Here is a 71,738-nt window from a genome sequence, read left to right as displayed (position 1 = left end):
GCCTGAGTTGGTCGCGCGCAGTGGAGGAGGCAGAAGAGGGAGTCACGGAGAGGGAGAAAACTGGCGGGTCTGTGGGGTCGGTGACGATGAGAGGGACTCGTCGCCGGCCTTTGGTCGTCGGGAAGATGGCTGGAGCTGGCTACGCCGGTGAGAAAAGAGAGGGGGAGAGTGGTTCGGGAAAAAAGAGAGAAGGCGAGAGAGTGAGGGTGGGGTGCAGACGCGGGGGAGAAAAATGAGGGAGGAGAGAGTGTTACAGAAAATTCTAAAGAGAGAAATCCCCCTTCGTATTTAAATCCCACTTTTATAAATTTACAATATGGCCCTTCACTTCACATGCCCATATCTCTCAAACCGTAACTCGGATCGACACGTGCTACGTGTCTATGAAATCGTGGACTCGAAACCTATCCAACGGACCTAAAGTCAAAATCAAAACCCCATTTATTTTAAAAGTCAACTTTAGGTCAAGCCCACATTAAAACAAAAACAAAAATAAATAAAGATAAATCAAAATTAAATCAAAACCCTTTTTATTTTCTCTAAATAAATCACAAAATCTTTAAAATACAATTTAACATCCTTTAAAACCTCTTAAAACCATAGTTAAATAAAAATTTAAATTTCTAGTAGAAATTTGTGTCGGGTCGTTACAATTATGGATGCCTCATCTTGATTTTTTGTGTTTTATGATGGTTATTATTTAACATGTTTATGGAATGAAAAATACCTAAATTATGATTTTTTTTGGTAGTTTGTGTACCAATTGGCACTGAAATGAAGAAAAAAAAAATTTAAGAAGGAAAAAAAAATGGCATTAAAAAAAAAAAAAATTGTGGCGCGCTACAAGTTGTAGCATTGGGTTTTTTAAAAAGTGGGCCACTATAGTAGTTCACTGTAGTGGATGGGCCGGATAAATAGTAGATTTTTAAAAATGGACTTTAAAAAAAAAACCCTAAATTTTGGGCCCTCTAAAAGCCAGTCCCTAGGCGGTGACCCCTGCCGTCCATGCTCAGGGCCGAGTATAGTGAAAATATGTCTACAATCACAGTTTTAGTTTGCAATTTTAATTTTCTTAGTTTCTTTGGTATATAAAACTTATATTTGTCCAAAGTGTAGTGAAAATATATCTGCAATCGCAGTTTTAGTTTTTTTGATGCAGTTTCAATTCGCAGTTTCAATTTTCAATTTTAGTTTTTAATTTTAGTTTGACGCTTGCTAAAGCTGTTTTGGATAGGTTGGGCTTTTGTTAGTTTCAGTTTTTAATTTTAAGTAGGTTAAACTTGTGTTAGTTTCAATTTTTATTTTTGGTAGATTGAGCTTATATTAGTTTCAGTTTTTTATTGAGCCTTCTAGAAGTTTACTTGTAAGTTAAAGTTGCCTTTTAAGTTTTTAGCTTACCCAAAACACCAGCCCGACCCCCAGGCACTCCCACCCCTGTTGCCAATCTTGCCTCAAACTGTTAGGCATCCCTAGCTTCCTCTCTTTCTCTCCCTTTCTCTCCCTCTCTATGTAACGACATGACCCAAATTTCACTAAAAATTAAAATTTTATTCAACGTGGACTTAAAAAGTACAAAGGAAAGTTGAATTGTTAGACCCAACAAAATTTTAATTTCTAAATTAATTTGGAGATTCCTAAAAAGTTATTTGAGGTTATAAGGATTTTTGGTGAATTAATTGAAGTCGTTAAGGATTAATTTATAAGAAAAAATTGATATGAATCACTTGAATATATAAGACATGAAAATATAAGACTGGTAATTGGAAGGATCGAGGAAGAAAAAAACTTGATATTAAGCTACACCATCATGTCACACCATATTGACAGTATACTTCAGATTACTGTTGGAAAATTTAATATTTAAGTTATTAATTTTTCTATTTGGATAAATAAAAAATACAAAGTAAATTTAGGAGTTGTTTGCCATATATCAATTTTATATTTTTTTGAATAGGTACAATGACATCTATTTGGAAAAGGTGCCTAATGTGCTATAGTAATTGTGAATGAGTGTGTCTTAGAACAAAAGGTATTACAGTAATTGTGAATGGGTGTATCTTAAAACAAAAGGGTATTACTGTTACCTTTCTTAAACAGGCACAACCCTTCCAAAAAGGCACTTAATCTTCTATAAATACTCAGCCCATTTGTCATTTCAAAAATAGAGTTTTTAAGTAGAGACAATAGTGATTTGTGTTTTTATTTAAAGTTACTTATTGTGAGAGATCAATATAATCTGTGTTCGCCGTTTCTTGTGGATTGGAGTGCTACTTCCGCAAGAAGAAAGATCGTTGTATCTTGGGAGACGATTGCTAATTCAAACATTGAGGCACCAGTGAGGGGCAATCTCGTCTTAAAGACATAATATAAAATACTAGCCTCGTTCTAATATTAAGGTTTTCTATACTCTTTTATGTTTAATTTATTTTATGAGTATGCATTAAATTAACATTTAATTGTTTATACTTTTATCTATAAATATTGCAATTAGACCCTATTTTTCCAACAATTACTTCAATGAAAATTTAGACTGAGATAGGGTCTAGCCAGAGAACAGGATACTAATCATTGAATGTTTTATTTTGTTCAGGGTCAAGAACCTCTAGTTGAGCTGAAGCTGGATCACCACACACGTCAGAACCTGTCTTGTCAATTTTATCTAGCAACATGACTGGATTGCAAACAGCTACTGTCTGAAATACAAATCAAGTAAGAAAAATATTAGCCTGCTACATCAATTTCATTTCTCAATTAGGTGTGGTGTGGGTATGGACGGGCTGTTTTTGTTGTTGTGTGTCTCCCCTAACCCAAATAAAAGCATCCAAAAGTCCTCATAAGACCCATTATAGGGATTAAAAAAGGAAGAGAGGGAAGGGAGAGGAAGAAGAGGGAGAGAGAGAGAGAGAGAATAAAAGAAAAATGAGGCTTCTTCTATCTAGAAATTTGTTTGTCTAAGGCAGTGATCGATCCAATTTTCAAACATTATCGCTTATCATTTACAAAGTACTCTATTTTGTCTTCTCCTTTTGTTTTTTTGGTTGGTTTGGTTCCCTTAGAACATAGTGTTAGACTATATTCACGGACATGAAGAAATACATCTGTAGCCTAGAATAGATTAATCACACATATATATAAAACACCTACCTGATGCCATCGAGAAAACCTTCTCCTCTTAGCAGAATTCCTTATAGCAGCTCAATAAGGGACTGAGTTCTTTATGCAAAAACGATACTGTGAGAGCAGGGACTTACTCCTATTTATATGTGATGATCTGATTGGTGTTCTCCCATAAAGGAACTACTCAATTCTAAAACAACACAACTGTAGTATAGGAAATCCTTATTCATGTCCATATACGATTCTAACACCCTACCTTCCAGGCCCTTAGTCCTTGTTATGATTGAATTATAAATCATTAAGGACAACCGGATTAATCTAATATAGCCCTTTATCTTGAACTGCAAGCTTAGTCTCCTAGTTGTATCCAGATTTATCAATCATTAGTCCACTAGGATTTCTTACATTCTCCTACTTGGACTAATTATCAATGAACAACTAGAACACCAGTATAACAGAACAAGCACAGCCTTAGTGATCACATATAAGCTATACCAGATTAGAACCTGTGACATGACTTGAGCAATTGCCGAATTACATGGGACCATAGAAAAATCTTGCAGCGCAGAAAAGGCAAGCATCCCATGACCACCAATGCAAATCAAACAACTATATCAGTCATCTGAATGAACATTTAAACAATGTACAGACTTTAAAAATGATTCAAAACCATAAGCACATCAGTCCACTTTACTGATTCAAAATAGAATCTTCTTCAAATAAAACTGATTCCTTATTTGTAATTCAATAAACTTGAATATCAACCAAATAATATGAACTTCATATAACGAACAATAATACTGACAAAGTGATATCTCAACTGAAAAGCATTAAACACCATATCTGCAAAAGTCAGTAACTAAAACAGTTCATAGCTAAACTTGAAATCAAAATAAATTTTTTGAAACCAAACTATAAACTCCCACTAGTCTACAACATCAAAAGACTCCAAAACACCCATTATGGTAGCATGTTTTTTGAAAAATCCTATAGGCATAGTCTTGGTGAAAAAGCCAGTTAGCATGTTGTGTGTCAATGTTGACTACATGGATTTCACCATCCCTAACTTTGTCTCTAAGCCAAAAATTAGATAAGTAAGGTATCAATCACATAATGAATAAAAGGATTCATTATTATTACTCCACACTGTTTGTGCTCATGCTTTGTTTCAATTTGCTATTCTTCCTCATGCACTATTTTACAGATGAGAGTATAGCTCTTTACAATTTAATAAATAATTTTGTTCTTACCAATCCAAGTGTCCTATACCAATCAAGTAAGTCATTATTTCTCAAATCAAAGCATGGATAAACCCAAGTCACAAGAGACAGCAAATTAGAGCACAACCTCAATCTGGAAGGTGACATTATCTAAAACAATAACAACATGAATTTAAATAAATTTCTTTCCTTACCCGAGCTCTAAGTAAGTACACTGTAGTGAGTAAGGTTATGCTTCTCTTTCTATTTTGCTTCGCTCTCCCTTTAACCAAAAAGGTTCAATATTTAACAATCAATAGCATGCTCAATATAATACATATGGTAGCCATGTACTTAATGTACACCTATAAATACAAAAAATTGCAATATGTCTCCACAAAAGGACTTCATGTCTAAATAACAGCAAAACTAAACTTATAGAACATGACCTATATGTATTTCCAAAAAACAATTATTTCTTTTAAGGAAATCAGTAACTTGTGCATAAATTATTGTAAACTTTTTGTGGGTAAAGATTACAATACTTTAATAATTTGTCAAGGAATTAACTTTACAAAGAGACTAATACATTCAAAAGAATTTCATGATAAATCTATTCATGTTTGGCATAAAAGAATTTAATTTATTATCTCATTCCAATTAATCTAATATCTAATAACCTCCCTGTGGGGAAAAGTTACCAATCAGATGACTAATTGCAAATTTTAATCTCCTTATAATCCAAGATGATGTGGCCACTCTAGAGTAAAACATAGATATATCATAAATACCCAGTATAATACCTTATTCGCACATAAATATTTGGTATGTAAAATCCAAACTTTAGGCTATATGCTCAGAAAACTTTATGAGCTATAATATCCATAAATAAAAACAAACTAATATTGCACAAGATAATGAGTTATAAGAAATCTTTATTCATAGCAGAATCTAGTAACCTACATTTACTAGGTCTCCTTGAAATTAATCAATTTACTTATTCTGCAGGGCTTCATATATTATTATGTTTAGTCTTTAGTAATTGGTGATAAGTCCATATATGTTCTTACATTTCTCCCACTTGGACTATCATCAATTATACGATCGATAATAATATCAGCCCAAAACCAGAAAAAAAAAAAAAAAAAAAAAAAACAATCTTAAGCGCGCATTGATTAAATCCATAAAAAATGACTTAATGCAAAACATGAGTTATTTGACTTACTTACTTTATTTAAGATGAAAACCTTACATGATAAACGAAAAAAATAACTCCCACTATTCTGCTAGACCTAAAGAACTTTAATTTTGGATAAGTTCTTTATGAAAAGCAAATTAACATTGTCAAAAGATTCATAATTAAACAGCCAAAATTAACCTAAAGAACATGTATTAGGCTAATCATTTAAGTTTCAATTAAGCCATGAAACATACTAGATTTCCCAAAATTCAAAACACATATTAACACCAAGTAGTGGTCATATATTATATATGCAAAAATAAGATTCACTTCATGCATCATTTTCAGGACCCTTGAAGAATGGTGTTTGATGATTAAACAAACAATATGCAATAATATAAGCCTTAACATTCTTGATCTAATAAAAGTATCTTTATAACACCAATGTATCTAGGTAATTTCTTTAATGTATACTGTACATGTATTCCAAAATTCCTTATAGGTACAAGAATAAACAAAAGTACCAAACAACCAAATAAGGATCCTAACTCAATGGAAGCATAATTCATAGCAAAGAGTTCATGACTCAAAATAAAATATAAGCACACCAATCAATATGCGAGAATAGCTTCAATTGTGCTTATCAGTCCCAACAATTCCTTATGCATAACCACTGGACACATAATGATATATGACAGCCAAAAAATATATAACAAATCACATACATATTATACACCACAATGATCTATCAAATTATATATATAGACAAACTAATCTGCTAGATGGCATTAGATAAATATAAATAAATCTGCTGAAACCAAAATAGCCATAATATCTTGATTTCCAATTCACTAATATAGATTTGATTTGCACTAAAGAATCTGATCCATTAAATTAATCTGATGCATTATGTGGTCAGAATACGTAGAACAAAAATATAATTTATATAAATCAAACAGTATAATATAAGACGATAGTGCAAAACTAATAAAGAAAAAAAAAAAACAAGAACAAATTTGACTGAAAATTTTTCTTGAAACTAAAACTTCATTCATGCGTTGTTACATCACACCTTTGGACAAGAAATATAACTAGCTCAAACAAAATTTGCACAAAAGTGCACATGATATCACAGGACAACTGTCACACCTTGCCGTAATTTACTAATCTTAAGCCAATCAAGACAAGTTAAAGCCCCAAATCTTTTGCTAGAAATCCTCTCTTAAGGCTAAAACCATCCCAGCTAGGCCTAGATAGATTTCTAGGTCTTATTTCCACCTTTTAAAATTGTTTCCATTAATTGGTTCTATGTTGACAAAGTTAAGGGAAGATGCTGTAGAAAAGAATGTAGTTTTGTCTTAGTGTTTTGAAATCTTTAGTTTAAAACAAGAATAGTTTTGAAAAATCAAAACAAAATTCAAGTAAAATTCACCCCATATTCTCTTTAAGTCTGTCATTGAGTCTCACCTTTGGGCAGAGAACACAAAGTGATAAAACCATATAACCAGTTTCAACAAAACATATCTAGCATCATAAAACTTTCAACACCTTTAGGCAGTAGCAAAGATTTATAAAGAAAATACATGTTTTGTCTAGACTGTAATATGCTAACTCTATTCAAAATCAAGTAAAAGTTTAAACCTCCTTTGGGAGAACCATTTACTTAATCAAGTATGAATCACAATTTGATCTTGTTCTTTAGTCTAGAAAGTTTTAATAAAGTCATTGCTTTGGCAATACAAATTATTAAGCTTCCTAGACTCTTGTTCTGTGATCAAGATAACTCCTTAAGTTTATATTATCTGTGAAGTACAGTCTTAAGATGTTTTCTAATGGAAAACTAATTTTCAGAGTCTGATAAAAAACTCAAGAATGGAATTAAAAGGCAGTATATATGATCCGGCACCCATATAAGCAAACAAGAATCAATCATTGCAGCAATAATATATCATATACAACCAGAATTCATGAGTATTGAAACATAGAAACATTAAATCAGCTTAAAAGAATTCCCAGAATCGAAAAATTTATGCTCATAGTTTGTAACCAGTATGTATATATATATATATATACACACACACACACATATACAATCAATTAATCCATATCAGCAAAATACACAAAGGGTAGCATGCTTTTGCGGAATTAAAACCTATTGCCACCCCTTGTATGCCTCTAGAAATTGAAAACAGAACTGGAATTATAGTTTTCGATTCTTACTTACCTGATGTATGGCACCTGATAGCATAAACCAATTTCGCACGGCAGAAAAGAAAATATATTCTCACATATATGGACATATCGTCAACCAAGAGAAGAAACCAATTATAGTCGAAGAAGAAGACCCAAGTTGATTTCAAAAGGTTTTTTTAAATTTGAAAAAACCAAAAGCCCGAATTATAGAAACGAGTACCCCCAGAGTCGAATTTTTATTCTCACAGTTTGCAAGCATAGATATATATATAGTTATGGCAACAGTATATAAAATTTTATATCTATCTTGAAGATGAAAGAGATATAAAGACTTTTCTAAAACAAATGATTCTAAATACATACTGGCATACAGATCAATCAAGACAATACTTAATCAAAGGTTTCAATTGATTTATAACTCATACACAGTACATGCAAATATATTACAGAGTAAGTATTTCATCGCAGCAGCAAGTAATTCCTCGTGTATTTGCATATTTGATTAATCACAAATCAACAAGGTCATTTGCATATTTGATTAATCACAAATCAACAAGATGATTTCTAGACGTGTGTGAAAAGCTCTGATACCACATGTTAGACTATATTCACAGACATGAAGAAATACATCTGTAGCCTAGAATAGATTAATCACACATATATATAAAACACCTACCTGATGCCATCGAGTAAACCTTCTCCTCTCAACAGAATTCCTTATAGCAGCTCAATATGGGACTGAGTTCTTTATGCAAAAACGATACTGTGAAAGCAGGGACTTACTCCTATTTATATGTGATGATCTGATTGGTGTCCTCCCATAAAGGAACTACTCAATTCTAAAACAACACAACTGTAGTATAGGAAATCCTTATTCATGTCCATATAGGATTCTAACACCCTACCTTCCAGGCCCTTAGTCCTTGTTATGATTGAATCATAAATCATTAAGGACAACCGGATTAATCTAATATAGCCTTTTATCTTGAACTGCAAGCTTAGTCTCCTAGTTGTATCCAGATTTATCAATCATTAGTCCACTAGGATTTCTTACACATAGCATTTCATTATGACTGAGACCATTGAACCCATTACCACCTCATAGCAAGCATATGGACATCATAACAGAAGTCCATAAAAATATTTTATAAAAAAAAAAAATGTATATATATATATGGGAGCTTCTATAATGACTGCAGGCATACAATGCCTCCACATCCAAAAAAAAAAATAGATAACCTGCTGAACTGGTAAACAAGTTTTACCATTTTGTTGATGCATCCCTCAAGATAATAGCAACTCTTGATCAAGATGTGGTAACTTACCATATTCTTGATCGAAGTTACCATTTTATTGAACCAAACATCAAGAAAATGGTAACCAAAACCTTGCCTCAAACCAAGTTACCACTTTTTTGATCGTTCGATCAAGAAAATGGTAACTTGGTTCAAGAATGTGGTAACCAAGCCCAATCATGACCAAAATTACCATTTTTTTGAATTTTTTCCCCAAGAAATGGTTACTTGTTCTCAAGAAATGGTAAGTTACCATTTTCTTGATCAAAGTTACCATATTCTTGAACCAAACATCAAGAAAATGGTAACAAATCAGTGAGGCAAAAAACGTTACCACTTTCTTGATCGTTCGATCAAGAAAATGGTAACTTGATTCAAGAATATGGTAACCAAGCCCAATCTTGACCAAAGTTACCATTTTCTTGATTTTTTTTTCTCAAGAAATGGTAACTTTTTCTCAAGAAATGGTAAGTTACCATTTTCTTGATCCAAGTTACCATTTTCTTGAACTAATCCTCAAGAAAATGGTAACCAAATCAGTGGGGCAAAAAACGTTACCACTTTCTTGATCATTCGATCAAGAAAATGGTAACTTGGTTCAAGAATGTGGTAACGAAGCCCAATCTTCACCAAAGTTACCACTTTCTTGATTTTTTTCCTCAAAAAATGGTAAGTTACCATTTTCTTGATTCAAGTTACCATTTTCCTGAACCAATTCTCAAGAAAATGGTAACCAAATCAGCCAATCAAAAAACGTTACTACTTTCTTGATCGTTCGATCAAGAAAATGGTAACTTGGTTCAAGAATGTGGTAACAAATCTCAACCTTGATCAAAGTTACCATTTTCTTGATTTTTTTCCTCAAGAAATGGTAATTTTTTCTCAAGAAATGGTAAGTTACCTTTTTCTTGAACCAATCCTCAAGAAAATGGTAACCAAATTAGCCAAGCAAAAAACGTTACCACTTTCTTGATTGTTTGATCAAGAAAATGGTAACTTTGATTAAGAAAGTGGTAACCAAGCCCAAACTTGACCAAAGTTACCATTTTCTTGATTTTTTTCTCAAGAAATGGTAACTTTTTCTCAAGAAATGGTAAGTTACCATTTTCTTGATCAAAGTTACCATTTTCTTGAACCAAACATCAAGAAAATGGTAACCAAATCAGTGGGGCAAAAAATGTTACCACTTTCTTGATTGTTTGATCAAGAAAATGGTAACTTGGTTCAAAAATGTGGTAACCAAGCCCAATCTTGACCAAAGTTACCATTTGCTTGATTTATTTCCTCAAGAAATGGTAACTTTAGCTCAATAAATGGTAAGTTACCATTTTATTGATCGAAGTTACAATTTTGTTGAACCAAACCTCAAGAAAATGGTAACCAAATCAGTGGGGCAAAAAAATGTTACAACTTTCTTGATTGTTCGATCAAGAAATTGGTAACCTCAGTCAAGAGTGGTAACGAAGCCAAATCTTGACCAAAGTTATCATTTTCTTGATTATTTTTCTCAAGAAATGGTAACTTTTTTTCAAGAAATGGTAAGTTACCATTCTCTTGACCCAAGTTACCATTTTCTTGAACCAATCCTCAAGAAACTGGTAAGCAAATCAGTGGGGTAAAAAACGTTACCACTTTCTTGATCGTTCGATCAAGAAAATGGTAACTTCGATCAAGAAAGTGGTAACCAAGCCCAACCTTGACCAAAGTTACCATTTTCTTGATTTTTTTTCTCAAGAAATGGTAACTTTTTGTTAAAAATTGGTAAGTTACCATTTTGTTGATTCAAGTTACCATTTTCTTGAACCAAACATCAAGAGAATGGTAACTTCATCTCTGGGCCAAAAATCCAATTTTTAGTCATGAATTTGACCAGTGTAGCTGATACCATATCTCCATCACAATTCATCATAGAATGTTTTTGCAGCATTCTTGTAACAATCTCATAAGAATAAATTCAGTATCACATATAATCATTTACTTCAAAAAAAAAAATGTAGAATCTTGTAAAGAAACATGAGATGACAAACATAAAGGGAGCATTAAGACAGGAGCTCCGCATTTCATGAAACCTAGAGGTGTGGAGGTCAATTGTTGAACTCTCAGAGATTAAAATAAATGAATTACCATGAATCTGTTCCTTATGCTCAGTTGCAGTTTGAAACAATCCTGCATTGAATATCTGAACATATTTTGATGAGTTAATAGATGATGCTATACATAATGCTTCAAAATATGAATTAAAATTGAACCACATATGCAATTCAAACAGGTCGATAACATGTCATGCTATCACAGAATAAAAGAAGAGGTCCAGTGGCATGTTTTTGTATCAATCACAAAGGTACAAAAACCATTTAAGCAATTATATGTAAGGTCCTATAGCATGTAGTTTTCACTACTTGCAGTGATCTACAATACCCGAGTACAGGACCCAAAAGGATGTATCTAAGCATTGTAAAATACTACAATGCTTAGATGGGAAAGAAATCTTTAATACAAATTTATTATTTAAGAAATAACCAATTAGAAATGGAGCCAATAAAGTAAGCCAGAAATTGTAATGCCCTACTAAGAATTGGTTGATTACAGGCACTGATCCAATCTACCATTTTCTTCTATTAAAACCTTGAACTAAAATATAAAATTGGTCTTTCAATAACAATAGAAAAAAGCATCAACATCAGCAGATTAGAGAAGAGCAAGCACATGGCCATAGGAAATATGCTATCTACACAAATAATAGGAAAAATAAGATGCGGGATTAGCCTTGAACTCCAGAACAAACATACACAAAACTAAAACTTCAGACAATTTTTATCTCCCTGATAACACTAGATTCAAAGAACGTAACAGTACAGGTAATGCAGGTACACATAGTTGCACATATCATATATTCCTGCATCAAGGCAGCATTCAAAACTGTACCCATACATACCAACATGTATCCAGTTTAAGGATAGAAAAAAACATACCAACAGATCTTCCTCCTGGACTCTGTGCTGCTATATGTGAAAACCCAAATCGGCGAAAAAACCAATTACATTTTCTGGCATAGCAAGAAAAACCAATTCCTCTGAAATCCATACAAGTAAGAGAATTTAAATACACAAATTTCAGAAAGCCATTGCAAGGTAATTGACAAGATTCAAAATCTCTCTATGAGGACGCAATTATACCTCTGTAATGATCCGGTAGTGACCATGACCTGATACCTGATCCCCGAGAGAGACCTCGAAGCCGCCAGAAAACTCAGATCGCCGGCGAAGGGGTTGGATCTGTTCTCCTTTGATTCTCCTTCATGATTGAATTTTAGGTCTAAAGAAGGACACCCAGACGATCAGTGTGTCGAGAGGACGATGTCTTGGGTGGTCGGTGTCGCAACTCCGCCGGAGAAGGCGGATGGCCAACACGAAGTTCAATCGGTTCATCGATTTCAACATGGTAAGTGGTAGACGAATATTTGGGGCCGATTTTGTCAACGTTGCCGCCGGCCGGCTGGGTTTTGATCGGAGAAAGGGTGTGGGAGAGAGAGGGTAAAGAAGCGGATGAGATTTGCGTTTTTTGTTTGCTCTGACTCAGAAGGATTTCTTTTGTTTTGTTCAGTTACCTCTTTCTCTCTCATTATGGGCTACCGATTCAGCCCTTGTTTTTTTTCTCAACCGTTAGATCAAATATATCTCATCCAACGGTCAAGACTCTGAAGGCATTGTATGCCTGCAGTCATTATAGAATTTCCGTATATATATACGATATACCTTTAATCCATCAATGAGTCTCCCTGGCATGCTTGCACTGTATGTCCTCCTATGCCCTCGAATATCAGCGTCATCCTTCACACCACCAAGGGATATGAGTATAAATTTTCTGCCCAAAGCAGCAGCAATAGATGATGCCAAAGATGTTTTTTCAACACCTGGTGGGCCAACAAAGCACAACACAGGGAATCTGGCATCTGGTTTGAGCAGCAATGCAAAGTAACCAACATATGAGCATTAAATTCTAAATGCCAAACATTAAAATAATCAGAGCAATAAAGACTACATAAATGGTCACCTTGCGAACAGCTAGATATTCAATAATTCGCTACTTGACCTCGACAAAACCGTAGTGATCACTGTCTAGACGTTCTTTTGCAGCCCTTAAATCAAATTCATATTCTTCACTGGCCTTCTGCCAGGGAATATCAGCAAGAAGCTCCAGGTAAACACTTGAATATTATATCCAGGTTGTTGGGGTTGCATCTTTTTTAGCCTCCTGAAGCATGAGGAGAAAATAAACTATATAAATGATATGAGAGTTCCCACTATATTCTGAAACTTGAAGTACAATTATTGTGTACCTAAACAAAGCAACAAAGGCAAGTAGGATAAGATTTAAACATTTACTAAAGTCAGCAACTTAACAAAAATATATGGGTTTTTTTCATATTTAGTACCTGAACTTTGACCATTATCTTAATGTGGTACCTAAACTTTTATTTGTCCCAATTGAGTACCTAAACTTTTATTTTGTGTCTAATAGGTACCAAAATGAATTTCTGTTAAAATTATCAACAAAAGTTAGGGGCAATATAGTCACTTCAAAAAATTATTTTTTAATTTTAATTTTTTTTTTTTGTTTGTTGTGTTTTTTTTTTTTTTTATAATTTTAAACATATAAAGAAAATAATTAAAATATACTTTGACTATATTGCCCCTAATTTTTATTGACAATTTTAACAAAAATTCATTTTGGTACCTATTAGACACAAAATAAAAGTTTAGGTACTCAATTGGGACAAATAAAAGTTTAGGTACCACATTAAGACAAGGGTCAAAGTTTAGGTACTAAATATGAAATAAACCCAAAATATATAGCTGTTTTCTCATCATAAAGGCACAAGGATTAATGAATTTTCTTTAATATTCAGTCTACTATGATCCTTTTCCAGTGAAAGCTTAATTAACAATACCAAATTTCACAACGAATTAAACACTCCAACACTATCATATAGCAGCACCGATCTATAAGTAACCAACTTAAGTAAATAGCATTTCATCCCTTGGATTAGTATGGACAGCTGAAAAGCACAATAAGGTGGGTGCACCTCAACCGTTCATATTTCATAGGAGTTTCTAATCAAATATAACATACGAGTGTCTACTTTCCACTAGAGCTGTAAGACCCCGTATTTTTCAAGGAGTTATTTTAAATATTTTGCGAATTTATTTTAAGGATTTTGGGAATTTATTTTAAGGATTTTAGGAATTTATTTGGAAATTTAAAAGGTTTTGGTTTAATTTTTTAATTTTTGTTTTAAATTGGGCTTGACCCAAAAGTTGACTTTTAAAACTAATGGACTTTCGTCTTTGACTTTGGGCACGTTGGAAAGGTCTTGAGTCCACGAGTTCGTAGACACGCGGTACGCGTCAAACGGAGTTACGGTTTGAAAGATACGGACATGTGAAGTGAGTGGCACACTTGAAATTTTTACGAAAGTGGTTTTTAAACCCAAAAAGTCAGACTTATTTCTCTCTCTCTCTCTCTCTCTCTCTCTCTCTCTCTCTCTCTCTCTCTCTCTCTCTCTCTCTCTCCCGCGTCTCTTTCGCCCCTGTCGCCGGCGCGTGGCGGCGCGTCCGGCGGCGGCTGGGCTGGGTGTTCGGTCCACCGTGCTCGCCGTCCTCCCCTCTTCCTTCCCCTGGCCGCCGATCACCCACCTGAGCCACCATCGCTACAAATCGATGCGAAGACAGAGAAGATGCTCTCGTCGGTGATCTGCGTTTTTCGACGGAGTTGCGGCGCCGGACCACCTGGGTTCTCTTCCCCAGGCCACGACGAGTCTTCCCATACCCTTCCCTCACGCCGGTGACGCTCCACGACGACGATTCGTCGCCACAAGGGTTGCGGCTGCCCCACCGCGATTTCAATGTTCCGGCAGAAATTGGATGGTCAGACCTACTGGGCTTTGTTCCCCTCGTCATGGTGAGTCTAGCCATGGTCTCCATTCGTCCATACGAGCAATGAGCTCGAGAAGCCAAGCCAGCCGCCGGCTTCCGTCGCCGATTTTGACCATTTTCGGCAAGTTTTAGCCTTCGACTCAGGTATAAAAGTTGATCCTCTCGACGTTTCCTTCGTGCCGGTGTAATTCGTTTTCGTTAATTTTGAGTTTTGAAATTCGTGCAGGTTGACCACCACGAACCACCGCGGGTCCCGCCACGTGTGGTCGTGCGGATGGTTGGGATTGTTGATTTTTGGCCTCTGGCCAGTCTTCCGAAGCCCGTGGGTGAGTTTCTGTGTGTTTTGGGTACTGTTCTAAGTCGGGCAGCCATCGTGTGTGGTGGCAGCCACCCGTTTTGGTCGTTTAAACGACCATTGTGAATTCTGTGTGTATTTGATTTGGTTTTGGCTAGGACTTGGTAAAGTCTAGGCTTGAATCTTGAGGATGGACAATGATAAATTGATCATGCATTGAGGTTATGAGTTAGGATGTGAATGATTAGAGATTGAGATTAATAGTTGACGATTAGGCATTTGATTTTCCGAATTGATTATTATTTATTGATGAGATTTGATTAGAATACGAGGATTTATGATTTATCTTGAGATTTGGATGATTGGTGATGAAATCATTATGTGATTGAGTATTTATGGATTTTATTGTGGATTATTATTGATTATGGAAATTGAAGGATTAATTGAGGATTATTGTTTAAGTCATTTCACTCATACGAGCTCTAGTGAGCTTACCGGGTTGTTTGTTTGAATGACCCGGTGTACCATGGATATAGTGCAGTGTGGTTGTTGGTGTTTTGCAGGTTAAGCAAGCTGAGGAGGCAGTGAAGAGAAGTCGAGGCAATGGGACTCAGTGAGATTTATTTAATTGTTTTTACACAATGTTTTCGTTTAAATGTTTTTGGTAAAATTTTTTTTAGTTATATTTATGTGCATGGCTCAAAGAAAAGAGAAAACAGATTTAAAAGGTTGATATTTCAGTGTTTTATGGGCCCGAGGTTCGGGGCGTTACAGATTGGTATCAGATATGGTGTAGTGTGGTTGTTGGTGTTTTGCAGGTTAAGCAGGCTGAGGAGGCAGTGAACAGAAGTCGAGGCAGTGAGACTCAGCGAGATTTATTTAATTTTTTTAACACAATGTTTTCGTTTAAATGGTTTTGATAAAATTGTTTTTAGTTATATTTATGTGCATGGCTCAAAGAAAAGAGAAAACAGATTTAAAAAGTTGATATTTCAGTGTTTTATGAGCTCGAGGTTCAGGGCGTTACAATAGCCCCAAATCAAGTCAACAAGTTTACACAAGTTACATGACAAAAACAACCCTATACTCAGGTTTATATATTTAATTATAATATACGTTTCTTTTCTTTGGCTTATGTTATAATTTACATATCATGTGTAAATTTGTAAGCAATCAAATGCCAATTGGAAATCAAATGCCAGTTCAGATTGCTTACCGTGTGGAAGTGTCTTGAATTAGTGTAACCACCTCGATGTTATGGCCTCGATCTACAGTGATCAACCCAGCTGCTATGGAACGCAAATCACAGCTTCCGTGCACACTCTTTGTCTCCAAGGTAAGGGAATTGCTATGAAAGTCAAATCCCAAGATTTCCACGATTCCCAAAGCTCCCAGACTCTTTTGGTGAATTGTCTAAGGTCGAGTGTCTCAAGAGTAAATGCACGAGAGTTTATATAAAAGTCTACCATCAGACTTTCTCTTTTCTTGTGGTTTCCTAGAGAGAGCTATCAGAAGTGTGGTGAGATTGGGTCTCTGCTTGAATTCAAATTCAAAGACCACAATACTCATCTGCCATCCTTATCTCTTAACTGGGATATGGGTTTTATCCAATCAGCTGAGATAAGATAGTATCCACCCGAAGTGGGCGGATAATTATTGATATTACATGAAGTTAATTTCAAATAATTGTAACATCTCCCACTCGCCCACATAGGGCATGAAAACCACATAAGCATTCTCAATCTCTTCAGTACTTAATCCCTTCATACAGGACATGGGACGTGCGACCTAACGAGAAAGAACGTACAGCTACGGGAGCAAGATTATTAAGTCATCACCTAACTAACAAAAATGCTACACCCAGAAGCATCTCGTATATATACCCTAGACAATTTGAACTACACCAAATGAAACACTCTTAATCCCTCATAGAAGCAATGTTCCATCCCTTAGTATGTAATGTACTCATGACATATGTTGATAACTAATACAACGTATTCGCTGGCCAGCAATGAGTCACAAGACATGGTGTATTATCACAATCATCTTCCTTACGCACTCATGTCAATTCAATTAGACTTGACCACTTTCCTAGACATGCCTCTTAAGACCATATTAGTGAAGTCCTAGTAAAACATGCTAAAGTAGCGTTATCAAGTATCCTCTGCATGACATATGCTTAAGTAACAGAGGGTAAACATAAGATCAAAAATAATGATCCAAGTGGCTCACACAGTGATGAAGCAGGGATTCATTCATCACTCCCACTATCGGTCAGCAATTGCATATACAGTATTAATTAAATATATACTATGACCTATTCTCATAAAAAGAGCATGTCACGTGTCTAGATAATAGACGTACGCCATACAAACCTTAGTATAGTAACTATACAAGCGTCTAACCTGAGTTTTCCAGCCCAGTCGCTCTTCTAAGCACCTGCCTGAATTCCACGTTCGGCTCCAATAAGGCAACATAGGGTCATGGACAAGATCTCTATGATCGACCTTTGGTTAAGGTCTCATCTTAGCTCTGTCTAAGGCGACATATGATAAACATAGGTATATTATTATTGCTTGCCAACTTGGCGCCAAAGATATATACACGTCCTAATGCGCCACCTCCGCGCCTAAGGACTTAGATGTCTCATCCTGCTCGCTACCCCAGCGCCAAGGCGAATCACCCGTGTGAGCAAGCTGATCCAAGCCTTGTGACATTTATCTAAAGTGCGTAAAATGATTATTCAAAGTACATCACACAGTAATGAATAACTTCTTATTAACAAACAAATAAAGTCAATTACAAAGAGGCAATTTAAAACACATCAAATCCTACGTAGTCCCATACTCCTAATATGAGAAAGGAATACATCCCTGGCAATGGGCTTAGTCAAAGGATTAGCAACCATACTACCAGTGAAGATATGTCTCAAAACTACCTCACCCTTCACAACCTTGTCTTTAATAAAGTGATAACAGATGTCTATGTGTTTGGTTTTTCCATGATACTTAGGGTCTTTTGCGTAGGCTAGAGCAGAAGTGCTATCGGAATAAACAAGCACAGGCTCCATAGCATGAGCAATAATTCCTAACCGTCCAAGGAATTTCCTTAACCAAACAGCTTCTTGTACGGTAGCCGAGCAGGCGACGTACTCAGCCTCCATTGTAGATAGGGCCACACAAGTTTGTTTCTTGCTACTCCAAGAAACCGCTCCACCTCCAAGGATAAAAGCATAACATGAGGTGGACTTGCACTCATCTCTATCATTGCCCCAATCTGCATCAGCATAACCTGTAAGTCTTAGGTCCCCACCATGGTAACAAAGAATGAGGTCAGAGGTTCCACGTAAGAATCGTAAAATCCGTTTCACCGCTTTCCAATGAGCGGGACCAGGGTCACTCTGATAACGACTAACCATACCAACTGCGTAACAAATGTCTGGACGCGTACACAACATAGTGTACATCAGACTCCCTATCGCAGATGCATAAGGCACTGTGGACATATACTCTCTTTCCTTATCATTCTTAGGACATAAATCAAGGGATAAGACACATCCTTTCTCCATAAGAGTGTCAATAGGTTTGGATTGACTTATGCGAAGAAATTTGTCCGTCGCCCAAAGCACGTTCCAGCGAGAAAATTAGTTATTCCTCTCCCAAATCATGTTTAGGCGACGGATAATTTCGTCGCCCAAACATGCTTTGGGCGATGAATTTTATGTTTTAGGAGACAAAAAAAATTCATCGCTCCAGGTTTCTTTGGGCGACGAAATTTATGGGTTCGTCGCCCAAACTCTTGGGCGTCACATTTTAGGCGTCCAGATGCTCGACAAACTAGTTTCGTCGCCCAAACTTTTGGGCGACAAAACTCTACTTTGGGCGACAAATTCCGTTTCTCTCCCAAACCCTTTTTTCTTGTAGTGATCTGACTAGTATAAAAATTGCATTTTTTTCAACCCTGATATCTAACTAGTATACGTTTTGGTATGGATTGGTTTTCTGGTTGTTGTTATCGTTATTTTGGTTATGCTTTTTTATTTTTATTCTTTTTGGGTCAATAAGGGTGACTACAACTTGGTGGACCGAATCAGTGAATTGCCAGATCATATTCTTGTTAGTATAGTGTCTTTCTTGTCACTCAAGGAAGAAGGAGCTACTAGTATCCTTTCTCGGAGATGGCGTCTACTACGATCCTCAACTTTGATGATGAAGTACTTATTCATGATTACTTGTTAAACCCCCAACTAGATATACAAGTGATGGAAAAATGGAGTGTCAGGTCAGTAGGTACGTCAATTGGGTGAATACGTACTGTGGTGGAACAACATAGAGGCGTACATTAGGGTTTATTTTGACCTAATAGATCCTAGGAATATAAGCTCTATGAATAAGTGAGTACAATTTTCAGTGGAAAAGAGAGTCCAAATGCTGAGTTGATCTTGTTAGTAGATTGCATGTACCACGCACAGATCAATAAGTAAATCCAGCTATACTTATCCAAAGAATCCCCACGTACAAACTTTTAGGAATATCGAAAATGGGTCTGATTTGAAGCACTTGTGTTCTATTCTGAATAGTTCTGATATTCCAAGTCTACACCCTTGTGTGTATAGTGGCTTTAAGTCCCTCAAAGTTATTGTTTATCAATCTGTTGAAGTAACTGGAGAATTTCTCGAGTTCTTATTGCCTGCCTGTCCAGTTCTTGAACGATTATCGCTGCTGACTTGTCAATATTTGGGTAATTTAAGAGTTGTTGGCCATCGATTGCATTAAAGTACTTGGAGATAGAATTGTGCTCCATAAAAAGCGTTGAGATTTGTGATGCAAACCTTGTTTCTTTTATTTATGTTGGACGGGAGGTAAATTTGCTTCTTAGGAATGTACCGCGCGCTGCTTGTTGAGGTATCCATTGATTGCGTCACCAACGATTTTGCAATGCTGGCGTACGTTCAGCCAACTTTCATGCTATCTTTCTCAGCTACAGGTTCTCAAACTGAACAAATCCATGGTTAATTAGTGTATGTAATAATCATGTGTTGGTTTTCATTTCTTTTTGTTGGATTATGTTAGTGCCTTACGTAGTACGTACCCCCTTGTTTGGTTTTCAGCTCTACAAGCAGAATCATGTATTTCCTATATTATTAAATCTCAAGCATTTGGAATTAAGATTTGAAGAAGATGATGATCGATTGCTGTCTTCTTCAATTAACTTCTTTCATTAAGGCATTTCCTTACCTGCACAAACTTGTGTTGCAGGTATCTCTTCTTGGTGGATTACATAGTAATTCTATGTGCACTTTGGGGGATTTTTCTTTTTTTTTTTTTTTGTTATAATGATAATCACTGATGAATTTGATATAGGCATGTTGTCATGTGATGCATCTTTGTACGTAATTGTCTTGTCCTTACTCCTTATTATGTCATGCTATTTATTTTCTTTTTTGCTTAATTGCAAATTAATGCATGCTTAACAACTGTAACTAAACAAGATAAAAGGAAAATACCTATGATCCTAGCTAGCTAGTCTAATTCAAATGATTAATTGAGATTGGTAGTCTAATTCAAATGTTTAATAGAAAGTGAAATTAAAAGTTTAATCATTGGGATTTGTCAAAAGAATGAGAGAATGATCATTGGAACAACTTTTTTTCACTGAAGAACAATTTTTAAATCAATAGTCAATGTAAGATGTAAAATGTACGTCTGAAAACACATTTTGAAATCTATATACATGCTTTGGTGTTAAGTGGAGATATATGTCATTGGAAGTCGTGGATCATGCTATGGTTCCATTTTTGTTTATACAATATGAATAAAGGAACACACATTTTTTTATTTAATGAAGATTCATTCGAATGGAATACTCGTATGTAAACCAGTGTCATACATAATAATAAAATACGGTGTTCAATTAATTTAAAACCAAATGCTAGTCTATTAACTTAATGATTTTAGTGGATTGATTCATATATCTCAGGCATAATGCACTTGGTGTAACTGGCCATTAATATGATGTAGGAGTGTCATTTTTTTATTCCATTATTATACTGTTTCATATGCTAGGAGATTTGTTAATTAATGCTCTAAGTCTTGTGAGCTTAATGGTAATTCTATTACTTAGTTATTGTTGAACAAAAATTGTAAATAAATAATAATATTACCCAACATAATTTCACCCAAATTCATTTAAGGAATAAGGGTTTTATTATTTTGGGTACGATCCATTCAAGATGGTAAATCTCTTAATTACAATCCCTTAGCTCAAGGCAATACCCTTTTATTTCAATTGCAATGAAATCAACGAATCACTTTGTAAGTGTTTGGATTTCCAATAGGTAAAAGACTCATTGAAAGGTTGGAATTCATTTAGTTAAATGTTTGAGATTTATGGAATATATTTGCAATTGCGGTTGCACCCATATTTTAGGTTTTCTATGTACCAATTGTAGGATCAAACCATATGTAATTCCAAGCTTTTGGGAATTAAATGGATGAGTGACCCATTTAAATGATTTGAGTAATTTGGGTAGGGCTATTAGCCCTTGAATTTGATTTGAGAAATTCATTCAGGGATTTTTGTGTATAAAACTAATTTTTGGAGAATTTGAACGGATTTGATTTGGTGCGAAATTAATTCAAAGAAACTTGTATGAATTAATTCCTAAGGGAATTTGGAGAATTTTGCGAATGAGATTGAGTGAATTTCGCTCACATTGCCTACGTACCCATGATGGGATCAAACCGAACGTTGTTTGGTAAGGAGGGATTTGGATTTGGTTGGCTTTGTGCCATTTTAGCGTTGAATTTGAGTTTGGCCGGTTTTGGTTTTGTACCAATTGAAAAACTTGGTTTTGTACCACTTGAGAGAGGTGCTTGAGATTTGTGATGAAATTAAGAAAATGTGCCCACTAATTTATTTTGTGTCAATTATTTATTAATTGACACATTTTATTTTTTAATGGACGAACATTTGAGAGAGAGATCCATTGGACTTTGTTTGATTTTTTTACTAAGTATTTGCTAATTGGTATTATCTATTAATGGGCATATTATTTTGAGCACCAGTCCATCAAATTAAATTTGCACCGTCTGTCACATATCATATCCTAGCCTCTTCATTGCTTTGTATTGCAAGCAAACTTGTATTCCAAACTGAAGCTAACTTTCTTTTCTTCCGACGGGCCCAATTGATAGGATTTTGGAGGTAGAGTTCGCAGCCTAATATTGGCCTTGATAAAAAAACAGGGTGGAGAGCAATCACTGCCCTTTCTATTAATTTCTTGCAACAAGCGACCCATGCATTTGTGTTTGGGAATAGACTGCAAGTTGGAGAATCAATTTGTGAGACTCTGATTTATCAGCCTTCCATTCCTCATTGATCTTTTCGTGTGAATCCAGCTAAGGGAGAAAAGATTGAAACTAGGCATGTAGGCTTGCGTACGTGAGCCTAGATTGCTCCATTACTTCTTGTATCAAGCTAGAGAAACAGCAAGAGGCAATTTTTGTCTTTTACCTCTTTCCTTCATTTTTCATTTCTCTTATCTTTTCCCTTCCACTTGGCTTTGATGTTGGCAACAAAGAATAGAAGTCTTGGAGATGCTTCTGCCACGGTCTATGACTTATGAACCAAGTTGGCTTATTTGAAAGGTTTGAAACACTAAAGAAGCATCAAGAAAAAGCCAGCCAATTAGCCAGCACCTTTATCTCAATTTTGCTCCGTAAGTGTTATTTGAGAAATACTTATCAGCTTTGCACCAAGTCCAACAGAGTCCCACCTTCCTTTTGTATGCCTTTGCTGCATTTTAATTGAATAAAAACTATAAAACCACATCTTAACAACTTGAAGTCTTTCTTTGCAAGCCCACTGCACTATTCTTTCTTAAGAGCAAGTGAGTTGCATGAAGCCCGCATTGTACTTTGTTTTCATTATTAAATTTTTTTTTTTTTTTTTTTTTTAACTTCTCACGTGGAGCATCAGAGAGCAATAGCATCTCTTCCTTCTTTTCTTTTGTTTCTATGGTGTCGAAACATAGAAACGTGCGTGGGGCACTTCTTCATTTCAAATTGCACCCAGCTAATTGATTTGAAGTTGGACATTTTGAACCAAAGAAACCACGTCATCTAATCTTCTTTTATACAGCTTGGCCAAAAAACAAAAAATTTCTTTTATACAGAGCACGTGGGGCTATTTCTTTTAGAACAATAGTTAGGTCACCCCTTGGGGGTACCTTAAGGTCACCACATCCCTCCAAATTCTAATTTCAGCAATATCGGTGCATAATCGAAATCGTTCACTTTTTAGATAATATATTAAGGATCATCTCTGTAAAAAATCAAATCAATCAGAACTCGTTTGATTATATAACTGTTGTCAATTAAATATAAAAAAAAAATGATTTTCAATTAAAGAGTGATTTTTTTACCAAACCGTTGATTTTTTTTTATTTAATTGACAACAGTTATATAACCAAACGATTTCCGATTGAGTTAATGTTTTGTAGAGAAGATCTATAATAGATGATCTAAAAAGTGAACGGTTTCGATTATGCGCTGATATTGCCGAAATCAGAATTTGGGAGAGTGGGGTGACCTTGGAGTACCCCCAAGGGGTGACCCAAGTATTGTTTTTTTTTTAAGCCCTATTTGAATGCTCCCAATATGGGCTCTATCCACATCTTTCTCTTTCTTTTCTTTTGTTTTTCTTTTCTTTCTTTTTTTTTTTTGTTAAATTTTATGGTTCAACAGTTATAGACTTAATATTTTTAGTTTTTGTTGCATGCACACTAGTTATTCCCTTGGTGCAGTTGGCAAACTTTATATCCAATGGAAGAGAAATTAAAAAAATCAAGCATGCTCCCATCAATACATCAGGGTAGTGGAAGTGGTAGGGTATCATGGTCGCACAAGTGATTTTGAACTTGTCATGTACTTGATGGAGAATGCTGTTGAACTAGAAAAAATTGTTATCCATCCTGTTCAATATTGGTATCAACCTTACAAACGATGGAATGTTGAAGAAGCAAAACGGCAAGAAATCATGCTAGGCAGCAGCTTAAAGAAAGAGTGCCTTCAACTATAGAATTTGTATTCCAGCTGTAGCACATGTAGTGCTTAAATTATCAAGAGATTGTGTTGTTAATTCACTAATTTTTATTGCTTTCTATATTTATATTATACGTAGTTAACTTGTCGGATGATTTAGTTAGAGCTTCAGTTGTTTATTTAAACTTCTTGTATATAATTTGTGCATGAAATGAGAAACATAGCACATTTTAATTTCTCTAATTTTAGTATTATTACTAATTTTAATGGATCCATCTTTAGTTCTCATCTTGGTGATCATAAAACAAGTTGCTCGAATCACATTTTCTCAAACATACATTACATTGGCAGAAATACATTGCTGACATGGTAAAAACTTTGGACAATCCATAAATACAGGCCTCATACAACATTTCGAAAGACTAGACCGTAGGATACTTTGAATACCATCATCCTAAATTCAAACTGGCAGAATTACCATCTGTTTAGCTCCACTAATGAAAATGGTAACAAACAAAGATCAAAAATCAATTATGATCACAGTTCTTAACAATCAGATGGAAATCCCAGTACTTCTACGAGAATATCAAATGATGGTAAGCAGCAAGACAGTGGCTTAAGTATGAAAACCTATTGGAGCGTTGTTTCTGATTGCTGGTTTGCTTGAAACACAAAACCAAATTGGGATAACAAGGAACCTTCGTGAGTATCTGATAAAAAAACAGCAGTTTCTGAGACATCTCTCTTCATTTCTAGAATCTTAGACTGCACATATTCTTTGTACTTTGAGACAGAGTCAATTACTGCAATGAGTTCACAAGCGCACTTCTGAATTTCTTCTTCACTTTGTTTGATTGCATCCTGCAATTTCAATTTGGAGGTCTACAAGAAAAATGAAACTGATTAAGGCATGCTTAAAACTTAACAAATTTCTCCTTAGTCAAAGGATATGCATATAGCATAAAAATTAAATAAACACCATCTTCTAAGGAATATTTCTGCCTTTCAGAAACAGACTACTTTCCTCAATTGTCATCTCCTTTGACTTACCCAGCAAAGACAAACACCTTAAGGTTAATTATTCAAGAAACAAGTGGGGCCTTACCTTCAGAATCTCGTCTGCTTCTCTTTCAACAATATCCAAGTTATGGGCCTCCATTTGAACATCCTCCTTCATTTTGTTAGCTTCTGCTGCACATCTATAAATATAGTCCTGTGTCTCTTTCTTCAACAAATTCAGTTGAGCTTCCACCTAATGGATAAATTATTTATGAGACAAATATGAAATTAAAATACAATCCTTGCAAAATAATATTTCTTTGCAGTCCCTCCAAACCACAGTGAAAAAGCAGATAATCAATTAGATAAACTGAGTTCCTGTAACATCACAAGTTTCAAGAGTCAACCCTGAACAAACCACAAGATACTTCAACAGTAATGGTAGTTTTCAACAGTCTCCATAGGACCAATATTCGGAAATGGAGCTCTTTCCATTAGGAGGTAAATACCAACTTCCAGAAACCATTCAATAACAACCACATAAAGGGAGTGCTTTGCACAGAAGTTTCTGATAGATGTCAACATATGTATAAAATCCAGTGGCATCAGAGTGCCAATAACTACAAGAAATGTGCCTTATTTTCTTATATAATTTTGTTTTAATGCTGATTTGTGTCTCAATTGCAAATGACCATGACCTCAACTATTGATTTTCTACTTCATAAATCATACAACAGTGATCAGAGTACATTATGTTCAACTTGGTAGAAACAATTCAAGCTCAGAGCATCACAATGAACAGGGAGTATCAAGTGGGAAAAAAAAGCATCTAACGACAACCCCAAAAATATACTCGCCAAAAAATGTCAAATATAAGAATATATAATGTAGTAACACTATAACAGACAAGATAAGATAGAGAGACATCTTGTTCAACAAAACAACCCTACCCTTAATAAAAGAGAACCAGACATATTAACAGAAAACCAGGGGAAAAGCATTACAAAAATAGTGCCAATGGCCAGTGGTGAATTCCATCCACTCAACTATTTGATCAGCTTCAAATTTCATAACACTGCCTAATATTCTAAACTTTAATCAAACATACCTGAGACTTTTTTAATGGAGTTCTTATATATTTCCAGAAGATACAAAAATAATTTCCTAAGAATAATCCTTTGATGCATAAAAGCTTATGGAGATAAGGACGAAATCAATCACAAAATAAAACCAGAAAAAGCATCCAAGACCAGCATACAAAACCACTAAAACTTAAATATGCTGTGACTACAGCACCGGAGCGGCGGAGCCACCTCCTCCAAGACTAATACGGCTCCCTCAGGCCACTTTTATATTACCTAACATGGTCATATTTACATCATATTGGGTTTTATCTGAACTGAATCAAACTCTGTTGAAACTGCCAAAACCGGATTGGTTTCATCAGGTGGTCGTATTTGTAAGGTCTTTCGCCTTACGTGCAGTATGATGGATTTCCCCCATCCAACAACTCCTTTTCTATAGTTGGTGTTATGTAACTTATGTGCAGTTGCCTAACCAAAGATGATTGTCAAGAAGTGTTCTTGTCAAAAATACGAATTCTACAGCCAGTGGAGGCATATGTAAACTTCATAAGTCATGCATTTAACTTTTCCAGACCTTTTTATCACAGAGCCATACACAACAATAAAGCCTTAAGGCTACATGAATATTCTGTCACTTGCATCAACTAGAGCCATGTTCTCCACAAATCCTTTGTCGGTTTCGTCCATACTACCTCTACTTATGTAATTCTTAGCCTTCCTGATGCAGGAGCATCTGCTAGGGTTTCCAAGGTTTATTGTTTCCTAGTTGGATTTAGAGCCTAGTTTCCTGATTTCATTAGGTCTTTTAAGCTAAGTTTACTTTATGTCTTCCTAGTTAACTAAAGTTTATTGTTTTCCTAGTCAGTTGAGGCATATGTTTTCCTAAATAAGTTTAAACCTCAAGTTGTAAAAAACAGTTTTGATGCATTATATTTTTCTGAGAATTCAGATTCTAGAGTATTGTTACTTACTAACTTTCTAATTTTTGTTTCCTAGTTGGATTTAGAGCCTAGTTTCCTGATTTCATTAGGTCTTTTAAGCTAAGTTTACTTTATGTCTTCCTAGTTAACTAAGGTTTATTGTTTTCCTAGTCAGTTGAGGCATATGTTTTCCTAAATAAGTTTAAACCTCAAGTTGTAATAAACAGTTTTGATGCATTATATTTTTCTGAGAATTCAGATTCTAGAGTTTCTCTTAGGTTCCTAAACCCTGGAACTCATCTATCCACGTTCCTTATTTGATCTAATAGCCTTTTTCTCTCTTTTTCTCTACTGTTTGTTGCTATAAGTTCTCTCTACTTTACATTTTTGCCCAATTACTGCAGCAAGACTGCTCAGCCTTTGCTCCTGTGCTGCATCACTTCCCTTTCCTCATTTTCCTTCTTCAAGTTAATCAAACCATTGCAATGGTGTGTACTTCTACCAGGAAAGAGATTATGATCTACTTTGTGGTCTTAAAATATCTAAAAAGGTAGCCTTAACAATTGCACATGACGCCATGATTATGTGCACCATGATTCTTAGATAGCAAATTACTACTATACTATTCTAGAAGGCAAAGCCTAAGACTAAAGACATAGACCTTATGAGGACAATGCCAACAAAGACACCCTAAAAAAATTATAGGATTAAAAGTGTCTCTGGTAGCCATTGGATATGTTAGGTTCTAGGATTCATTATATTGGTGCATTAATAACAGTGTACCATTCACAGTGCTATCAATGGTTCACAACCTGAAATTTATCCGTTCTTACTTCTTGCTATATTTCATCTCAGACCCATAATACTTCCTTGCACCCTTGAAACCATAAAGCTCCAACATTCTTCCTAACCTAGCAAACATTTATCCATCAAATGGTTCTTATTGTGTGCTGCCAAAATTTCCTGCAACCTGTTATAGTTGCTGCAACTCATAATCTTTAAACCCAAAATGCAGATGAACACACATTCACATTATGGAAGATGTCAAAGCATAGCAAGCATGAGATCAATATACCATAAATCCCTACACATGATCAATATGAAATCACTCATGAAAATTCTAAGAGTCGCTTTCTGAAAGAATGGAAAGCATCTCAATGCAGGAAGGCAAAGAGTTATACAGATAAAATTTAGCATTTAAAACCTGCATATTAGTTGTTGCATTGTCCTAAGGTCTTACTAATTTCTTTCACAGGAGAACCTTGGAAATTTCTTTAAATATAGATCTCCAGTGGAAAAATCCTAGAATTATTCCAGGATTAATTTTGGCAATGTAGAATGTCATGTAGCAAATAAAAAGGTTCATTGAGAGTAATACAAACAGGGTTTAGCCTTTGAAGGCTGCATACAATTTGTTGCACTGTATTTGTCCTAAGGTTTTATTTATTTTTTATTTTGTCACAATAGAAGCAGGGAAATGTTTTTGGGAATTCCAGTTGCTTATCCTAAACTCCTGGACAGACACACACACACACACACATGGGAAACTAACATCCGGGAATTATTTCTGAATTAATTTTATCGAGCAGTTGAGAAGTTTTTCTTGGAAACAAATAAAAGGGTCCATCATCAAACAGTAGTGTTGTTACTACAATGGTTTTGTGATAACAATAGCAAGGCAAGGAAAGGTTACTTCTACATATTTTTGTTGTAGCATGCACCCATGTAGCATAATGACTATGTAGTTTTGTATCAAACCATGTGCACTTTTCAAATAACCTAACAAGAAAATGGTAATGCCATACACTAATAAGAAAACTCGTTCCTTTCCTATGCATGAACAAATAGTCTATCCAAAAGTTTAGTGCTGATCCACTTACTTCGTCAATATGAGATTGAAGTGTTGCTATATGATTTCTCCTTCCCTCAATCATAGCAGAAAGCTCACTTGACTGTTGCTGAAGGGAAATCAACTCATCCAGTTTTGCCACAGAATTTCTCTTTATATCATCCAAGTAGGAGTCAAGTGCAGGCTTTAATGTTGATTTGTAGTCAATCCCCATCACCTCAGCTGGTGTAGATCCCTTAGCATTCAATGCATACTGAAAGCCATTACCAAGTTTCAACCTAGTACCACCAAGGAGAGACCAATTGCATCAGAAAGATTAATAAATTCATTAAAATTGGTGGAACTGTCAACTGTCATTAGCCAGCAAGCAAATTAGACAAATATGAATCATTTAATAAACTAGTCAAACAAACTTAGAATACGCCATTTTAAGTTCATTTATACAATGAATATAGTTAAAATTAAAGAAATAAGAGCTAACAGAAATTTAAAAAAAAAAAAAAAAAAAAGACAAAAAAAATGGAAATTACTTATGAATCATTTAAAAAACTAGTCAAACAAAATTAGAATACGCCATTTTAAGTTCATTTATACTATGAATATAGTTAAAATTTAAGAAACAAGAGCTAACAGAAATAAAACTAGACAAAAAAAAATGGAAATTACTTATCTCAATTCTCAACTTAAAGCACTTGTGAAGAAATAGCTACAAAATGGGGAAATCCATCAAAATGCAACCATGGTAACCTTCGATTTTAACACTATGTAAACAAATATTTGTAAGGTATGGAAGGAACCAAAGATCTCTTTAGATCGAAAAGAGTAAGCAAACAACTTCAAAGTACTGCCCAAGGTAAAGAGTTTGATGGGTTCATGAACAATTGGATCGACTTGTCATTGTCATGCTTTATGAAAGTTAATGATATGCAACTCAAAAAATCACAAAACAAAACATTATGTCAAACAAAAAATACATGATGAGGAGAACAAACCTCCTCATAGCCTGGTTGGATTCCATAGCCAAAGCCTCAAGCTCCTTAAACTTATGGCTGAGCCTGGCATCAAGATCCCAAGCATTACCCTCCCACTTATTCCTTTCCACCTCCGCTTCACCAATATCCCTCTCCACAGCTTGCAATTCCCTCTTCATTCTCTCCATATCCCTCGCATTAAAAGTCTGCAATTCCACCCTCTTCCTCAACTCCTCATTCTCCTCGCAAATCCTCTTATTGTCCACCACTTTGGCCTCTAATTCCTTCTCTTTCCCCTCCAAAACCATCTCCGATTTTGTTACATTCTTCAGAAGATTCCCTATCATCTCATTGAACTTGTTCACATCCTCTTCCAACAGACACTTCTCCTTCTCTAAAGCCTCCCTCTTCGACGGCTCTGACCTCATCGCCTCCACCTTTGCCTCGAGCTCCGCCGCGTTTTGTTTCAAAACCCTCACGCTCTCGTCCGCGTTCTCCTTCTCACTCTCCAACTTGTCCAAGAATTCACGGTCCAAGGCCTCCACGGAGTCGTCGTCGCCGCGTATGTAATGCAAGTAACTCTGCAGCGCGTACTCGGACATGGCGTTGTTCTCGACAAACTGGCGCGAATTGGACTCGAGATGGTCGTTGTAGAGCACAATCTGGAAGAGCCAGTGGATGACGGCAAGCAAAGTGGGCCACTGGTGGGAGTTGACGGTGGGGTTTCGGAGCATGGACTTGTTGGGCTTGAAAGGGCATTTTAGGGATTTCAGGATGAGGGGGAGGTCGTCCTCCAGCTTCGGCGAGGAGTAGTCGAGGCGGACGAGAAGGAATTTTAGGGTTTCGGTGATTTCTTTGGCGGAGGGGATGGGGAATTTCAGAGAAACTTGGAGAGAGTGAGAGGACAAGTAGGAATTGATAGCGGAGAGTGTGGATTGTTGGAAGGAGCGGTCTTTGTAGAGGTCCAGGGTGGCGGTGGGCCCACCCATACCCACCGACGACGGCCGGCTGCTGCTTGCGAAGCTCGCATCAGAGTCGCGCCCGCCGCCGAATTGGCGGAAGTGGTCGAGTGGCGTCGGCGGCGGTCGTGGGTTGAACGATTCCTTTGGTCGTCGACGGCTTGTGCCTCTCATTGTGTTTTCTCTCTCTCTCTCTGTGGAGTCCGGAGCTTTTCTTTTTGGTTTCAAACTTCAAACTTTCAAAGTGCGTCTCCCGCTTTCAGCAGTTTGTCGTTATCTTTCTTTTTGGTTTCAAACCCTTGTCGTTATCTTTATTATTATGAACTCAGAATAAAAGTTTGGTGTTATCGCATTCACAAAAAATGGAATTGTTTACTATACTATAATACTATTTATTTAACAATACATTCGCATAATAAGGGAAAATTTTATTCAAAGGATTTCAAATATACTTTTATTTTCAATTAAGGCCATCCACAGTGGTGAAAGTGAGAGTGAGAGTAAGACATAGCCTGAAAAGTGATTTTTTGGCCTGAAAAGTGATTTTTTGTCCTGAGAGTGAGAGTGATATGTGCTGAAGCTACAGTGGTGCTGAGAGTAAGAGCTGAGAGTAATGTAATTGTATATAATTAAATTAAGCCTAAGTTAGATTAAGTTATAGTTAAGTTATAATTTATAGTTTAAATATTTATAAAAATTATACCATTAGTTTTATTTTAAAGAGATCTTTAATATAAGGTCAATATTGACTATATTTGAATTTATAATTTTATTACCTAAAATATAAATTCTATATTTTGTCTCCACCAATACCTTTATTTCATTTCACCAACATAAGACAAGAAAATTTAAGACAAACATAAATAAACATAAACAAATAAAACAAAAAACAATCACAAACAAACACAAACAAACACAAAACGACAGCCACAAACACAAACACAAACAAACACACAATGGTATTGGAGACATCTTCAACATTTCGGCGTTCATCGCCGGCGTCGGCGTCGTGCTTGGCCACGACTTCCTTCTCGCGTCCAAAGGTGCTGGACCAAATCATTCTTCAGTTGCTGGTGGAGTGTTGTTGACCGTATCAACCTAACCCGAGAAAGCCGTTGCTCTAAAAGAATTGGCTGATAACTTTGGCCTCCATCATATGGTTCCGTGTCATACCGTGCCACAGCCCGGGAGATTCTTTCCTGAACGTGGTCAATGTCATCGTCCGATTCATCGTCCTCGTTCTCTGGACGCTCGTCCTCAATGATCATGTTGTGCAAAATTATGCATGTCTTCATAATATAGCCCAGATCATTGGCTTTCCATCCTCTGGCGGGCTTTTTTAGAATCTCCCATCTAGCCCTCAGAATCCCGAACGCCCTCTCGACATCTTTCCGGTAGGACTCTTGATATCTTGCAAATAGCTGACTTGCCTCTCCTACCGGATTCGTTATTGTTTGTATAAGCGTGGCCCATTTGGGATAGATCCGATCCACTAGATAATACCCCATTGTGTAGTCATTGCCATTAACCTTATACTTGATCTGATGGTTTCGCATCTGCTCCTCATCATCAAAAAGGTGTGAGCCATCCAATACGTTGATGTCATTGTTGCTCCCTGGAAAACCAAAATTGGCATGCCAAATCCACGTGTCGTACCCGGCAACGGCCTCTAATATCACAGTTGGGGTGTGATAATGGCCTTGATATGCCCCTTGTTGTCCTACTGGGTAATTTTTCCATTCCCAATGCATGCAATCCAGACTCCCTAGCATACCTGGGAATCCTTTTTTTTTAGCCTTACGCAATAGCCGTTGGAGATCAACCACTGTTGGTGTGCGGAGGTATTCCGCTCCGTACACCTCCGGAATAACTCTTATGAACTTCTTGAATGACTCTAGCACTGTGGTTTGGGCAATTTGGAAGCCCTCGTCTGGGCCATCAGCCGAGTACCCAGCGGAGAGCATTCTCATGACCGAAGTCAGCTTTTGCTCTGGCGTACAGCCCCATCTTCCAGTAGCGTCTTGTCTTTGTTGGAAGTAGACATCTTTGTTGCACACATCTTGCATCATCTTTAAGAATAGTGATTTCTTCATCCGATAGCGTCGTCGGAACATCTCTTCAGTATATCTTGCTCCAGGGTCGAAATAGTTGCTCATAATAAGACCATGGCCTAGTTGTCGGTCTCGAGAGATATATCGTCGTGGTTGGGATGTGCCTCCATGTATTGGCCTTCTTTCACTTCGTTGTGTATGTCGTCGGTAAGCAGCCATGGCACACGCCGTGATATTTGCGAGCTGGTCATCGTACATGTCTAGTTGTGCCTGAAACATCTCTTCATCTGAATCATAATCGTGGGGGGTAGACATCCTGAAGCAAAGTGTAAACGAATTTTCTGCAATTACTAAGCAGGGTGAATTGGTGAAGGCACGACATGGTGAAATTTATAGACTAGGTGTGATAATGTAAACGAATCAAAATCTTATCATCTTGGAAAATTAAACGAATCAGAATCTTATCATCTTGGAAAGTTAAACGAATCAGAATCTTATCATCTTGGAAAGTTAAACGAATCAAAATCTTATCATCAGTCATAACAGGCTATCTTATCATCTTGGAAAAGTAAAGGAATCTGAGACATATTTAATAATAAGGTATTTTATTTTAATTCATAATAAAATGCATACATAAAGTACACGACAGAAATAGTTGGAAAAACAATGACACGTCAGTCATATTGTGAAAAGTCAGTGTTGGGAAGTACCCTCCCGAGCTTGACGTGCCCTGATTGGCCTCGTTAGCAGCACTTGCCCTCCACCTCGCCAAAATTTCACGCTGTTGTGCCTCCCAAAACGCTCGTTGTTCTCCGTGCATGTTGGTGAGGTCCTTGCCCATGACCTCATAATCTTGCTGCTTTTGTTTGAAATCGGTGTGCTCTTTGATCAATCGGTCGCGTGAAGCAGCTATGTCCTTCTGCCCTTGGCAAAGAAACCTGATAGTATCGGCAAGGTCATCATCATTAGTATCAACTTGTTTGGCCCTCTTGGAGTTGTTTCTACCAGGTGGCCTCGGGCGACTACGCTAAGTGGTTGAAAGGCCGGGGCATCCTCATCCGCGCTCAATTGAACCGCTTCAGCTTCGGTATCGGCATCAGTGGGGGTGTCGGTTTGTGCATGTTGCCACTTCACAAAGTGTTGCATCTTAGCAAAACAATGGTGCCAAGCAAAAGGACGGTTTTTCGAGTTTGTTGCTTGGTATCGTGCGTTGGCAAAGGTCACCTAGTAATATGAAAACAAATTAATGAATTATAAATGGTACTCAAATATTTGAATTTAATTATCACAAATATTTGAGTTTAACTAGCAAAAATAAAGTATACACAATCTGAAATATAGTACACACATATTGATCAAACATAAATATGTGAATTTAATTAACAAAAATATTTGAGTTTAACTAGCAAAAATAAAGTATACACAATCTCAAATATAGTACACACATATTGATCAAACATAAATATGTGAATTTAATTAACAAAAATATTTGAGTTTAACTAGCACAAATAAAGTATACACAATTTAAAATAAAGTACACACATATTAATCAAACATAAATATGTGAATTTAATTAATAAAAATATTTGAGTTTAACTAGCAAAAATAAAGTATACACAATTTAAAATAGAGTACACACATATTAATCAAACATAAATATGTAAATTTAATTAACAAAAATATTTGAGTTTAATTAGCAAAACTCACCGTATCAATTTGATTTTGCCCGCTAGTGCGTGATCGTTCGGCCGCCAAGATACATTTATGATATTTCGAGGTGGCTTGCCCTATTTTCTTGAAGTGAGCCATGACCGCCCCAATTTGTCGCCCATTCCTCACGGCGAGAGGAGATTTCCGAATAAATTGATCGTACACTTTATTCCAAAATTCCATGTTTCTTTGATTGGATCCGATTTCACAATCTTCCGAATTTTCCATCCAAGCTTCAACAAGCGCTACCTCTTCTTCATTGGACCAATTCTTTCTCTTTGCATTTTCCATGATTGGAAAAAAAGAATTTTCTAGGAAAAGTGAGGTGATTTGAATAGATTGATAAAATGAATGAATTGGATAGATAGATGTGTGAAAAAATGAAGTGTGAATGCTCAATTTATAGGAAAAATGATGAAATAGCCGTTATAAATTTTTCAGAATTTTTAAATATTTTTTCGAATATTTTTTGTAATTTTTTTGTATTTTTAATTGCATTATAACGGTCAATTAATTGTAGCTGTTGATCTCCAACGGCTACATTAATCGGAGCCTCCAAACGCTGCCACGTGTGGCTGCAGTACATTTTATTTTTTATTTTTTTAAATTGAAACACGCGTTAATTGTGGACCGTTGATCAGCAACGGGCGGACGATCGTGGCCGATCGTGAGCACCAAGCGTGCGTCCCGGCGAGTGGCAGACAGCTGCTGCGGTGAACAGTGGCTTGTCTGCCACTTTATTTCCTCCCTCCGCAAGTACCAAATTGCCCCTGCCTTTTTCGAAAATTCCGGACTGTGCTGAAGCTTTTTAATTTGTGTTGAAGCCCTTTTTTGTCTTTTCAAATTCGGTGGGGCCCACTGTGATAAAAAACTCACACACTCTCACTCTCAGCCGGATCCTCTTCTCACCCTCAACTCTCACCCTCACTCACCCTCACTCTCATTACTCCGGCCCACTGTAAGCAAAATTAGAGCTTCCTCACACTCTCACTCTCAAGCTCAAACTCACCACTGTGGAAGGCCTAAGGGTCTCATTTTTACTTTGGTTTAATTAAGAACTATTATTTTTCAAGTATTTCAATCAAGGATATTTTGTCAACTCTGTCAAATTTTTCGTTAAAAACTGATCACATGACTCGCACATGAGCAGTTTGCAAAGGCATTTATGTCTTTTTTTGCATTTATAAAATTAAAAATAAATAAATGCTAAAATAAAAAAAAGTGGCTAGATCTAAACCCAGCCACCACCGATTCTCACCCTCCAATCACCACAGATCCTCACCCCCCAACCACCACCGACCGTCACCCCCCCAACCACCACCGACGACTCCCCCTCCACCGCCGGCGATCCCCCCTCCAATGTCGGTGATTGTCCCATCTCTCTATCTTTCTCTTTCTTCTCTTTGTATCTCTCTCATTCTCCCTCTCTATGTTGGGCACGAACGTCGCCGGACCCAAGGGGTGCCAACAGCTTCACCAACTCTGAACTGAGGGTTGGCAAAGCCACTAGCACCCCTTGGGTTTGGCAGCGTTCGCACCCAGTTTAGAGAGAGAGAAAGAGAGATGGGGCAGTCGCCAACAGTGGAGGAGGGAGTCGTCGGTAGTGGTTGGGGGGGTGACGGTTGGTGGGGGGTGAGGTCTGTGGTGTCTAAAGGGTGAGAATCGGTGGTGGTTGGGTTTAGATACAGTCACTTTTTTTTGTCATTTATTTATTTTTAGCTTTATTTTTCATAATTATTTTAGTTTAGTTTTTTAATAATTATTTTAGTTTTATTTTTCAATAATTATTTTAGTTTGTTTTTATAATTATTTTAGTTTTTATTTTTTATAATTAATTTTTAGCTGAAATGATGATTTTAATGCTTTGCACATAACCAATTTTTTATGGAAATTGTAACAGAATTGACAAAAATCATTGATTGAAACACTTGAAAAATAATAGTCTTTGATTGAAACAAAGTGAAAATGAGATCCTTAACTGAAAATAGGGGTATAGTTGAAGTCTTTTTGCTAAAATTTCCCCTAAAAACAACTTAGATAAAAAAGTATAGCAGTAAAATACAACTATTAAAATAAAATTTAAAAAATAAAAATAGACACCTCACCACCTAAAAACATGGTGGAGAAAATGATAGGAGGTTATAAAACAATGAGAACAAGATAAAAATAACACGATAAAATGCCAATTGACACATGGTTATTATAAAGTCAAAAGACATCTTTTTGTGTTACAAGCTTCACAAAAATTGAGAATGCATGAGATACCAAATAGTCAAATATATAAAACTAGCCTAATAAAATGAGGGTACAAATGTAAACTAACTTAAGCCATTAATTAGGTGGAGAGAGTGGGGAGTTATAAAACTATTAAAGCTCTCACATTTTTTTAAAAAAATAACTAGTTACATTAAAAAGAGGGGAAAAAATTGAAAAGCTTACAAAACTAGGGACATTGCATAATCACATCTCAAAAATATCACTTTTTATAGGGCCATATTTAACTTTTGATATTGTAACGACCCGACCCAAATTTTCACTAGAAATTTAAATTTTTTATTTAATTATGTTTTTAAGAGATTTCTTTTAAAGGATGTCGAATTGTATTTTAAAGATTTTGAGATTTATTTGGAAAAAAAAAAAAAAAGGGTTTTGATTTAAATTTTATTTATTTTTGTTTTAATTTGCACTTGACCCAAAGTTGACTTTTAAAATAAATGGGCTTTCGATTTTGACTTTGGGTCCGTTGGATAGGTTTCGAGCCCACGATTTCATAGACACGTAGCACGCGTCGATCCAAGTTACGATTTAAGAGATATGGGCGTTTGAAGCGAGGGGCAATTTCGTAAAATTGACGATTTGGTTTTAAAAATAGAAAATCAGATTTTTAAAGGGGATTTTCTCTCTCTCTCTCTCTCTCTCTCTCTCTCTCTCTCTCTCTCTCTCTCTCTCTCTCTCTCTCTCTCTCTCTCTCTCTCTCCCTCCCTCCCTTTATTTTTCTCTCACCCGCACTCTCTCCTCTGCCTTCTCTCCCCGCGACCACCCCTGCACACCAGCTCCCACAGCCACCACCACTTCGTCGTCGACCACCACTCGCCAACCCTGATCACCGGCGTGTCTTCCCGACGCCGGTCAGCTTGCCAGTTCTTCCTTCAGCCAGCCCCTGCGCGCTCGACCAACCCAGCCACCCAGCCTACATTCGGCGACTTTCCCGACGACCCACCCCAGCGCCGGTCCAGCCCAGCCTCCCTCCTCGCCAGCCATCATCCAGGCACAGGGAAACACGTCGGAAAACCACCAGCCCACCGCCCCTTTATTCGCCGGATTTCAGCCACTTTTTCAACGTCAATCACCTCGATTTTAGGTGGGTTTCTCACCCCCATCTTGGGCTTTATTTTTTCCTATACTTTTGTGGTTAATTTTGAGTATTTAGGAAATTAAAAATTTGGATTTTATAGCCATTTCGGGTTCCCTTTGAATGTAGAGTTTGTGGATTGATTTTGTTGTGTTTTAGATATTTTTCCACCTCTTACAAAGGTTAATTGATGTTGTTATTTTCTAAGATTTGTTATATTGGCTATTTTCCTTGTCAAAACCTTTGTATTTAATTTTATTAATCACTCACAAGCTCTAGGCTAGATTAAGGACAAGTTCAGCTGTATTGAAGAAGTCAAGAATGAACAAGACTCAAGGTATACTGCACTTCATTCAATTCATGAAAATATCATTTTTGTGTCCATTTGACTAGTCATAAAGAATAATGTTTTTCACGTACAGTGGTTGATACAGTGACAGACACTGCAGTGGGGCCATTTCGAGTTTTTCTTTTAAAGCCCATTTCATTGAAAGCCCATTTTCTGTTTTTTACTAAACATACATGTGCATTGCACATGACTTGGTTCCCCCACTGTATCAATCAGATCTGATTGCATCTTAGTCATTCACGCCACACACTTACACACACATCAGCACTATTCATCATCTTCTCCATTTCTGATTTTTGCAAAATAAAGCAATATTTGTTTTTCTAGGATACCCCTCTAGGACAAAAGGAATATGCCCCTTATTCGTCTCTTGTGGACAACCATTGATTGGCTTCCACGTGGCTCGGGCAAACATGGAAATGGTGTGTGTGTGTGTACGGGTATAAGAGATATTCGGTTCAGACTTTTTGGTGTGGGTCTATGAGCATTTTTAGTGGGTATTTTCGTGGTTTTATGCCTGGGTATTTTCAGGGTGAGTGCTCATTTTATCAAGTCAGAAAATGTTCATTTAATTCTTAAAAATCAAAATTATTTTTTGAACTTGTTTGTTTCATCTAAAATTATGAATGGGCTTGAGTGTTTAAATCTTTTTATATATTTTTCAAACACATTCATTTTAGATTTTAGTTGAAGGATTCAGTATCAACCTTTTCATGCCTCTAGCTTGAGAAGGTTGATCTTCTCTTTAAGAATCCAACATTAGCATATCATGTTCATACATTGATGAATCTACTGGGCTTGGTGTGAATTGGTGCCATGGGTTGATGAGCTTGGAGTTGGAGCTGCCTTCTTCATGAATGACCGATTGCCTTGCTTATGGAAGTTGCACAAAGGGGTAAGAAAGCTGCCACTTAGTCTAGGACTTAGTGATTGAGCTTGTGTGCTGTATGCTCCCTTTGTATTGAACTTCTTCTTTAGTGGATTGCTTGGTCAGCTGGAAAGACCCCAGTTTTTAACCGTTAGTGGTTTTCTGGGTGAACAATCGTGTGGCTTGTTTGTGATTTGTTTCCTATGTGTTGCTGATTATTAATTCGAAAATAACTTTACAAGATCACACACTTCACTTTAGCATGTTAACTTAGATCATGAATGCTAAATGAAAGTTTATTAAATCTGTCCACACACCACTTTAGTTGTTGATAGCACTGGGATGCCTACATTGATGGATCCTTTAAGTGCATAGGGTGTCACTCAATTCCTTGGTGTGTTCTGACTTGTGGAATTTACGGAAGTTGGTTTGATTTTACAAGTAAATCTGGAGTTTCAAATTTTAGTTACTGCATTGTCAGAGTTGTGTCTGTTTGACTAGTTCCTGAATGATCATATAAAATAAAAATTGGGGTCCGATCACTGAAAGTGAATTTAATCAAGTTAATTGAGTGAATAGATCACCTAAATTAAACTTTCAATTGGTATCAGAGCGCTACTCTAAAAGCAAATAGAGAGGTCCTAGAGTGTTGTTTGTTTTCTAGGTGTGTCTAGATGGAAAGAGATCGAGTCGCAGGGTCTTGCAACTCTCCTCCATTTTTTGATGGCAGCAACTACGCTGCTTGGAGAAAGAAATTTGAAATTTTCCTTGATGCCTATGACGAGTTGGCATATGAGTATCTCACTGTTGAGTCGATTCCTCCCACACGAACTGTTGATGGGATTGAAACTCCTAAGCCTAGGTCCGAATGGTCTTTAGCCGAATTCACGGCCTCTAGCTCCAACAAGAAGGCTAGAAATGCTATTGTCACTGCACTATCTTCCTCACAATTTGCACACATACAACATTGTGTCACGGCTAGGCAAGCTTGGAACAAACTTAGGGTTGTTCATGAAGGGGACAAACAAGTTAGGTCACTTAAGCTTCAAATGGTACATGCCAAATTTGAAAAAATTAGGATGAAAGAGTCCGAGTCATTTTCCGAGTTCTATGAAAGGTTGGAAGCCCTCACAAATGAAGCCATGTCCCTAGGTAAACCATATGAGGAGTCTACCATTGTCCAAAAGGTTCTTAGATCTCTACCTAAGAGATTTCAATCTAAGAAACATACAATACAAGAAGTTCAAAATTTGGATGAACTCAAAATTGGTAAATTGGTAGGAAAGCTTAAAACTTTTGAGATGGAACTTGAAATGGATGAAAGGGACAGCAAGAAGTCAAAGGATATTGCTTTGCAAAGTGTCAAAGAGATGAGTGAAAACTTGAGTGAAAAATCATCTATGTCCGATGATGAGGTTGCCCTTTTTGTCAAAAGATTTAGACGAATTCTTAGAAATAAAGGGAGAGAAGCTAGGACTAGTGGTAACAACTTTAAGGAGTTCAAATTCAAACCTCAAGGAGAGAATTCATTTGAGAGAAAACAAGAGAGGAAGTCTAACTTTAAGGAAGGAAGAACAACCAAGAGAGATGTGAAATGTTACACTTGTGGTGGAATAGGTCACATAGCAATTGAATGTGCAAATAATAGAAAGAATTATTCTTCAAGTAAGAATAAAGCCATGAAAATCACTTGAAGTGATAGTGAGAGTGAGGACTCAAATGATTGTGAGTCTTCTTCCGATATTGAGGGTGATGAAGTTGCATTTGTTGCATCAATCAAGGAGATTGAACAAGTTGATGGTGGATCTGACTCAAAATCTGCTCCTGATGATGAGTCTTACACTGCACTCTGTGATAAGTATGACTTACTTTTCACCGAAACTCTTAGCATAAAGGAAGAAAATCAGAAACTAAAGAATGCTAAATTGAAATTGTGTGAGAAGATTGAGTCATTAGAGAGTGAATTAGAAAGTGTGGCTATCTTGAAACAAAATTTTGAGAGTCAAGTCAAAGTGCTCAAGGAGAGCAACATCTACTTTAAATCTTTGAATGAGAAACTTCAAAAAGAAGTACATGAAGCAAATGAGAGCATTTTTGAGCTCACCATTGGGGCTGAAAAGGTTGATAGGATGCTTAGGATTGGAAAGCATCATGGGGACAAGACCGGTTTGGGTTTTAGTGAAAATAGTCCTAGTATATCCAACACAAAGACCATTTTTGTCAAGTCAAAATCTGATCATGGTGTCAAAAGGGGTATAGGTTACATTGACATTGGTCAAAATGCATCTCATTCTAAGTCAAGTCAAGCTACATCAAGTGTCACACAAATTGATTGTTCTACTTCACTTAGAAAAACAAAGTTTGTCCCGGTTTGTCATTATTGTCATGTCAAGGGTCACATTAGACCAAATTGCAACAAACTTAGAGGAAAGAAATCAAGTGAACCAAAGAGAAATATTTCTCTACAAGAGCAAGTGAACAATCTACTCAAAGAGGTAACCAAAATTGCCTTACTTGTCACCCCACTTCCCAAAAATAAGTCAAGTCCACATCAAAGATGGGTTGTGAAGAGCTCCACTAAATGTCTAGTAACCTTGAACGCTTTTTCAGCCACTAAGAGGAACATTTGGTACCTAGATAGTGGGTGTTCCAAACATATGACGGGAGATAAGGAGGTCTTTACCTCACGTACTTGCTCCTTATGATGGTGGTAGTGTGACTTTTGGAGGATGAGATAAGTCCTATGTGAGTGGAAAAGGGGTTGTACACATTCCCGGTATACCCGAATTGAAAAATGTAAGATTTGTTGATGGGCTGAATTCTAATTTGCTTAGTATTAGCCAACTTTGTGATGAATGGGGTGGTGAAGTGTGTATATCCAAGAGTGGATGTAGAATTGTTGACTCCCAAGGAAGGGAGATCTTGAATGCCCCTAGGTCTAGGGATGATTGCTATGTGTTTGATGGCAATGTTGGAAAAATTGAGAATACTTGCAATAGAGCTATTGATGACACTAGCTCTCTTTGGCATCAAAGACTCGGTCACATTAATGTTCATGACCTTTACAAGTTGTCTAAGCATGAGGTTGTTAGAGGTCTACCAAAGATAGGAAAGTCCGAAACTTTTATTTGTGGTCCATGTCAAATGGGGAAACAAACCAAAGAACCATACAAAAGAGTCAAAGACATAGGCACCTCTAGGACACTTGAACTAATTCACTTGGATTTAGTTGGTCCTGTCCAAACCTTGTCAATAGGTGGAAAGAAATACATTCTAGTCATGGTAGATGATTTTTCTAGGTACACTTGGGTGTCATTTCTTAAGGACAAGTCGGAGACATTTCATCATTTTGTCAAGATTGTGAAACTGCTGAAAAGTGAAGGTATGTCAAGTCTGTCAACCCTGTCCAGAATTAGATCAGACCATGAAACTGAGTTTGAAAACTCTCAATTCGATGAGTTTTGTTGTCAAATGGGCATCAAACATGAATTCTCAGCTCCTATAACACCCCAACAAAATGGAATCGTTGAGAGAAAGAATAGGGTTTTGATTGAGATGGCAAGAGTGATGTTGGATAGCAAAAATCTTGCTAAACATTTCTGGGCTGAGGCGGTCAACACAGTATGTTACATCATAAATAGAGTCTACCTTAGGTCGGGAACCAAAAAGACTCCCTATGTACTGTGGAAGGATAGGAAACCCAAGGTTACACACTTTAGAGTGTTTGGGAGTGCATGCTACATCCTTAGGGATAGAGAACATTTGGAAAAATTTGATTCTAAGAGTGATGAGGGTCTGTTTTTAGGCTATTCATCCAACAGTAGAGCTTTCAAAGTTTTCAATTTGCGAACAAATTCTATGATAGAGTCCATAAATGTGAAAATAGATGATCATGATGCATCTATTGAAATGGCTGCAGATAAGGATGGATTGTTCCCTCAATCTGATCCTAAAGAGGATAATTTGGTTAAAGAAGAGTCCAAGTCAGGCAGTGATGAACTTACTGATGACTCAAAAAATGTTGAGTTTGATAAGTCAGAGAGCGAACAAAATGACAAAACCTTGAGTGACAGATCTGAAAAACCAAGATGGGTGAGGTGTAACTATGGTGAAGATGTAATTCTAGGTTCTTTAGACCAGCCAGTTAGGACTAGAAAACAAATGGCAAATGAACTTGCTCATGTGTGCTATGTGTCCATTGTTGAACCTAAAAATGTCAAAGAAGCACTCAATCATGAGGAATCACTACTACAAAAAAGCTTATACATATCAGTAATTTACTGATATCTAAAACCCCTAAAATTCGATGTAGGAAAGCGTGATATATATTCTCATTGGTTTACATATCAGTTTTGAACTGATATCTATAGAGATTTTTAAATCAGTTCCTTTTTAAAATGCGATATATTTTTCCTTCCCGGATGGTTAAGAATGCAATAAATAATATATTTATAATATATTATATCAGTATTATATTTATAACTGATATCATATATATTAATAATATGCGTTTTAATCGTATAACTGGTATAATTATTTCCATAGACATCTGTATTGTGTATAAAAACAGATATCTTAGATCAGACTTATATGTTCCTGAATTACGGAACTGGTATACACTGTATCATAGACATCGGTATTAGTTCTCATAAATGATATCTGATATGTGAATTATATGTGTTTGAAATATGAAACTGGTATTCATATTCTCATAGATATCGTTATTTTTTATAAGAACTGATATCGTATTTGTGAATTATATGTTTTAAGAGTATGAAACTGGTATAAATATTTTTATAGATATCGGTATTGGTGATAAAAACGGATATCGTAGACATCTATTATATGTGTTTTTATTGTAGAATTGATTATAAAGCCATGATTGATATCAGTTTATTTTGCCAAAATAGATATCTATTCTCGATACCATTTCAGTTTTTATATTATAATTGATCTAATATATTTCGAAATTAGAGTTATATGACACCTGTTTTGATATCGAATTTATTTTCAGAAAACTGATATAATTGGTTAACACCATTGAACCATCCAGTGCATATTTATTTGGTTAACAGCTAAACAACAATCCATTTCATGTATTTCAACAATCCATTCCATTTTATCAATTGTCATATATTCAAAGGACCCAAAAATTGTCTACATATAACAAAAATTAGGGGGAGACCTCATCATCTCTAGCCCCTTCCTTCAAGTATATCTAAGCTATGCTAGACATCACTTAAAACTACCCCTTCCTTCAAGTATATATAACAAAAACTGTTAGGCACTTAGGCATATATGCATTTTGTAAATTCCCCATTCCCTTTACAAAATATGGGCATGACATTAATTAATTGAATTAGCTAAGTTGTAGAATATCCACAAAATGGCATACCCAGCAGCCATCACCACATTATACCAAAGCTTACAGATAAGTCGAGTTAACAAAGTCACCCCATTTAACTGGAACATCATCAATTTGGTCTTGGGTGTAACTACATTGCTTGATCCTCGATTTGCTCCACTGAAAACACAAAGGAAAATTGCATTATTTTTTGGTGTATATGCATTATGGTATAAATTGCTAGGCAATTTTTCAAAGGTTAGAGGAATTAATTAGACAGTAGAATGGTTAAGTTTGATTAGTAGCAAACAAAAGATAACTTAGTACAAGTTGAATGCATACATTAAGCAAATTCTACAGTCATGACAAATTTAAGAACAAACATAAGACTATGTTCAACGTCTGCTGCTTTCATATTAACAACCAAATATGAGTAGGCTGCACTCCCTAATTTTTAAGAAAACCCACACACCTTTAAATGCACTAAGAAAACTCGACATGGATCTAGACTTATTGACCTTCTAAGTTCTGCCAGAACATTTCCAGCAACCTAACAATTTTAACTCAATAGCCCCATACCCATCAAAATCCAAAATTTTCTCATACAACTTACTACGTCAAATTGTCAAAAAAAAAAAAAAAAAGGCACAAGTACAATTAATTATGGATGTCAAAATAGGCAATAAAAAAATTACCTTGCCATTGGCAGTCACACGATCTCCATTATTCAACTTTATGTACTTTGTCCTCCTCTGCCATCCATCAGTTTAGTGAGGTTAAGAGAAAAATAGTTTAAACAAAATAATAAGAAAATAATAATACAGTTAAAAGTACCTTATCCCAATGATAAACAGATTTCTGTCTCTTCATGCCCACATTATCATCTGCAACTAGATCTAAAACAGCACCATCCAACCTATAAAGAAAAATAAAAAGAAACTAATAATATGTACGTAATACAGAGAGAGAGAGAGAGAGAGAGAGAGAGAGAGAGAGAGAGAGAGAGATCTAATTCAATGGTAAAACTGGACTAATTAAGGAATACCTTTTTTCTCCTTTCCCTTTAAAGGAATAATCTCATCTTCGACTTCCTGTGAGTACTCAAAATTCATTTTAGCCAATGGGCAATACAAACAATTCAAAATAAAATACTCCTGGAAAACATCATATTTAATTGATTATTGAGAGCAAACCTTGAATTACACTATTCAGCCATCTCAATTATCACCCCAATTTCCTGGCAATTTTCATCCTAATAAAAATCAAATAGCAGCAATCTCAATTATCAATGACAATTTCATCCCAATTATCAGTCCAATAATAAATCAAACAACTAGCAGCCATCTCAATTATCAACTTCCAATTTATCATCCCAAAAACAATGAAACAATAGCCATGCATATCAACTTTCATCTCAATTTCCTGCCAATTATCATCCCATTAAAAATCAACCAAAGTACAGGTCTCAAGCTCTGTATGCATATTTTGCAGAGTCCTTAAGTGTATCCTTCAATTCGATGCTTGACTGCTTTATTGATAACATTTTCCAATGAATAAGATTTTTTTTTTTCCAGCCAAAACACTGTAAGACTATACAACTCAATTAAACAAAAGGCACACAGTAGCACTTACACATAGCATTCTAGAGACAACGATACAAACTAGCAATTCATGTTAAAAGAGAAAACTCAAATAGACCATTGAAAACAAATGCTCCTGATAGCAGCAAGTATAAACCCCTTGGTTTCAGGCTTACTGATAGATCCTGACACTAAATGCATATATACATGCTGCCACCAAGTATAAACCCTTAGTATACTTGCTCCATCCTTATGGCACTTTTTAAGCATCTTATAAGAATGCAGTAGGTAGGTTTCTGGATAACAGACAAAGCCAAGATTGGAATGGCACTCCTGTATTACATTCTTGATATTTAAACCTCAAAAAGTTGATGTTAACCATCTAGTGTGCTCTTTCATATCCAAAGAAACAAAGTTGATCTTCCTAGCTTATAATTTTCTTATGGTAATTAAACCAACAAGTACAATAATTCAGATTGAGAGAATCATAAAATTTGCTCTAAAAATTTGAAAATGAGGAAGATTTAACATTAGGATGAAACTAATTTGCCCTAAATGCTTACCAAGATTACACTTGTCCGTTTACAACCTTGATCCCCAACTCAAACAACTAACAAAATGTATGTTTTTGTGATAAAATTTCATACTTAATTACTGCACATATACATTCCCATCAGATAAAAGGGAGGAGTTGTTATGAGAATTACCAATACAACCAATTAACTACAAGAAAAGCCAATCTCATCAAGCAGTTATAACCACTAACACCATCAAGCTAGTACCAGAATTTCAAACTGCAACCAATCATTTTATATAGTAGCCTTAGTATATATATTATCGTACATGCAGAAAATATGAATGATTAAAAAAGCAAATGGGACATGACTATAAAACATGAATGATTAAAGCATTTCAGTGCCATATAAAGGCAAAACATAGAATAACTAAACAGTATATGCCCAATATAGAATCAAGTAGATTTTATCAATAGCTGCATTAGCATTCAACTAGTTATAGCTTCACTAATATTGAATTCAACCTTAATTTCAAACTAAGATGCATTTTCCCACACACCTCAAAATATTATCAACTCAAACAATTCAAAGTGATGAATGAGAACTCATCTCACTGATCGCATACATGTGCTGCATTATTGTCGAAAGGTGGAAGTACGTAGATCCCCCTCGTTGTATGTAGCAATTATGACATCTTCCAATGGCAATCCATCTAGTTCAGTTTCTACTATTTTCTTGTTTATGTTATCCACATAACCCCTGTGGTGCTTCCCCCTGAGCTAAACCCACTATAAAATAGTAATTATCTAACAAACAAAGAGAGTGGAATGCACAACACTTGATACAATCATAGACATCCAATTAATTGATGTCTTTATATATATTTAAAACATTACCTTTTGCTCGAGCTTCCGACCTCTTGCCTCTGTTTCCTTGCACCTCTCTTCTGCAAACAGAAGCTAGGGTGCTCTATGAGTTTACCAAAATTACATTTACACCAATGGCGCACTCTCATATTTCCCAAAATGAACATCATCTTTGTGTTTAATGAATGGTGCTGCAACAAAAATGTCCAATTAAGAGCATTATATTAAATTTGATCAGCTAGAGATAGCTATTGCAGCCCTTTAAAGAAAGAATTATATCCAAATATAATAAAGGAGTAACATAACAAAAGTATTAAAATCCATGAAACATAAAGAGAGGTCATGACAATATCTGATAATTCCAACCCCACGCGCAAAGTACATGATTATACTAACTACATATCAAACAACCTTTATAAAAACTTTACACCTTCAGTGAAACAGATAAGTCATAGTATACTGAGTGAGAATTGACTGTGGAGCTCATACAAATTATAACCTTATGTGCAAAAGACTTTGTACAAAGACAGTGTGCAATCTATTTTCATCTTAAACTTTGGTTTTAAGAGAGACATCAAGATAAACTAACATAACCAGTCAAGACAAAGTTTGAAAGAAAAAAAGCTCCAAAGAAAATTGAAAACATTTAGCAAAATAACTTCATTTGCGGACCGGCTTCCTAATATAACTACTTTATTCTACACTATGGAAAAGGTCACAGTAAGTCTGCAAAAAATTGCAACGAGTAAAAAAAATCAATCTCAAAATCCTCCCAAATACACATTGCCACAAAAATAGAAAAAGCTGATGTATTCTAGGAATCAAGAAAGCACAAAAGAAAAGAAACAGAATGTAAGAAAAATATTGTATAGTGATGCAAAAGAAAAGAAAATGCCAGAGATTAAATTGTATAGTGATACCTACATGCAAGCAAGACTCCAAATCTAATCCTGGAATTGCAAATGTTTTCAACTGAAGGTTCCCAAAAAAAAAAAAAAGGTATCAAGGTGGGAAGAACCTCAGCATCAATTAAATGGACATCCTTCACATGATACGGAGCAGCTTCATTATTCTCCTCTCCCTTCAGAACAGCATGAACATCAGTTACATAGGCATCCTCAATGTTTGCACTGCCAAATGCCGTCAAATCAATATCTCCATCAGGAAGATATGTTTTCAATGGAACTGACCCATAAGGAAAAACCTGTGAGATTAACAACAATACAAAATTGCAGCCTTAACTTATAACCAATTCAATCACATGGATAAACTAAGAAACAACATTAGCAGCATCACTGGCTCCTGTATAACAATAAACTAGAAAACAACAGTGCATACTAGTTTTCTATAATGCATCACTATATAGCAATTTGAATTGGCAAATTCCTACTTTTAAGCCAATTAAGAAGAACATACAAGATGATGATTAACCTATTAAGAATTTTTTTTTTTTTGGCCAATACAAAGAGAGGAATAAAAGAGAAGCATCAAATGAATGCATATAAAACAGACTATCTGAAATTACATGTAACCCATATTAATATCATCACTGAGGAACATGATTCAGACTTCAGAATACCAGAAACTTCAAATAAACCAAACAGAGATCCATAAGCAGCCCAAATGTCAAAATCAGGTAGAGCCAAATTCTCGGTGAGAGGAACAAAACCCTGGTAAAGCCAAATTCATAACACAGACCCAAAATGAATGTTTACTGCATAATGTTCCATATTTCAGGTAAATACAAAGAATTCTAGCACCCAAATTCAAACAGACCTGAGTTCAAACAAACTACAAAACACCCAAATTCCAGAAACACCCAAATAACAAAACACCCATGTTCAAACAACCTGCAGATATTAGAACCCTAAATCCGAAATCTAAACTTCAAATTAAAAAGAAAAAATAACAAAACAATCTCATCAAATACCTGAAATCGCGAAGGCTGGGTGGTGGTATCGGGAAGGCTTCCCTGGGTCGATCTCGATCTCGCGACGTCGTCCAGATCGAGCTCTCTTCTCTCTTTCTCTCTTCGCAACTTCTCAGACTTCTCTCTGTCTCTCTGTCGCATTCGCTCTCTACAAGCCTTCGCGCGCACTCAACCCATCGATCTCGATCTGCAAGCCTTCACTCTCAACGTCTTTAAGGCTGGGTGGATTGGAAAACCAGCTAGCTATATAGCTTAACCTTCGAGCTCAATCCATATATCTTCGTCGGAGATCGATGAAGAAGATGATGAGTTAGGGTGTGGGTGTTGGTCTGGGTCTGGTTCAGTTTGGATGTGAGTGTGGGTGTGTGAGTGTAAGTCTGTGTAAACGCGGGTTGTCAAAATTTTTTTAAGTGGTGAACAGTACCGCATTTTTGCCATTCTTAAATTTTTGCATCATTTATTTGTATCGATATCACTTTTAAAGCAGGATTAATAAATTTGTCCAATATAATATATCACATTCAAAATCTTAATAATATGTAAAATAGTTTATATATCAGTTTTTGAAAAAAAAACTTTTAAGCGATATTAAAAATCATATTATATCGAATACCTTTAAAACTGATATTAATATAGTGATATGTATGAGCTTTTTTGTAGTAGTGAATGGGTGAGTGCAATGCATGAGGAATTGAACCAATTTGAGAGAAACCAAGTGTGGACTCTTGTAGAAAGACCAGCCAACACAAATGTCATTGGAACCAAATGGATCTTCAAAAATAAATCTGATGAATTTGGGAATGTAGTTAGAAACAAGGCTAGGCTTGTTGCTCAAGGGTACTCCCAATTAGAGGGTATTAATTTTGATGAGACTTTTGCACCCGTTGCTAGACTTGAGTCCGTTAGGTTACTTTGTGTCATTGCATGCCATCTTAAGTTCAAATTGTATCAAATGGATGTTAAAACGGCATTTTTAAATGGTTACTTGAATGAGGAAGTTTTTGTGGAACAACCAAAAGGTTTTGAGGATCCTCACATGAGAGATGATGTTTATAAATTGAGGAAAGCCTTGTATGGGCTGAAGCAAGCTCCAAGAGCTTGGTATGAGAGACTCTCTCATCACTTGTTGTCCAATGGGTATCAAAGAGGGTCGGTTGACAAGACCCTATTTGTAAAAAGGTTAAAAAATGATGTCTTGATTGCTCAAGTTTATGTGGATGATATTGTCTTTGGTTCAACTTCAAATTTTCATGTTAAGAGATTCATTGATGTAATGTCTAGTGAATTTGAAATGAGTCTAGTTGGTGAAATGAATTTCTTTTTAGGGCTGCAAGTTAAGCAAGTGGATAGTGGGATATTTATCTCCCAATCTAAGTATGCTAGAAATTTAGTCAAAAAGTTTGGGCTTGAGTCTTCCAAAGTGGCTACTACTCCAATGAGTAAAAGCTCCAAACTTCATAGGGATCCAAGTGGTAAGCAAGTGGACCAAACCTTATATAGAAGCATGATAGGAAGTCTCCTCTACCTCACAGCTAGTAGACCGGACATATCGTTTGCGGTAGGAGTGTGTGCTAGGTTCCAAAGTGATCCCAAAGAATCTCATTTGTTTGCAACAAAGAGGATCATCAAATATGTAAGTGGGACTCTTGACTATGGGTTGTGGTATACCCATGATACCAACACTAAATTGGTTGGATTTAGTGTCTCTGATTGGGCTGGGTGTAGTGATGATTTGAAGAGCACCTCGGGTGGTGCTTTCTATGTTGGGAATAACTTAGTGTCTTGGCATAGCAAGAAGCAGAATTCTGTCTCTTTGTCGACTGCTGAAGCTGAATACATAGCAGCAGGGAGTTGTTGTACACAACTCATTTGGATGAGACAAATGTTAGCCGATTATGGAATTGATGAGAAAACCTTTCTCATCTATTGTGATAACATGAGTGCTATAGATATCTCCAAGAACCCGGTGCAACATTCTCGAACCAAGCATATTGACATAAGACATCATTTCATTCGAGATCTTGTGGAGAGTGGAACTCTTACTTTGACTTTTGTTCCTTCCGAACAGAAACTTGCAGACATCTTTACAAAGGTTTTAGAGAATCCAAAGCACATTAGTCTTCGGAAGTCAATTGGCATTTGTACACATGCATGATTCTTTGTAGTTAAATGTGCTTCATTGTTTAAGTTTCCTTTCTTTGGTTTAAGTAGTTTCGTTTTTTTTAATAACCATTTTGAAAGGTCTTAACATTACTTGTCACACTCTCTTTGATATTCAAAAAGGTTCTTGCATCACATGTGTCATGTCAATAAGCATAATCCTTTCTTCTTGTCCAATGTTAGCTTTGAGATCTCTTTCTATTTAACACTTTGTCATGGTCAATCAAACTTGTTACATACGTTTCAAAGACAATTTGTTTGAGGATGCAATTTAGCCTTTCAATATAATTTCTCCTTTATGACCCATCTTCAGCTAAGTTTTTCTCATTTGAACAAATGTGCACCATACAAAAATAACAAAAAAAAAAAAGGAAGTGTGACCAAAGAAGTCACGGCCCTAGGGAGAAATAAGGTGTTTTTATGGTGTTCTAGGGTAAAGAGTCGCAAAATTGGACCAAATCATTGCACTTATTTTGGGATGTGCCTAAACAAAACAAATGAAAATAATTTTCTCATAGCCATTGTCATGAGTTGAAAAAAAAAAAACTTTGTTTTCAAGATTTGTTCCCAAAGTAGAAATTCTCTTGAGTGGCCAAATTCTAATCTCTCTTTGTGGATGAAACTTATTCAACCTCTTTGGTTGTCTTTGACAGTGTTTTTCCATCTAGAACAAGTCTTGAATGCTAGCATTGACCTCCCTATATCCCAAATATGCTTATTTTCTTGCACAAAATTTGCAATCTTCATTTTCCATATCTATTAGAGTGTTGACATTGGTGGTTAATTCTTTTCAATTGTGTTTATTGTTTTGTCAAATTTTTTTTTTGTCAAAAATAAAATCCCTGAAGCACATCTAACTCGTAGATTTTTCTTGTGTGTCATTGCTTCCAACTCTTCCAGGATTCCTCTATCTTTTCGTCAAATTCCATGACTGCTTTATGTCCCAGTTCTGTTATGTACGAACTTTGTCCATTTTGACTGGTCTGCAGTCGTCACATACAGTCATTTTAACATGACCATTCAGCTCTTTGGGTTACTGTTCATTAAAGGGCATTTCAATCTTTTTTGCATGCCTATTTTCTTCTCTAGCTGCCCCTCATATTATATGTCTATATTCTGCAAGCCCGGTATTGAGATGCTGCAACTGCTGCAGATTATCAGCTTTAGGGAGAGTTAGCTTTTAGGGGTAGTTAGTCTTTAGGGGGAGTTCATCTTTAGGAGGAGTTCAAATTTTAGGGAAGTTATGACATTTACTTAAGTTTCTTTTTGATCATGTTGCCATTGATTTTTCTTGCACATTTTCCAACTCTATGCTCTCTTGCACTTCACTCTTCTTTTTTATGTATGTCCTTTTGTCTTTCCATGACAAAAAGGGGGAGAATGTATTTGTTTAATCTACATTGCTTGCTGTGTTTAAACTGCATTGGTTGCTGTACTATCATATTTTGTGTTGTGCAAGTACTTCTTCTTGCAGGTACATTATAACATAGTGTTGGGCTGAGTGTTGAGAGTCTTGTGAGGTGAATGGGTTGATGTTTTGTCAAGGAAAGCCAAAGGGGGAGATTGTTAGTTTCTAAGATTTGTTATATTGGCTATTTTCTTTGTCAAAACCTTTGTATTTAATTTTATTAATCACTCACAAGCTCTAGGCTAGATTAAGGACAAGTTCAGCTGTATTGAAGAAGTCAATAATGAACAAGACTCAAGGTATACTGCACTTCATTCAATTCATGAAAATATCATCTTTGTGTCCATTTGACTAGTCATAAAGAACAATGTTTTTCACGTACAGTGGTTGATACAGTGACAGACACTGCAGTGGGGCCATTTCGGGTTTTTCTTTTAAAGCCCATTTCATTGAAAGCCCATTTTCTGTTTTTTACTAAACATACATGTGCATTGCACATGACTTGGTTCCCCTACTGTATCAATCAGATCTGATTGCATCTTAGTCATTCACGCCACACACTTACACACACATCAGCACTATTCATCATCTTCTCCATTTCTGATTTTTGCAAAATAAAGCAATATTTGTTTTTCTAGGATACCCCTCTAGGACAAAAGGAATATGCCCCTTATTCGTCTCTTGTGGACAGCCATTGATTGGCTTCCACGTGGCTCGGGCAAACATGGAAATGGTGTGTGTGTGTGTGTACGGGTATAAGAGATATTCGGTTCAGACTTTTTGGTGTGGGTCTATGAGCATTTTTAGTGGGTATTTTCGTGGTTTTATGCCTGGGTATTTTCAGGGTGAGTGCTCATTTTTATCAAGTCAGAAAATGTTCATTTAATTCTTAAAAATCAAAATGATTTTCTGAACTTGTTTGTTTCATCTAAAATTCTGAATGGGCTTGAGTGTTTAAATCTTTTTATATATTTTTCAAACACATTCATTTTAGATTTTAGTTGAAGGATTCAGTATCAACCTTTTCATGCCTCTAGCTTGAGAAGGTTGATCTTCTCTTTAAGAATCCAACATTGGCATATCATGTTCATACATTGATGAATCTACTGAGCTTGGTGTGAATTGGTGCCATGGGTTGATGAGCTTAGAGTTGGAGCTGCCTTCTTCATGAATGACCGATTGCCTTGCTTATGGAAGTTGCACAAAGGGGTAAGAAAGCTGCCACTTAGTCTAGGACTTAATGATTGAGCTTGTGTGCTGTATGCTCCCTTTGTATTGAACTTCTTCTTTAATGGATTGCTTGGTCAGCTGGAAAGACCCCCAGTTTTTAACCGTTAGTGGTTTTCTGGGTGAACAATCGTGTGGCTTATTTGTGATTTGTTTCCTATGTGTTGCTGATTATTAATTCGAAAATAACTTCACAAGATCACACACTTCACTTTAGCATGTTAACTTAGATCATGAATGCTAAATGAAAGTTTGTTAAATCTGTCCACACACCACTTTAGTTGTTGATAGCACTGGGATGCCTACATTGATGGATCCTTTGAGTGCATAGGGTGTCACTCAATTCCTTGGTGTGTTCTGACTTGTGGTATTTACGGAAGTTGGTTTGATTTTACAAGTAAATCTGGAGTTTCAAATTTTAGTTACTGCATCGTCAGAGTTGTGTCTGTTTGACTAGTTCCTGAATGATCATATAAAATAAAAATTGGGGTCCGATCACTGAAAGTGAATTTAATCAAGTTAATTGAGTGAATAGATCACCTAAATTAAACTTTCAGATGTTAGAATCGGAAATTTAAAAGTAATTTGGAGGATTTTCGAGTTCTTGGGGGAGTTGGGTTCATGGGTTTGGAACCCATTTCAGGTTTGATGGAAATTTCTGGATTTGGTGGTGTTTTGGGGGTTATTATGGACAATTTTCACTTATAGAAACTTCTACGTGCCGACCCTAATAAGAAGTTTTAAGAAAATTCTCAGCTTTGGTGAATATTGCCTTCGGAGCTGCCAAGTTGGACAGTGATAGTTGCGAATACAACCGTTCAGTTACCAATTCTAGTTTTTACCAGCGTTTAAGCGTCTAATTTTAGTTAGTTGTCGGTTTATATAGGGTGGAGGTATTGCACGGTGTTTGGGTACCCTTCCGAGACCGAACAAGCTCTAGAATAATTGTGGTTTTGGGGTTTGGCTATACATAATTAATTTTGGATTTATGGTTGGATCACTTTGTGTAATTAACGTTAAGAGAAGGACATAAGTATGGTATTATGGGTTTAAAGAGAATGAGTTTCTAACCTTTTTATTGAGCAAGAGTTGGGCGGGACGTTAGGCTCCACACACACACACACACCCTTTAAATGTCGTAGAACCGAGACTAATCTATGGTTTTATCATTTTATTCTATAGGCGAGACGATTGTGGCTCGAGACAACCCAGAAGAGGATCGAAGTTAGGATTCTCACTGTGAGTGGACTAACTTTTAAATTTTGAAAATGTTTATGAAAGTTTATAATTTAATTTATACTTGTTTTTGAGTTAGTGTTTGAGAAATAAGAATCTTTGAGTTGGATTAATTCTTAATGAGTTATGAAGATCGTATCATTTTAATTATTCTATGATGTGGATTTTAATTGGGGATTTGATTTGAAGCGTTTGGCTTTTAAAATCATACACAAGTGATCGTTTTAGCATAAATTTTTATATGTTAAATTTTCTTGAATTTGAGCGAGGGGTTCTTAATATTTATTACCACTCTTTTTATTATGTTTATAACTCATTTTATTTTGAACCTATTGTGAGAAAGATGGAATTGAGATTTATATCGATTCATTATTTTATTTTGAAAAGTTTCGAAAATGGTTTGGGAAGTTGACATTCTAAGTAAAAGCTATGTTGTTTGTCAAGTTGTTGTTGATTTTCAAACCACCTTTTCAGTACCCTTCCAGGTTATCAGATTAGATAGGTCTTTGGGACCCATTGCGGCACACACATAGGCTTTGGGCCGTGTGTCGTGATGCTTGACCCTTTAGGGGTGGCTCTGCGTGCACGTAAGACAGAATTTATAGCTCTGCATGCGTATGACAGATTCTTGGCTCTGCGCGTGTATGACAGATTCTATGGGTAACTGATTGGGGTGTGTTTTCAGTTTGTTAAGTATTTTAAGTGATAAGTTTATGGCAGCAAAGGTTTTAAGTAAGACGGTTTCAGTTGAGCAGTTTTATTGGTTTTCAGTATATTGAGAGTGGTTTGAGAAGAAAGTTTTTAGCTTAAATTATTTATTTATTTATAAATTGACAGTATCGATTTCAGTTTGAGAACTTGTTATTTCCAAAGATTGATTTTCAACTTTAGATTTTATTATTCTATGAGTTTCTTATGCATTGGGCATTCTGAGGATTTGAAATAGTTTCATGTTCATATGTTTTTCTCATACTCTAAGCATGATCGTGGTTTACAAGGAGATTTTGAAATAAACTTGTGAAATTGTTTTAAAACTGGGGGATTTCAAAGAGTGACGTGAGGTCTTAGTGAAGATTTGATTTTAAAGGAATTTGAAATGATGAATCACTTAATGTTTTGTTTCTTTATTTTGTCCACTCACTGAGAGTTTTCTCACATTTTGTTTTTGACGTTCCCCCAGGTAGTAGTGATTATCGAGGTCAGACCGTACCACGTCGAGGCATTCGAGTTTCACATCTCCAACTTATTGGTATAATAGGGTCATCGTCTTCCCTTGAAATTATTAAAATGAGATATGATTGTATAGTCGATTAGATGTGCTCTGATTAGAGTTGTATTACTTGTTGTGGGCCTGAGATTTTATTTTTGGTTGTGGTAGAGGTGGTTGATATCTTAGAAGTGTTTTAACAGGTTTTGAAATTTCTGGGTTAGTCCATTTTCAAGGGAGGTTCTGCCGAATTTTCGGTAGGATTTTCCTTGATTTTGGATCCCACAAGACCCCTCCGGGTTTCAGGGTGGAATTCGGGGCCGGTTCTGTCAGATATGGGTAAATAACCTATCAAAAAAACAATGCTTGCCTAAATGGCAAAAAAATAGTAGTGCACGGTCTCTCTAGAGAGTGGGGTCTAGGGTTTTCGCTCTAGTTGGTATGTCTTAACTTTTGTCTTGAGAGGTTTACTTTGTGTGTCGTCTTTGGGTTTGGGCTAGGATCTTGGGCAATTGCGTTATTTATTTTGTCGGCATAATCTTGTTCTTGCTTTTGTCAATTAGGGTGTGGTTAATTGTGTTCTCTATGGATGTGATTGAACGAAAGTTTAGGGTTAGTTTTGACAGAGAAGGAGGTTGTTGTGGATATGCGGAGAAGGGGGTTGGATTTTCATTTGTGTTTGGTTGTTACGGTAGTCATAAGCAAGGAGTGAAATTTCAAAAATTTCGCTGAAATTTTCGTTTTTTTGGGATCCCGAAATTTTATCACATAACCACGAAATTTCGGTAATATTTCGGCGAAATTTTTGAAATTTCGCCAAAATTTCGGACGAAATTTCGATCCCCTTCATTTGCATTTATGTGAAATTTCGTCGAAATTTCGCTGTGAAAATTAGAAATTTGGCTGTATTGGGGCCGTACCTCATCACTCGGACTTTTCTCTCTTTTTCATCCACACACTCAGATCTCACTTTCTTCTCTGTCTTCTCTGTCTTCCCTGCGCAAAAGCTTTCTCTCCCCTTGCCTCCTTCTCCGGCATGCCTCTCTCTCTCTCTCTCTCTCTCTTTTCACTCTGCGATCTCCGCCTGCGACAGCAGCCTCTTGCCTCCTCCGGCGTGACTCTCTCTCTCTCTTCCGCCTGCGATCTCCGCCTTGCCTCCTTCTCCGGCGTGACTCCCTGCCGGCGAGACCCCTGCAAGTTTGTAAGTTTTAACTTTTAATTTTCCAAAAAAACAGATGGATAATGGATTTATGAAAACTGATGTATATGTGTATCAGTGTATATGCGTGACTCCCCTATACAGTAAGGCTGATGTATATATGAAAAAACAAACATCATACCCAGCCACTATTTTTTTTCTACTTTACTGCCACAGACTAGCCAAGTTTGTAACTTGTAACTTTGTAAGTAGTTTTAAACAAATGATTTCGGTGACAAAAATTGCATCTGCAAAAAAAAAGTAGTGCATGATCACTTGTATTCTGTATGTCTAGACCCAAATGTCAGACTAAACATTCATTTATAGCGGATATATACATAATACAATTCTCAATTCAAATAAAAACTTGATATACATCATACATCATAGAAAAGAAAAGTTTTATTAGCTTGAGATGGTCTATCTTCTATTAGTCTTGGGTGTTCTAGAGATGGGACAATTCAGTAGTATATAATGTCTTTGCTTTTGGAGGTCTCATATATGGCTTCACTAATTAGCTGCTTTCTCTGTACGGAATTATACCGATTAATGAATTAGAAAGGCTAGAATTCATAATATTCTGCTAATTAATGAATTATACTGATTTTATCACCTTTTTTATCACTTGTTTGGTAATATAATGATTATACAGCCACTTCTTAATTCTTATAGAAACAAATTTATTTATTTTATTTTATTTTGCTATGGCCGGGATTGTTGCTTCTTGTTCTATAACAAGGTTGAGGAGGCAATTAATCTTATCTAAGAAATGGATGATTTGTTTTATATAGAGTTGTATGGATAATTTGTTTTATCTAAAAGATGGATGAAGATTAATAAAATAATAGAGTTGTTTTGTATATTTTGTTTTTCCAAAAATTTCCTATCAACATGTACTGATCTACCCATTTTTTGGTTTCACAGTTATTAATGTATATTTGATTGTGATTTTTCATATTTGATTGTGATTGTGTATTTCTGTATATTTGATTGTGATTTTGCAAATTTGATTGTTATTTTGCATATTTGATTGTTATTATGATGATTGTGAATTTGTGATCGTGTATGTCTTTTGTTATTAGGTACTAATATGGACAGTGGAGGAAGAGCACGTGATTCAGCTTGGGAGCATGCACTTCCAAATCCGGCTAGTAAACAAGGTTCAATATGCAAATATTGTGGCCTTGTAATGAAGGGTGGTGGAGTGACAAGACTGAAATACCACCATGCAGGTATGGATCCTGGAAGCAATGTGAAACGTTGCACTAGTGTCCCACCAGAGGTGAAAGAACACATTGCAAACACCTTGGGATATAAACAACAACAAAGGAACAAGAAAGCACAACAAATAGAAGAGATTCAAGTAGAACTTCGTGGAGAAGGTCATATAAACTTGAGTGACAGTGACGACGACGATGATGATGATTATAATGATGATATGGGGCCTGAAGAGCGAAGAAATTTTCGAGCTGCAATTCGACAATCCAAAGCAGCACAATGGGATAGGGAACACCTACATAAAGTCCCGAATAGGAGACAAGGTTCTGGGTCTAGTAGTGGTTCAGAGTTGAGAAGAGGATCAAGCATGAGGGAATCACAACCAACACCCCCAGTAGCACCAAGCCTCTACAAGTCATCTAAAGCACGCCAAAAGAGTGCTAAAAATCTCTTTTCTGAAGGGTCAATCAAAGAGAAGATGCAGGGCTTGATAGCCAAATTCTTCATCTACGAAAATGTTCCTTCTTCAAAAGCAGCATCTCATCATTTCAAAAACTTGGTGATAGGATGTCAGCAGGCAGGAGAAGGAGTGGAACCTCCATCACCCTATCAGATACGGAATGTATATTTGGAAAAGGAATTTAATAAAATGCAAGAGTATGTCAACAACTTGAAGAAGGATTGGGCAACTTATGGTTGCACAATCATGTCCGATGGTTGGACAAGTCCAACCAAGTTGTCTATTATAAACTTCATGGCATACTCAAGAGGTAAGACTATATTCCTTAAGTCCGTTGATTCTTCAAATTGCATAAAGGATGCAAGATATATGTATATGGGCTACTGAAGGATGTAATGGAGGAGGTTGGACCGGACAATGTTGTTCAAGTTGTCACTGACAATGGTTCCGCTTATGTCGCCGCAGGGAAGAAGTTAATGAAAAAATATAATGTGTACTGGACGTCGTGTGCGGCACATTGCATTGATCTCATGTTCGAAGAGATTGGGAAGAACCAGTCAGTTGCTAAGGTGATAAAAAAGGCTCGAAAGATCACAAATTTTATTTACAACCATAATTGGTTGTTGGCAAAGATGCGTGAGATTTGTGGTGGAGATATTATTCGTCCTGGTCCCACCCGATTTGCTACCCACTATCTTGCATTGGATAGTTTGTATCGAAAGATGATTGGGTTGAAGCAATTGTTCACTTGTACTGATTGGGGCAATAGCAACTTCGTCGAGGAGAAGCAGGACAACAGGTGGAATCCATAGTACTTGATCACTCATTTTGGCAACATGTGCTTAAGATTTGCGGTTTGTTAGAACCTCTATACCTAGTTTTACGTGTTGTCGATACAGAGGTGTATCCTACTATGGGATCCGTTTATGAGTTGATGCGTCGTGTAAAGGAAGAATTATTACTTAAACACGGTGCACGGTGGGTGGTAAAAATCATCGATGATCGATGGTTTAAAACATTACAACACGATTTGCATGCAGCAGGTAACCTAAATATGTTTAATTTAAATTTAGTTCCACATGTTTTTTCATTGATCTAAGTTATCTTACTTTAAATTATTGTTACTAAATATGTATTTCAATATTTACTTGATGCAGCCCACTATTTAAATCCTCGCTACCAATATAAAGAAGGCGTGGCAAATGATGGTGAACTTATTCAGGCTGTGCACAATGTATATAAAACATTGGATCCTTATTCAACAGAAGTTGCCCAATTTGGAAATGAGGTGAAAATAACTTGCCATAACACTTTAGTTTACTTTGTGAAAATAACTTGTCATAACACTTTAAAAAATTTAATTGTCTTAAGTTTTATATTTTGATGGATATTGTATGATTTGTATGATTGTATCTAGCTAACTTATTTCAAAGATGCGAAGAGAATGTTCGGAGAGCGAGCTGCAATTGCTGCTAGATCAAAAATGTCTCCTAGTGAGTATACATCGTACTTTTATTAGTTGGATCAATTGAATGGTTGAACTTAAACTCATAATTTTGTACAATTCAGGTGAATGGTGGATCATGTATGGGACTGATGCGCCTACTGTAAGAAAATTAGCCATCAAAGTTCTTTCACAAACGGCGTCATCATCCGCTTGTGAAAGAAACTGGAGCACTTTCGCTCTCATACACACCAAGCAAAGAAACAGGTTTTCATATAGTAGGTTAGAGAAGATGGTCTCTTGCTACTATAATATGAAGCTTGCAATTCGAGACAAACAAGCTGAGGAAGATCGCGTCGACAACTATGATCCGCTGGATATGTTTGAAAATTGTATAGGGGATGATGATGCAGAGGAAAACCAGCTTTATCAGTGGATCAGGCCCATCCATCTAGATGATGACGCAGGCAATCCAGATCCTGATGTTGCAGCCCAAGCACGCCAAGAAGGTATCAATGTGGAAAGAGTTCTTAATGAGGAGGTGGGCCCTACTGAGAGTTTTGAGGAACTTATGCGAGGTCCAATAAATCGCAACGAAAATGTTCCCACTAATCCTTCTCGATCAGGCAACTCTGACACAGGATCAGACACACCTACCAACAGTGGAAATAGTGGTGGTGGTGAAGGTGGTGGTGGTGGTGGTGGTGGTGGTGGTGGTAGAAATGAAGATAACACTGGAGATGATTAATACGATATCATTCGATTTACTGGCGAAGAAAACTACACCCATGCAACACAAGATGAGGATCATGGGAGTAGGCGTGCAGGATGGGGAATTGGTGCCATTGGAAAGGACTACAATCGTAGGAAAAGAGGTAATGTGGGTATGATACCAGAAGAAGAGGATTCGTTATCCACCATTTTTGGTTCTATGGGGGTAGCAGATGATAATTACAATTATGGGCAAAACCCTCCAATAGTATACCCACCATATCCCTTTTACTTAGGTGAATCTGGCAGTAGCTCTTCAAATGAGTATGGCTATGGGCAAATCCCACCACAAATCCCACCTCCTGATCCATACGGTTGGCATGTTGGGAATTATATGCAAAGTTATGCTGGAGATGTATCTTGGGGTGATTATTCTTCGCAATTCACCTACTCTGGACATGATGATACTGAAGACAGCGAAAATTTTGAACTTGCTAGGAACTCTATGTGATATTGAATACTTATTTAATTCATGATTTAAAATTGTAATATAAATAAATTTGAGGTGTTATTTATATAATTATTAATTAGTGACCCATTTTTTTAACAGTATTTACTACCAGCGCACATTATATTCATCTTATATCACATAAAACCTACTATATAATTTGGTTTCTTCAATGTTTTTTATCAATATAGTAGATAATATGTTAAATAAGCATATGGTCAAGTTTCATTCAAAATTTCCGTATTTAGATCGCAATTTCCGTCGTTTTTATCTAATTTTGTCGAAATCGAAATTTTAATCGAAATTTCCACGAAAATTTCCGTCAAAATTTCCATCGAAAATTTGCTCGAAACTGAAATTTTACTCCTTGGTCATGAGACATCATTTTAATTTGGATGCATCTTTAAATCTTTTTTTTAAGAAGTTGTGGAAGGGTAGTACAGGTGTCTCTATTCGCAAGGTGGTTGAGAAGCGTTTTCCTAACTAATTTGGCTTTGTGCGTGTTGGAAAATTAACTATAGGATTGATCATAATATCACATATTATAGAAAATGCAGCGGAAATTAACAATTAAATTTTTTTTGATCAAACCATAATCTAAGATACGATCACATGCATATATGAAATTCAATACATGAACAAGGAATAAAGAAGTACCTTCTTTTGTTCATCAATGGAACTATGCTTGTCCATGATGGCTTCTTTCTACCTTCAGATTCATCTTAGGCAGAACAACCAGAATATTGGTAAACTTATTCAATTATAATTTGATATATCCTTTTGTCATACAATAAGGCATGGAAACTCTTTTTCAATCCCCTATAAATGTTCATATGTCTAGACATCTTCTAACATATGTTGTTGTTTTCTGAGAACTAATTATTACAATTAAATTATAAGTTTACTCGCAAGTGCACAAATCGCATAATAGCAAAGGGTGCAAAGTACAAGGTCGATCTCACAGCGAATGGATTAAATACCAATAAAACCAATTCAACTTACAAATTAGAATCACCAAACACACACACATGGATAGGGGGTGTTGTTGGGGTCGAATCACACACAACACAAACTCACACACACACACACACACACACTTGTATATTCTTGCAGTATGCATCGTTGGGGCTTCATATTCTACCCTAATCATGTATAATTCAACTACTATGGTTGCAAGTAATTCAACTCAAACACATGTGATAAAGTTTACCTTCCAAAAGGCTTTGATTATTCCCTTTTTAGCAATTATTCCTCTTTTTCATAACCAAGAACTTATCGGGCCTACCCTAGTTAGTTAACTATACATGTTCCCTAGAGCTTATCGACCCTACCTAGGACTATTAACCATGCAAGAGTCATTAAGCTTTGTGAGAATTATGATAAACACATAGAGCATAGACCCAGCTAATCATGTAACCTATTAACATCTATGAAGTCTAATCATCATGAATATGTTCTTAGGATATCCACTTGTTACTTATTTAAAATTATCATCCTTGTGAGCTTATTTAATTTCAATAACATTCACTAGATGCATACATCTTTAAGGTGATCAGTCACAGACAACTAGTATGACACGTAACTAGATATATGATAGAAATTTATCATATGCAAGCATCAAATTAAATCACATGGACCCATAGGTCTTTCTTGTCACCACAATTAACGTATCATCCTAATTCCTAGCATTGCAAGAATAACAACTAAATCATACTCATGGAATAAAAATAAAAACTATCATTAAATAAATAAACATCCAATCCATTGTTGAAAACAACAAACTAACTAAAGAAAACAAGAGAAAAGAACTAGAGAAACCAAACAAAGGCTACGGCAAGCTTAGGAGGTGCGACTAGGCTAGGGCTCCCTCCCTCCTCCTTGTGTGTGTTTGTGTGTGTGTGTCTCTCTCTCTCTCTCTCTTTGGAGTGGAATGCTCAATTGTGAGAGAGTGAGTTGTATTTATAGGAGTAAGGAGGTGAGAAGTTGTGCTAAATTTCAGATGTGGGACTTTAGGCTTTCCTTGCACCAAAAGGTAGAATCTTCCATGAAATCTGCGGCATAGCTCAATAGGGAAACTAGATCAACTAGGAAACCTCATGCCTTGCAACTAGGGCTGGTAAAGGGTCAGGTCAGGCCCATATCGGCCAAACAACCAACCCACCCATCCAACCGAGTTTGGCCATTTTCTAACAACCAACCCGACCATTGTGGGTTGGTTGCGAGTCGGGCAACCGATAAAGTCGGTATAAGTCGGGTCGATAATGGTTTAAACCAACCTTTTGTCTTTTTCCAAGCATATTCCTAAATTCCTAATAAATTACCAAATACAATACAGAAATAATCAATACAAACCAGTCTAAAAGAACTGAGAGATGAGAGACCAATACCAATACCAATAATAAATTACCAAATACCAATACAACCTCACACCCACACCAATTACTCAGTGCCAAATTCCCTGCAGATCGGCAACAAAGAGAACTGAGAGATGAGAGACTAAGAGGGATGAGATAGACCTCCCCACCGCGATCTGCGATCAGTGATTCCCCGCCACGAAAGACCTCTTCGCCGCGAGAACACTCATCATCTCCGATTATCCTCAACAGCCCGTGCTTTCTCGACGAGTTCTGCCAACTCGGACTTGGATATCCACTCAGTCATCGCGACAACATCTTTGATGACGAGAGCAAATGATGAGAGATGAGAGATGATGAAAGCAGATGATGAGTGATGAGAGATGATGAGAGAAAATGAGAGATGAGAGATGTTTGATGAAGTCGGAGAGAGAGAAAGGCAAAGTGAATTAGCCTTAGGGATGGGCTGCCTAATTAGGCTTCCTAAACACACACACAGCCCACCAAGCTTCTTAAAGTCAGTTGTTGGGTCGGTTGTCGAGTAACCGACTTTAGCTATTTTCACAACCACCAACAGATCTGACTATATTGAGTCAGATTGGAACAATCGACCTGATCGACCTTTATGGGTCGATTGTCGGTTGCATATCGGCCATGAAAACTGGTTGGTAAAGGGTCAGTTGTAGGGTCAAAACCAACCCATTCCCACTCCTACTTGCAACTTGCGACACCTAGAAGCTTCCAAACCTTGGAAACTTGCAACATCACCATGGGCTTTAAAGCCATGCACCACTTCCTCTTGGGCTTTGTCTTGTATGCATGCTCCCTTAAGCGCACTCTTCAATGCTTGCTTGTAGTAGCGTACAACCACTTCAACTCAATGTTGAAATTGAGAAAACTTATATTTGTTTTTAGCGTTACACGAAAAAGTAAATACATATTTTTCATAGGTTTTTTCATCTTTGTTTCTTACCTACCGCTATTAAGTAAATCAATACCCATCTAACTCTCCCTTCTGCCCTATCTTTTCAAATAGTGCGAGAATCTAAGTTTTTTGGATCAATATGGATAAGGCGTAGAAACATCAAATACTGGAACAAACATGATTTCAGAGTTTGTGTTTTTTAAGCTTAGATGGTGTTATTGACAGGACCGCCCCCAGATTTCACCCTAAAACTCGGAGGGGTCCTGCGGGATCCAAATTCAAGGAAAATTCTACCGAAAGTTCGGCAGAACCCCCCCTGAAAATGGACTAACCCAAAATTTTTAAAACCTGTAAGAACACTTCTAAACTTAATAACCGCCTCTACCATAACCAAAAAGGGTCTCAGACCCAACAATTACAAAGAAAACCACCTTAAAATTTAAGTGTGGTTATCAGAGCCACTATTCTGTTACAAGGAATTTTAAAAAAAATTAAAGTGGCGCCTACAGGGTCCGAGTAAGGAAATGGACGTTAATGCCTCGACGTGATTGACTCAACCACCACCAAAGCTACTACCTGGGGGGGAAAATTTAGACAAAAAAAATATGGAAATGGTGAAAGAACTCAGTGAGTGGACATATTTATGGAAACAAAAACAAAGGTAAACTTTCTGTTGAGAAAATCCTTCAGAACGACGTTTAGCTCTAAGACCTCAGGTCACTCTTTGAAATCCCCCAGTTTTAAAACCAGAAAGTTTATTTAAACTTAAGAAATCAAATAAAACAATATATAATTTCTCAAGATAACAACTTTCTAAAATAAAAGAACCATAAAAGCATCGTAACAGCAACCTTGATAAAATTCAAAAGAATTCCTCACTTAAATTCATATTTAATAACTTTTGAAGATAACCATTTAATTACCACCATACTTATACCCCGAATAACCTGGCCATACACCTGTGCGGAATTCCTGTATTGCACAGGCAGACAATATCCTAGCCATACACACGTGGGGAGTAAAATCCATATACGTGTAGGCAATCCTGATCATACGTACACGCAGAGCGGCCCCCAAATGGCTAAGCATCCCGACACACGGCCCAAAGCCTATGTGTGTGCCGTGATGGGTCCCAAAGACCTACCCAATCTGATAACCTGGAGGGTACTGCAACGGGTGGTTTGAAAACCATTTTTCACAACCAAATCATAGATCATTTTTCCACCGAAAATAAATATCATTGTACTTCCCAAAAGAAACTTAAAATCCATAAGCCAACATACATAATTCGAATCAAATTCAATATACATAAATCAAAATATTACTTTTCGACAAAACCGAAATATTAAATGAACCTTGTATATAAAAATGAGAAACTAAATTCCTTTCCCCAAAGCCCAACAACTCACTAAACCAACATGTAAATATTTGATTTAAAAAACTTATTTGTGAACACATTTGAAATCCGAGATCCATCGCCATTGCTCAAATCCCAAATCAATTCAAGATATCATGATTAATAAAATTAATAAATTTCTATAATCTTATTAGAAGACCCAAAAATCCACTCGGATTTACTAATTCTCAATTAAAACTCAAGATAATCAAATAAGTAAATTCATAAAGTTTATAAAATGCTTTTAAAAACAAAGTCCACTCACAGTGAGAAATCTAGCTCCAATCCTCCACCGGATCGTCACGCGCCTCGGTAGTGTCACCTTAAAGTAAGTTTGGATGGAGGCTAGAGGTGGTTGAAATCCGGCGAGACAGAAGTGGGTTGCAGCTGGAATTCTGTGTGCAGGGGAGCTGCCCAGCGAGGAGGAAGGTTGGGCTAAGCTGGTCGGCCAAAGGGGGAGGTCGCCGGCGAGTCTAGGTGGCCGGAGTGGGTCAACGCTGGCTGGTTGTGGTGGTGGCTGGTCAGCGTATGGTGCGCGCAGGGTGGGTTGCACTAGAGAGAGAGAGAGAGAGAGAGAGAGAGAGAGAGAGAGAGAAGAATGAGGACGAAGAGATAGAGTGGGCTCGGGGCTTTGGGTTGATGGGTGGTGGTCAGCGGCGAGAATGGTGGTGTTGACTGGTGTGCAAAGGTGGTTGCAGGAAAGAGAAAACACAGAGAGAGAGTGCGGGGAGAGAAGGAAGAAATGAAGGGAGAGAAAGAGGGTATGAGGTTTTTTAAAAAAATTTGAATTTTTTTTTTAAATGGGCCTTTCTAGAAACAGCCTACAAAAGTAAAAGTCTAAAATACCCTATACTTTAAACGTCCTTATCCCTTTATTTGAAACTCCGATGAATACACAGTTCACGTCTACGAGTTCGTGGGTTCAACACTTACCCGACGAAACCAAATTCACAACCAAAAACCCAATAGATTAAATTTTTATTTTTTTAAAAAAAATAAGAGTTGGGGTCGGGTCGTTACAGTTATGAGCATAACTATAGAACAATTCAACTAGCAACATAATAATAGGTACGTAGTTCATTCCATACAATCATATGAAACAACGTTCAGCACAAAATTGTCAATTATATATTTTCAATTTTCAAATAGTTCGTTCACATGATACTAATTACATTGTATTCCTTTCAATATATCCATCTTGTTCCTTATTTTAATTTCAGACATATGCAGTGGACAAAAAAAAATTAAAGTATTGGTGGAGCGAGGGAAGTCTTTAATATGTTGGTTGTTTTGGATCATACAAGTGATCACTCCAGTGAAAATGAAATTAATTTATAGTGATTATGTATATATATACTTTTGATTCTCAAATTATGTACATTGTTGGTATGATATGATATTTTTGCTAACCATTGTTTAATATAATGAAAGTAACATAATTGTTTCTGTTGAATGCTTCCAACTGATTCCACTCTATGTCAAGGGTGGTCGAAGGAGTCATTTTTAGGACACAATTTTGTTGCCCATTAGTATATGCATGTCCACAAGAAGATATATATATACTTGTATGGTTTTTGGCTACATTAATTGGTCTTGTCTTAAATCATCACTAGTCAGTGTATTATCAAAAGATACGGTTATCAATTCACTTTAGGTTGTTTGTTTCAAGTGGAGGGATTCAAAATTATTGATGAACTTTTTTTATTCTATAGGTCTGGTGGAGCTTGCAGCAGGAGGAGTATATATTGCTGAGGAAGATATTATATTTCCACTGGTCAGTGTTCCAACTTCTTCTGTTGCTGAGGAAGATACTGTTTCAAAATGTAACCTTAAGTCAGCAAAAGGTGAGAACTTGGAAAGAAGTTCAGACATGCAGCTTGATGACATGGGAAAAGGGGCTTGTGGTAGATGATGATGCACTTGAGGGCATGAAAAATGTTGTAGCCAAAGAAAATGGTTAGGCTGTGGAAAAGTTTACACCCCAAAATAGTAAGATGAAAGAGTGGTTTTCTAAGAATGTTAAGAATGAAATCCGTAGCAGAAAATGTTAAGCCTGTGAATACAGAGAAAAATGATTCTAAGAACAGTGATCCACAAGGAAATGGTACCTCTCTCTCTTTCTCTCCCTCTCTCACTCACTCACTTATTGACTCACTCACTCTCTAGCTCTCTGGCATATATGCCAAGAACTCAAACATCAATGAACATCTTAAATAATATTATCACTCTGAAATTTAGTATTGGTGATTTTCTTAATCAGATTCCAAAGAAACTGTGAAATTTAGTATTGGTGAAATTTAGTTGTCCTTTTGTTCTTATGAGAGACAATAAGATGGCCAAAATAAAGAATTAGACGAAGGGATGAGGTAAAAAGATAAGGATTTACCCTCAAAACTTGGAAAAGGAAGCAGCATGACCAAACGATCGGCGGTGAGAACCGAACGTTCGAATTAGGTGTGCATGTTCGTTGGTGACTTGGTGCACACCTGATCGAATATATATATATATATATATATATACCAACCCAGGTATTAGTACAATTGAAATGTACCTATATATACTTTTTTTCTTACTTGTTTGATTATTTTTCATTTTGTAGGTTATTGCATTTTTTTTTATATTTGTATAATTTAAACGGATATTATCTTTTATTATTTTAAATTATAAAACCTTAAATCTTTTAATTAAAAAATGTAAAAATTAAAAATGTCATAACGGATATTATCTTTTATAATTTTTAAAATTAATTCATATAATTTTAAGAGATAATATGAGTCAAAATGTTTAAAAAAGTCTATTTTTTAAACATTAGCCTAAAAAATTAAATTGAAGTACAAATCTAAATGAGTGCCGCTATTCGAATTCAATTTTTTATTAGTAGTACAACATAATTTTTACACCCACCTTCATTTTAAATGATGTTAAAACTTATTAGAACACCCAACATGTTTTCTTAAACTACCCTTACTAAAACCCAACAATTAAACTCAACATCACAGCCAACAATTCTACTTAACACACCCAATAAACACGCCCAAAACCCAACACCATCACCACCACCTCCCAACCACAACGACATCACCACCGGAAATCAGTCCTGCAGCCGCCCCCCTCATCACCACTACTCTCATATTTCTATGCAGCTAGCAAGTATAAGATGGCAGATACGCTAACATCTGATCCAATCCCACAATCCAGAGATAAAGAAACTAAAGCCAACCAAAAAAAAAAAAAAAAACCCAATACACCAAAAATTAAGTGTGTTTGGGAATTGGGATTATCGAAGTGGAGCTAATAATGATGGGAAAGACTATGAACAAGAACATGATTAAGCTGAGAAAAAAGTGGGTTTTGTTGGGTTAAGTTGGATTTTGCAAGGGAGATTCGAGAAGACAACAATATATTAATATATGAAGTTGGGATTTTCTACCTCTTGTGTCTGGGATTCTAAAGTTGTTTCTTTTCCCTTAATACTCAGATGGTATTGAACTCTGTAGATGAAAGTTTAACTCTATATCTGCGTAGAGACCAGGGAGAAATCATAAATATTTTTGGTTTTGTCAACTTTGTTCACTCAATATAATTAAGTTAATTATTAGTAAAAATTTTAAATTAAATGTTTGTCCTTAATAGTCAATTTATATTAGGATAAAACTAGAAATGAATATTTGATTATATTGTTGGGGCTGCTCATAAAAAAAATTGGGTCCGAATAGCGGCACCCAATCTAAATTCCTATATGATTTTAGTGTAAATGACCCTCTAAAATTGGACCTACTTTAATTTTTTTTTTTTGGCCATGACCTACTTCTAATCAAGGAGGAAAATTTCGTTTTTTGGGGAGGGGGAGATTTTATTCAAACTCCATCAGTTTTTCGGAAATACTTCGATGATTTCGGCGAAATTTTGGGTGAAATTTCGCTTACTTCTAACGTGCAAGGTTAGTGTCTTTTTGGGAGAGATTAGCAAAATTTCGGCAAAATTTTGTTTTTTAAACAACCCTCTTTCCATTTTTAGAGAAGATAGAGGATATCTGGGAGGGAGGAGAGAGAAGAGAGAGGAGATCTGAGAGAGAGAAGAGATCGGGGAGGGAGAGGAGATCTGGGAGAGAGGGAGATCGGGGAAGGGGAAAGAGAAGGAGGAAGGAGGAAGAGATGGGGGAGGGAGAGGGAGGAGAGAGAAGAGATGCTTCTGGTGTCTGTGCAGTGGGCTGGGAGCCTTGGAGAGAGAAATGAGGGGAAGAGGAAGAGAGAGTCACAGGTGGAAAAGGGGAGGAAAAGGAAGGAAAGAAAAAAAAACAGGAAGAGAGAGTGATGTGTTCATAAATTTACATCATTTTATATTTCTCTTACTTAGTTTTTGTGAGTTCATTTGATTAAAAACTTTAAATTTCATTGAGTTTTGTGTTTTTGGCTTCCGAGCAATAAAATGAGAAATTTCACCATTTATTTTCCTTAATATATTTTGACATAAATCCAATTGGAGATAAAAGCTAACACCTTGAAGTTATTCCAGGTTAAATTTCGTGACATTTGAAGACTTATAAGGCTATGATTAATGGGTGAGAGTGAGAGTGAGAGTGAGAGTGAGGGTGAAAGTTAGTCTGTACTCTCAGTAGTTGATTAATGGGCCGAAGGTTGAGAGTTAGAGTAACAGAGGGTAATATTTGAGAGTGATCT

General features: G+C 36.3%; 5 protein-coding genes, 1 long non-coding RNA gene and 2 pseudogenes across 14 annotated transcripts in view; 3 read left to right on the top strand and 5 right to left on the bottom strand.

Annotated features, from left to right (window-relative positions):
* Window positions 1-179, bottom strand: part of LOC147280249 (uncharacterized) — a 2,200-nt gene extending 2,021 nt beyond the window's left edge. Inside the window, exon 1 of the long non-coding RNA XR_015123650.1 lies at window positions 1-179. This exon is cut by the window's left edge and continues 197 nt beyond it. This is a non-coding gene — a long non-coding RNA (uncharacterized LOC147280249).
* Window positions 180-18,039: 17,860 nt separating this feature from the next.
* On the bottom strand, window positions 18,040-18,633 carry LOC147280248 (secreted RxLR effector protein 161 pseudogene; annotated as a pseudogene).
* A 16-nt stretch (window positions 18,634-18,649) lies between these two features.
* Window positions 18,650-24,296, top strand: LOC147280247 (uncharacterized; annotated as a pseudogene).
* A 281-nt stretch (window positions 24,297-24,577) lies between these two features.
* Window positions 24,578-31,269, bottom strand: LOC147280246 (kinetochore protein NDC80 homolog). The gene is made up of 4 exons (XM_086251648.1): window positions 30,105-31,269; window positions 29,144-29,390; window positions 25,365-25,511; window positions 24,578-25,141 (listed from the first exon to the last, which is right to left on the bottom strand). The coding sequence occupies exons 1-4, from the start codon at window positions 31,214-31,216 to the stop codon at window positions 24,890-24,892; spliced, it is 1,758 nt and encodes a 585-aa protein (XP_086107774.1). The 5' UTR covers window positions 31,217-31,269; the 3' UTR covers window positions 24,578-24,889.
* Window positions 31,270-32,031: 762 nt separating this feature from the next.
* LOC147280245 (uncharacterized) lies at window positions 32,032-33,934 on the bottom strand. Its single transcript, XM_086252160.1, has 2 exons — window positions 33,804-33,934; window positions 32,032-33,409 (listed from the first exon to the last, which is right to left on the bottom strand). The coding sequence occupies exons 1-2, from the start codon at window positions 33,932-33,934 to the stop codon at window positions 32,032-32,034; spliced, it is 1,509 nt and encodes a 502-aa protein (XP_086108286.1).
* A 10,553-nt stretch (window positions 33,935-44,487) lies between these two features.
* Window positions 44,488-50,003, bottom strand: LOC147280244 (uncharacterized). 9 transcript variants are annotated; one of them, XM_086251262.1, is made up of 9 exons: window positions 49,608-50,003; window positions 48,696-48,881; window positions 47,708-47,868; window positions 47,437-47,585; window positions 45,910-45,968; window positions 45,762-45,807; window positions 45,551-45,632; window positions 45,412-45,468; window positions 44,488-44,896 (listed from the first exon to the last, which is right to left on the bottom strand). In XM_086251262.1, the coding sequence occupies exons 1-4, from the start codon at window positions 49,746-49,748 to the stop codon at window positions 47,447-47,449; spliced, it is 627 nt and encodes a 208-aa protein (XP_086107388.1). In that variant the 5' UTR covers window positions 49,749-50,003; the 3' UTR covers window positions 44,488-44,896; window positions 45,412-45,468; window positions 45,551-45,632; window positions 45,762-45,807; window positions 45,910-45,968; window positions 47,437-47,446. The 9 variants fall into 9 exon arrangements, 7 of the variants coding, with proteins under 7 accessions (XP_086107388.1, XP_086107389.1, XP_086107390.1 ...); XM_086251263.1 differs by having other exon boundaries at window positions 45,412-45,632; window positions 47,437-47,599; XM_086251264.1 differs by having other exon boundaries at window positions 45,412-45,632; window positions 47,437-47,590.
* Window positions 50,004-59,133: 9,130 nt separating this feature from the next.
* Window positions 59,134-60,533, top strand: LOC147280243 (uncharacterized). Its single transcript, XM_086252159.1, has 2 exons — window positions 59,134-60,031; window positions 60,079-60,533. The coding sequence occupies exons 1-2, from the start codon at window positions 59,134-59,136 to the stop codon at window positions 60,531-60,533; spliced, it is 1,353 nt and encodes a 450-aa protein (XP_086108285.1).
* Window positions 60,534-61,165: 632 nt separating this feature from the next.
* Window positions 61,166-62,387, top strand: LOC147280242 (uncharacterized). The gene is made up of 3 exons (XM_086252158.1): window positions 61,166-61,214; window positions 61,291-61,881; window positions 61,942-62,387. The coding sequence occupies exons 1-3, from the start codon at window positions 61,166-61,168 to the stop codon at window positions 62,385-62,387; spliced, it is 1,086 nt and encodes a 361-aa protein (XP_086108284.1).
* Window positions 62,388-71,738: the final 9,351 nt, after the last annotated feature.

This window comes from Dryas octopetala, chromosome 7 (assembly GCF_963921425.1).
Source record: "Dryas octopetala chromosome 7, drDryOcto1.1, whole genome shotgun sequence".
NCBI lineage: Eukaryota > Viridiplantae > Streptophyta > Magnoliopsida > Rosales > Rosaceae > Dryas > Dryas octopetala.
The sequence above is the reverse complement of the archived record's forward strand: the minus strand, read 5'-3'. Positions and strand labels throughout refer to the sequence as shown.

Bases quoted from the DNA above. Each gene is read 5' to 3' on its own strand.
- LOC147280246 (XM_086251648.1), bottom strand. From the start codon at position 31,216: ATGAGAGGCACAAGCCGTCGACGACCAAAGGAATCGTTCAACCCACGA. The intron at 29,391-30,104 runs GTTTGTTCTCCT...TGGTGGTACTAG, and splicing joins TCCAACCAGGCTATGAGGAG to GTTGAAACTTGGTAATGGCT. The intron at 25,512-29,143 runs GTAAGTGGATCA...TTTATCCATTAG, and splicing joins TTCAATCTCATATTGACGAA to GTGGAAGCTCAACTGAATTT.
- LOC147280245 (XM_086252160.1), bottom strand. From the start codon at position 33,934: ATGGGCAAGGACCTCACCAACATGCACGGAGAACAACGAGCGTTTTGG. The intron at 33,410-33,803 runs GTACTTCCCAAC...ACTTTGCTTCAG, and splicing joins GGCACGTCAAGCTCGGGAGG to GATGTCTACCCCCCACGATT.
- LOC147280244 (XM_086251261.1), bottom strand. From the start codon at position 49,748: ATGCGACAGAGAGACAGAGAGAAGTCTGAGAAGTTGCGAAGAGAGAAA. The intron at 47,869-48,695 runs GTTCTTCCCACC...TTTTTGTTGCAG, and splicing joins TCCATTTAATTGATGCTGAG to CACCATTCATTAAACACAAA. The intron at 47,586-47,707 runs GTAATGTTTTAA...GGTTTAGCTCAG, and splicing joins GTCGGAAGCTCGAGCAAAAG to GGGGAAGCACCACAGGGGTT.
- LOC147280243 (XM_086252159.1), top strand. From the start codon at position 59,134: ATGGACAGTGGAGGAAGAGCACGTGATTCAGCTTGGGAGCATGCACTT. The intron at 60,032-60,078 runs GTAAGACTATAT...AATTGCATAAAG, and splicing joins CTTCATGGCATACTCAAGAG to GATGCAAGATATATGTATAT.
- LOC147280242 (XM_086252158.1), top strand. From the start codon at position 61,166: ATGTTCGGAGAGCGAGCTGCAATTGCTGCTAGATCAAAAATGTCTCCT. The intron at 61,215-61,290 runs GTGAGTATACAT...TGTACAATTCAG, and splicing joins TAGATCAAAAATGTCTCCTA to GTGAATGGTGGATCATGTAT. The intron at 61,882-61,941 runs GTAGAAATGAAG...TTACTGGCGAAG, and splicing joins TGGTGGTGGTGGTGGTGGTG to AAAACTACACCCATGCAACA.